This window comes from Chlorocebus sabaeus, chromosome 8 (assembly GCF_047675955.1).
Source record: "Chlorocebus sabaeus isolate Y175 chromosome 8, mChlSab1.0.hap1, whole genome shotgun sequence".
NCBI lineage: Eukaryota > Metazoa > Chordata > Mammalia > Primates > Cercopithecidae > Chlorocebus > Chlorocebus sabaeus.
This window is the reverse complement of record NC_132911.1, coordinates 76,981,383-77,048,075: the sequence shown is the minus strand read 5'-3', so window position 1 is coordinate 77,048,075 and position 66,693 is coordinate 76,981,383. Positions and strand designations below refer to the sequence as shown.

Here is a 66,693-nt window from a genome sequence, read left to right as displayed (position 1 = left end):
GTGTCTTTATAGTAGCATGATTTGTAATCCTTTGGGTATATACCCAGTAATGGGATCACTGGGTCAAATGGTATTTCTAGTTTTAGATCCTTGAGGAATCGCCACACTGTCTTCCACAATGGTTGAACTAGTTTACACTCCCACCAACAGTGCAAAAGTGTTCCTATTTCTCCACATCCTCTCCAGCATCTGTTGTTTCCTGACTTTTTAATGATTGCCATTCTAACTGGTGTGAGATGCTATCTCATTGTGATTTTCATTAGCATTTCTGATGACCAGTGATGAGCATTTTTTCATGTGTCTGTTGGCTGCATAAATGTCTTCTTTTGGGAAGTGCCTGTTCATATCCTTTGCCCACTTTTTGATGGGTTGTTTGATTTTTTTTTTTTTTTTTTTTTGTAAACTTGTTTAAGTTCTTTGTAGATTCTGGATATTAGCCCTTTGTCAGATGGGTAGATTACAAAAATTTTCTCCTATTCTGTAGGTTGCCTGTTCACTCTGATGGTAGTTTCTTTTGCTGTGCAGAAGCTCTTTAGTTTAATTAGATCCCATTTGTCTATTTTGGCTCTTGTTGCCATTGCTTTTAGTGTTTTATTCCTGAAGTCCTTGCCCATGCCTATGTCCTGAATGGTATTGCCTAGGTTTTCTTCTAGGGTTTTTATGGTTTTAGATCTAACATTTAAGTCTTAATCCATTTTGAATTAATTTTTGTATAAGGTGTAAGGAAGGGATCCAGTTTCAGCTTTCTACATATGGCTAGCCAGTTTTCCCAGCACCATTTATTAAATAGGGAATCCTTTCCCCATTGCTTTTGTCAGATTTGTCACAGATCAGATGGTTGTAGATGTGTGGTGTTATTTCTGAGGCCTCTGTTCTGTTCCACTGATCTGTATCTCTGTTTTGGTACCAGTACCATGCTGTTTTGTTTACTGTAGCCTTGTAGTATAGTTTGAAGTCAGATAGCTTGATGCCTCCAGCTTTGTTCTTTTGACTTAGGATTGTCTTGGCAATGCGAGCTCTTTTATGGTTCCATATAAACTTTAAAGTAGTTTTTTCCAATTCTGTGAAGAAAGCCATTGGTAGCTTGATGTGGATGGCATTGAATCTATAAATTACCTTGGGCAGTATGGCCATTTTCACAATATTGATTCTTTCTATCCATGAGCATGGAATGTTCTTCCATTTGTTTGTGTCCTCTTTTATTTCACTGAGCAGTGGTTTGAGCTTCCCCTTGAAGAGGTCCTTCACATCCCTTGTAAGTTGGATTCCTAGGTATTTTCTCTTTGTTGCAATTGTGAATGGGAGTTCACTCATGATTTGGCTCTCTGTTTGTCTGTTACTGGTGTATAGGGATGCTTGTGATTTTTGCACATTAATTTCGTATCCTGAGACTTGGCTGAAGTTGCTCATCAGCTTACGGATTTTGGCCTGAGACGATGGGGTTTTCTAAATATGCAATCATGTCATCTGCAAACAGGGACAATTTGACTTCTTCTATTCCTAACTGAATACCCTTTATTTCTTTCTCTTGCCTGATTGCCCTGGCCAGAACTTCCAACAGTATGTTGAATAGGAGTGGTGAGACAGGGCATCCCTGTCTTGTGCCAGTTTTCGAAGGGAATGCTTCCATTTTTTGCCCATTCAGTATGATATTGGCTGTGGGTTTGTCATAAACAGCTCTTATTATTTTGAGGTACTTTCCATCAATACCTAGTTTATTGAGAGTTTTTAGCATGAAGGGCTGGTGAATGTTGTCGAAGGCCTTTTCTGCATCTATTAAGATAATCAAGTGGTTTTTGTCTTCGGTTCTGTTTATGTAATGGATTATGTTTATTGATTTGTGTATGTTGAACCAGCCTTGCATCCCAGGAATGAAGCCCACTTGATCGTGGTGGATAAGCTTTTTGATGTGCTGCTGGATTCAGTTTGCCAGTATTTTACTGAGGATTTTTGCATTGATGTTCTTCAGGGATATTGGTCTAAAATTCTCTTTTTTTGTTGTGTGTCTGCTCGGCTTTGGTATGAGGATGATGCTAGCTTCATAAAATGAATTAGAGAGGATTCCCTCTTTTTCTGTTGATTGGAATAGTTTCAGAAGGAATGGTACCAGCTCCTCCTTGTACCTCTGGTAGAATTCAGCTGTGAACCCATCTGGTCCTGGACTTTTTTTGGTTGGTAAGCTATTAATTATTGCCTCAATTTCAGAGCCTGTTATTGGTCTGTTCAGGGATTCAACTTCTTCCTGGTTTAGTCTTGGGAGGGTGTATGTGTCCAGGAATTTATCCATTTCTTCTAGATTTTCTAGTTCATTTGTGTAGAGGTGTTTATAGTATCCTCTGATGGTAGTTTGTGTTTCTGTAGGTTCGGTGGTGATATCCCCTTTATCGTTTTTTATTGCATCTATTTGATTCTTCTCTCTTTTCTTCTTTATTAGTCTTGCTAGCAGTCTATCAATTTTGTTGATCTTTTCAAAAAACCAGCTCCTGGATTCATCGATTTTTTGAAGGGTTTTTGTGTCTCTATCTCCTTCAGTTCTGCTCTGATCTTAGTTATTTCTTGCCTTCTCCTAGCTTTTGAATTTATTTGCTCTTGCTTCTCTAGTTCTTTTAATTGTGATGATAGGGTGTCGATTTTAGATCTTTTCAGTTTTCTCTTGTGGGCATTTAGTGCTATAAATTTCCCTCTACATACTGCTTTAAATGTGTCCCAGAGATTCTGATACGTTGTGTCTTTGTGCTCATTGGTTTCGAAGAACATCTTTATTTCTGCCTTCATTTAGTTATTTACCCAGTAGTCATTCAGGAGCAGGTTGTTCAGTTTCCATGTAGTTGTGCAGTTTTGAGTGAGTTTCTTAATCCTCAGTTCTAGTTTGATTGCACTGTGGTCTGAGAGACAGTTTGTTGTGATTTCTGTTCTTTTACATTTGCTGAGGAATGCTTTACTTCCAACTATGTGATCAATTTTGGAATAAGTGCGATGTGGTGCCAAGAAGAATGTATGTTCTGTTGATTTGGGGTGGAGAGTTCTGTAGATGTCTATTAGGTCCACTTGGTGCCAAGCTGAGTTCAAGTCCTGGATATCCTTGTTAACTTTCTGTCTCCTTCATCTGTCTAATATTGACAGTGGGGTGTTAAAGTCTCTCATTATTGTGTGGGAGTCTAAGTCTCTTTGTAGGTCTCTGGGAAGTTGCTTTATGAATCTGGGTGCTCCTGTATTGGGTGCATATACATTTAGGATAGTTAGCTCTTCTTGTTGAATTGATCCCTTTACCATTATGTAATGGCCTTCTTTATCTCTTTTGATCTTTGTTGGTTTAACGTCTGTTTTATCAGAGAGTAGGATTGCAACCCCTGCTTTTTTTTTTGCTTTCCATTTGCTTGGTAGATCTTCCTTCATCCCTTTTATTTTGAGCCTATGTGTGTCTCTGCATGTGAGATGGGACTCCTGAATACAGCACACTGATGGGTCTTGACTCTTTATCCAATTTGCCAGTCTGAGTCTTTTAACTGGGGCATTTAGCCCATTTACATTTAAGGTTAGTATTGTTATGTGTGAATTTGATCCTGTCATTATGATGTTAGCTGGTTATTTTGCCCATTAGTTGATGCAGTTTCTTCCTAGCATTGATGGTTTTTACAATTTGGCATTTTTTTGCAGTGGCTGGTACCAGTTGTTCCTTTCCATGTGGAGTGCTTCCTTCAGGAGCTCTTGTAAGGCAGGCCTGGTGGTGACAAAAATCTCTCAGCATTTGCTTCTCTGTAAAGGATTTTATTTCTCCTTCACTTATGAAACTTAGTTTGGCTGGATATGAAATTCTGGGTTGAAAATTCTTTTCTGGCTGGGTGCAGTGGCTCACGCCTATAATCCTAGCACTTTGGGAGGCCCAGGTGGGCAGATCACGAGGTCAGGAGATTGAAACCATCTTGGCTAACATGGTGAAACCCCATCTATCCTAAAAATACAAAAAATTAGCCAGGTGTGGTGGCAGGTGCCTGTAGTCCCAGCTACTCAGGAGGCTGGGTCAGGAAAATGGCATGAACTTGAGAGGCGGAGCTTGCAGTGAGCCAAGATCGTGCCACTGCACTCCAACCCTTGTGACAGAGCGAGACTCCATCTCAAAAAGAAAAAAAAAAAATTCTTTTCTTTAAGAATGAATATTGGCCCCCACACTCTTCTGGCTTGTAGAGTTTCTGCCACAAGATCTGCTGTTAGTCTAATGGGCTTCCCTTTGTGGGTAACCCAACCTTTCTCTCTGGCCGCCCTTAACATTTTTTTCCTTCATTTCAACCTTGGTGAATCTGACCATTATGTGTCTTGGGGTTGCTCTTCTCGAGGGGTATCTTTGTGGTGTTCTCTGTATTTCCAAATTTGAATGTTGGCCTGCCTTGCTAGGTTGGGGAAGTTCTCCTAAATAATATCCTGAAGAGTGTTTTCCAACTTGGTTCCATTCTCCCTGTCACTTTCAGGTACACCAATCAAACGTAGATTTGGTCTTTTCACATAGTCCCATATTTCTTGGAGGCTTTGTTCATTTCTTTTTACTCTTTTTTTCTCTAAACTTCTTGCTATATTTCATTAGTTTGATCTTCAATCACTGATACCCTTTCTTCCACTTGCTCGAATTGGCTATTGAAGCTTGTGCATGTGTCACGTAGTTCTTGTGCCATGGTTTTCAGCTCCATCAGGTCATTTAAGGTCTTCTCTATGCTGTTTATTCTAGTTTGCCATTCGTCTAATCTTTTTTCAAGGTTTTTAGCTTCCTTGCGATAGGTTCGAACATCCTCCTTTAGCTCAGAGAAGTTTGTTATTACCGAACTTCTGAAGTCTACTTCTGTCAACTTGTCAAAATCATTCTCTGTCCAGCTTTGTTCCATTGCTGGTAAGGAGCTGCGATCCTTTGGAGGAGATGAAGCGCTCTGGTTTTTAGAATTTTCGACTTTTCTGCTCTGGTTTCTCCCCATCTTCGTGGTTTTATCTGCCTTTGATCTTTGATGGTAGTGACCTATAGATGGGGTTTTGGTGTGGATGTCCTTTTTGTTGATGTTGATGCTATTCCTTTCTGTTTGTTAGTTTTCCTTCTAACAGTCAGGTCCCTCAGCTGCAGGTCTACTGGAGTTTGTTGGAGGTCCACTCCAGACTCTGTTTGCCTGGGTATTACCAGCAGAGGCTGCAGAACAGCAAATATTGCACAACAGCAGATATTGCTGCCTGATCCTTCCTCTGGAAGCTTCGTCCTAGAGAGGCACCCACCTGTATGAGGTGTCAGTTGGCCCCTACTGGGAGGTGTCTCCTAGCTAGGCTACACAGCAGTCAGGGACCCACTTGAGGAGGTGGTCTGTCCAGTTCTCAGAGCTCAAACACCATGCTGAGAGAACCACTGCTCTCTTCAGAGCTGTCAGACAGGGATGTTTAAGACTGCAGAGGTTTAGGCCAAGGTGGGCAGATCACGAGGTCAGGAGATCGAGACCATCCTGGCTCACACAATGAAACCCTGTCTCTAGTAAAAATGCAAAAAATTAGCCAGGTGTGGTGGCAGGCACCTGTAGTCCCAGCTACTTGGGAGGCTGAGGCAGGAGAATGGTGTGAAACACGGAGGTGGAGCTGGCAGTGAGCTGAGATTGCGCCACTGCATCCAGCCTGGGTGACAGAGTGAGACTCTGTCTCAAAAAAAAAAAAAAAAAGACTGCAGAGGTTTCTGCTGCCTTTTGTTCAGCTATGCCCTGCCCCCAGTGGTGGAGTCTACACAGGCAGGCAGGCCTTGGTGAGCTGCAGTGGGCTCCACCCAGTTCGAGCTTCCCAGCCACTTTGTTTACCTACTCAAGCCTCAGCAATGGCAGACGCCCCTCCCCCAGCCAGGTTGCCACCTCACGGTTTGATATGGGACTGCTGTGCTAGCAGTATGCAAGGCTCCATGGGCATGGGACTGACTGAGCCTGGTGCGGGATATAATCTCTTGGTGTGCCGTTTGCTAAGACCTTTGGAAAAGCCCAGTATTTGGGCAGCAGTGTCCTGATTTCCCAGGTATAGTCTGTCACAGCTTCCCTTGGCTAGGAAAGGGAAATCCCCCGACCCCTTGTACTTCCCAGGTGAGGTGATGCCCCATGCTGCTTCAGCTCACCCTCTGTGGGCTGCACCCACTGTCCAACCAGTCCCAGTGAAATGAACCAGGTACCTCAGTTGGAAATGCAGAAATCACCCGTCTACTGCGTCAATTATGCTGGGAACTGCAGACCAGAGCTGTTCTATTTGGCCATCTTGGAATGGACCAAAAGTTTAAAAAATTAGCTGTGTGTGGTGGTGCATGCTTGTGGTCCCAGCTACTTGGGAGGCTGAGGCAGGAGGATCACTTGAGCCCAAGAGGTTAAGACTGCAGTGAACCGTGATTACATCACTGCACTCCAGCCTAGGTGACAGCACAAGAACTTATCTCAAAAAAAAAAAAAAAAAAAGGTTCACACCAAGGCATCTTACCATGAAATTCCAGATTATCAGACACCCAAGAATCTAAAATATTCCAGAGAGAAAAAAGTAGGTCATGTGCAAATAATCAGTAATTAGAATTGTATCAGAATATTTATGTAAAGCAACATTTAAAACTATAAGACAACAGAGCAATGCCTTTAAAATTCAGAAAGAAAATGTTTTCCAAACTAAAATTCTATATCCTATAAAATTATTATTCAAATGTAAGGCAGAATAAGGATATTTTCAGACATGCAAGATAGGAGTTTTCCATTCTCTGTGCTTTTTCTGTGAAGGTACGGGAGGAGGTGCTCTATCTAAACAGGAGTGTAAACCAAGCAAGAGGGTCCAGGTAATAAGGAACACAATCTGGGAGAGAAATGAGGATCCCCAGAGTGCAGATGAAGGGCAATGTAAGCGTGACAGCTTGCAGCAGGCCTGCAGAGCAGCCAGACTACCTGGGAGCAGGGGCAGGGACCGTTCCAAAAAAACAATGCAATCCAAAGGAGGGCCTACATCTTTCATTATGTTCTGAGATTTTCAATTTGGTTGGAGAATTTGGAGATGAGTAAGTGACATGTACATAGAAACTGCACAGCTCAGGTATAAAGAACAATTACAGAGTTAACATAATATGAACACTTACAATTGATTCAACAAAAACTGGCATAAACGTGCTGAAGGAACTGGGGAGGAGAAGCACATGTGTGAGTGCAATGAGTGTATGTGAGGTGTGGCCAGGCACAGCATCCCATATAGAAGAGGTCAATAAGATATTATCTCTGGCCAGGCACGGTAACTCACACTTGTAATCCCACCACTTTGGCAGGCTGAGGTAGGTGGATCACTTGAGTCCAGGAGTTGGAGACCAGTCTGGGCAACATGGCGAAACCCTATCTCCTTAAAAACAAAACAAAACAACAACAAAAAAAACGGTCATAATGATGCATGACTGTGGTCCCAGCTACTCAGGAGGCTGAGGTGGGAGAATTGCTTGAGTTGGGGAGGCAGAGGTTGCAGTGAGCTGAGATTGCACCACTGCACTCCAGCCTGGGCAACAGAGCAAGACCCTATCTCTAATAATAATAATAAACTGAAAAACAACAAACAGCAGTAAGAGCATGTTTTTAACAAATATAAAAATCAATAAGAGAAGAGCTAAAAGAGTTGAGAATGGTGGCTTATAGGAAGCACCAAAGGGTAGTGAAAGGGAAGAGTGTTTTGCATTTTAAGCCATGGAGAACCATTTCAGTTTTAAAATTGTGAACATGTACTACTTTCATAAAACTGGAAATAAAAGTTTCAGGATGAAACTGCAAATAAAAATATGATCAAAATATGAAGCTTAAATGTGGCATGATTTTGAGCTATTGAGGGGGGAAATAGAGAACATTTTGGCACTTTAGTTGTATGAATTTTGTGATACAGGATTACATTTTTAATGAGTCAACCACACTTCTAGGAACTAATGTGAATAATATACTATATAATCGTAAAACAGGTTTATTGGTTTCCGATTTTTTAGAATCTACCCACACATAAAGCACAAAATATTTAATTATAATTAGTGGACAGACTGTGTTTGAATGGTGAAACCAAAACCAAACCAATCAACCGCTTGACAATGAAATAGTCATAGCTAACAAAATGAGTGAGTGTAACATTGGGGATTGCTTTTCTCCATCTTACTTAGTAAAGCCAAGGAATTCTGTCTAAAGTCGATGGCATAAGAAAGAGTACCTTAAGCAAGTAAAAGGAGAATAATATTCAACAAAGCATGGGAGGTGCACAGGGAAGGAGGAAGAGTGAGTGTGAGGAAGCTAAACGTCTCATCTTCTTCTCAGGGAGTTACTATAATAGGTTTCAAAATAAAAATAAAAATAAGAAAGCTGGGCATGGTGGCTCACACCTATAATCCCAGCACTCAGGGAAGTCAAGGTGGGTGGATTGCTTGAGTCCAGGAGACAGAGGTTGCAGTGAGTCATTGCACCACTGCACTCCAACCTGGATGACACAGCAAGACCCTCTCTCAAAACAAAACAAAAACAAAAACAGAAAAAAGAGAAAGAAGTAATCCAGAAATATAGAAAAGACTCTTTAAAAGGGAAGTCAAGGGAAGTCGGCTGAGGTGTATTTTGCCTCTGTGCTTCTGTGCTTCATACATATATAGCATGTAGGGGTCACACTGTGCCATGATCGAGATGCCCCTGGGATGTGGTAAGTGTTAAACACATGTTTAACCTACTTCCTATTCAAAATTCCAAATATATAATACAGAGATCATTTTTTCTTTTCAAAATTGCTCATCACAGGATTCCTTTGAATAACAGCTCATCAAAGTTGTTGTAACCACTTGGTAGAAGTAAAAAGGGCTGGGATGGCTGGGTGTGTGGCTCATGCCTGTAATCCCAGCACTTTGGGAGGCTGAGGCTAGACGATGGCTTGAGGCCAGGAGTTCAAGACCAGCCTGGGCAACATGGCAAGATCCCGTCTTCACCAAAAATACAAAAAAATTAGCTGGGCGTGGTGGCAAGCACCTGTGGTCCCAGTTACTTGGGAGGCTGAGGAGGAGAATCACTTGAATCCAGGAGTCAGAGGTTGCAGTGAGCAGAGATTGTGCCACTGCACTCCAGCCTGGGTGACAGCATGAGACTGTCTCAAAAAAAAAACAAAAACAAAAAAAGAAAAGAAAGGCTTGGGGCTTCGGATAAGAGGAACATCAATCTGCTTGATGCCATGCCAACGGATCTATAACCAGACACAGAGGAAAAGCATCTCTGAAATAATGAAAAATACACTTCTACCGTAGGTGCATTTGGGTGAATTCCCATACATTCTACTATCTGCTACAGCTGCAGAGCTCCACGGGTATCGAGATCACAGGCCTGGGCTTATTTATAACAAGCATATCAACATGCATAGAATAAAAGGGAAAAGAAGTCTACCTGAATAATGAAAAGTTTTAATTGTGGGGTATCAGCAAATAAAGTTCTGTCACTTACGAAATCAATTTTGGACAAGTCAAAATAACTGAAGCTTGATTCCTTATCTATTACATGCAATTAATAATACCACTCTCCCTGTTACTACTACCATTCTGCTAATTAATAATACCATTCATCAAGGTTTTGCAAGAATTAAATGATATAATCCATGCAAAGCAAAACACTATACAAATTTGGGCTAAAACAGATGTGAGTTCCTTGAGGACTTACATAGAAAGGGAAAAATTAATATGTATCTCTTTAAATTATGACTTGTAAGTACCATCAAAACATTGCAAAATTATTACTCTTTTCCTTTGAGAGTTGTAGGTCATATAAACCATTGCATTTCTTGAGTCAAACTGCCATTTTTTTTTCCTCTTTCAATATAGGATAGATTTAAATGAAAACTTAAGTGTCATTTTGACATATGAAGGGGGGTGTGTGTGTGTGTATGTGTGTTGGGGGGAGTAAGTTGAAAAAAATTAAAGCACTTTATGTGCCAGTTATCAATATAATGGCTCTCAGCTCCAAATCCACCCTTCTTTGCCCTGCTTTGTGATAGATGGACATGGGCTGGACTCTAAACATCTGTTGACACAATGACCATTAAGCTTTACCAACAGAGGGCTTTGGAGGGTCTCTGGAGTGAAAGTGACAGGAAAACCATTCCCTTCTAGTCCTAGTCCTGTCGTTATTATTGTGGGTGGGGCAGGGGTGTAGCTACACGGATGAGTTCCAGTTGTGCCCTCAGGCCACCCTTCCACCTTTCCACCCCGCCCCACCCTCCAGTTTTAATGGGCTGTTGTTCCAGGTTAGCACCACCTGTGCCCTCTGGCCAGTTTCTTCCCCAATGCGGGCTGTGGTCCAGGGGTAGGAAGGTCCTCTTTGAAGAGGTCTGTTAGCCTTGGAGGAAAGGGGGTCCTTCTACACTTCTTACTTCCATTATTGTCTTCTCTTCCTCAGCAAGGGGGCCAGAAGTCAAAGCCCAAGGACACATTGAGGTGGGAATAATTAAATGAGGACACTGAAAGACTATATTCTTAGGGGGAGATTGAACCAGAAGTCACTTCAAACCCTCCCTTAAGGCTCAAGGAACTGTGTGAGCATTGAATAGGACTAAGAGGTCACTGGCAGTCAGCTATATTCTGTCTATCTGAAGCCCAAATTCTCATCACTAGGCTGATCTTGGAAAACCAACCTGTTAATTTATAAGTGGTTCCAAACTTGGAAATTTCCAAAACTGGAAAAAAAAACAAGAGAATTAAAAGAAGTTCCCAGATTCAGAAGTAACTTAACTGCCTGCCAGAACAAGGTCCAACGAATTTGAAAGGAAGGAAACACACTCTAGATTCCACAGCAAAGGTCAGGAAACTATAACCTGTGGCTAAATCCAGCCTGTTTGTTGCTGTAAATATAGTTTTGTTGGAACACAGCCATACTCACTCATTTATATATTGCCTATGGCTAATTCGAGGCAGAGTACACAGACTGTATGGCCCACAAAGCCTAATATCTGGCTCTTTACAGAAGTTTGCCATGTGCCTTCTGGCTTAGACCGTTAACATTTGATATAACTATTGATGTGGTTGGATTTAGGTGTACCATTTTATTTCTTCTGTTTGTCCCTGTGATTTTGTTTCACTACTTTTTGTTTCTGGTTCATTAGTATTCCAAATAAAGCAATTCAGTATTCTATTGGCTGTCCATATTTTTGAAAAAATGCTTGCTCTAGGAATTATAATATTCATACCTAACTTTTCATAGTTGACCTTTGCTGTCGAGTTCTAGATTGTGTTTCCTTCCTTTAAAATTCATTGGACCTTGTTCTGGCAGGCAAGAGTTCATATTATTTCTAAAATCATACTTCATGTGAAATGTAAAAGCCTAGCAGTCAGAAACTGGAAACAACTCTGAGACTAAGCATACCTACGGACGATGGACAAGCTTCTGTGACAATAGAACTCTCACCCACGCCTTCTGCAGCAACCAGTCCTGGAAGCCAAACCACAATCTCCACAGCGATCCATTCAGAATGGTCAAGACTTACTCAGTTACTGTCATCATCCCAACATTTTGCTCCCTCTTCCAACTTGGGACCAATCAGAGAAAGCCAAATAGGTTCCCCAAAACAATCCTGTAAGACACCTGCGGCTAGCTGGTCAGCCTCCAGCTTCCTCATGCCAACACCCTCCAAGCAGAGCATTCCTGAACCTTGCCCCTTTTCCCCCCACTATAAACCTACCTGCCTTTGAGTCTGCCAAACACAAGAGATTGTGGCTAATTTCTTTGCTACAGCAAGCTCTGAATAAAAAGTCTGTTTTTCACATGTGTGCTCTTCATTTTTACTTCAAGTGCTCACCAACAGTGTAAATTATTGATAGAATCATGTAGTGGATTAGTGTAGAAATAAAAATAAACAGGCTACAGCTACAATTTGAATTGTACAAACATGCTGAGTGAAAGATGGCAAAGAATATGTACAGCATTTCACTTAATTTCCCTAACTGTCGTGAGTTCAAAAGAACAAAAGGTACTCTTTCACTTTGAAAGGTTGAGGCAGGAGGATTTCTTGAGGCCAGGAATTAAAGACAAGCCCAGGCAACAAAGCAAGACCATGTCTCTATTTAAAAAAATAAAATAAAACATTAAAAATGATAATTCTCCTAGGCTTTGCAGATTGGTTCTGACTTGGGCATTCCTTCAGCGCTTAGCCAGGCCACCTAAATTCTGCTTTAGCTTCCACCTTCTGCTTCTGTGGAGCCTAACGATCAGTCAGAGGCGAAGGCCTAGAGTCCTCTCAGGTCTTTTCCAAAACTGTGCCCAGTGCTAGGCATGTGTGTGGCCTTCCAGACTACTTAGTACAGACAAGGGCCCTTCTGAGCCTTCTCTCTCCCACATATCTTCCTCCCAGTTACTTCTTTCCCGAGGTTTTTGGTGTTTGCTGCCTGCCCCATTTGCTGTCCCCAGCCCCAGATGGCTGCAGGTAATGCTTCTGATAAGCACTGTGAGGCTGTTCTAGTGTGGAGGGGGCAAAACAAAGGCAAACCTCTGAGCTGAACCTTCAGGAACTGCCAGGCAGGTCAAAGCACACCCACATTTCTGTGAGAGCAAGATCTGTATTGCCTGCTCTGGCACGATCAAGATGCACTAGGAACACAGGACACTGTCCTCTCAGCTGTTGCCTGGCTGGGAGACAGGGCATAGTAGGTACGTAAACAAAACCACAAAAACCCTTTTACCAAAGTTAAATAGCCTCTTCATTAAGCATTCCTCTGGTTGTTGTTATTAGATAGTAGAGATCCAAAAATTGATCTTAAGTTTTTGCTAGCAATGGTAGTTTCAGTGGAGGGACAGATCTTTGGAGTTCCCTCTTTTGCTATTTTTGGTGATGTCACTATATAAGATTTTAAAATGATTAACTTTTATAAATAGAGGACAGGTTAGTGGCTGTCAGGATTTGAGGGAAGGATGCAGGAAAGAGGTATGCATGCTTACAAAAGAGCAATGTGAGGGATCCTCATGGTGGTAGATACGTGAACACAAGTGATAATACTGTTTAGATCTAAATACACAGAATACAAAACTGGGGAAATAAGATGAATGGATTGTATCAATATCAATATCCTGGTGGTGATACACTATAGTTTTACAAAATATTAATATTTGGGGAAACAGGGCCAAGTGTACAAGAGATCTCTGTATTATGTCTTACAATTGCATGTGAATTTACATTATCTCAACAAAAATTCTGACTAAAAAGAATTCAGGGGCCAGGCTCAGGGGCTCATGCCTGTGATCCCAGCACCTTGGCGGGTTGAGGTGGATGGATCTGTTGAGCCCAGGAGTTTGTGACCAACCTGGGCAACATGGAGAAGCCCCATTTCTACAAAGAAATACAAAAATTAGCTGGGCGTGGCGGCACATGCCTGTAGTCCCAGTTACTTGGGAGGCCGAGGTAGGAGAATCACCTGAGCCTAGGAAATAGAGGCTGCAGTGAGCTGTGATTGTGCCACTGCACTCCAGGCTGGGCAATTAAGTGAGACCCTGTCTCAAAACACAACAAAACAAAACAAGGATTCAAAAAAGATTCAAACTGGAGAAGATGAGGTTTTAGAAATATATTACCCAACTTATTTTGCTTATAATTTCTCTTTTTTAGTATCCACAAGTTATGTGATAAAAATCTTATGTTTAAATAAATCTAAACTAGCTCTTCTAATAAGTAAAATTCAAAATAAGAAAACACCATACTATAATTGATTTCGATCTTCTCTTCTAGTTGTATGTGAAATAACAGGGCATCTTACAAATTAATGGCAACTTAGATTTGATGATTTATGGCAGGTGTTTGGAATGAGGTTGACTTAAGTCTATTTTGACTCATGATGCCAGCCTTGGCACTAATCAACAAAATGTCTCTAGTAAACAGTGACAGTATCTCTTGGTGTAACAAGATAAAGGAGAAAGGAGTCAGGAAGCATATGGTACTCATCCATGTTTCTGTTTATATATAGGATAACAAATTCAGGAACAATGGGAAAGTAATATATGAAACCTTAATAGGAACTACAATAGAGATTACGAAACATTAAACCATTTGATTTTTATGCAAATACTTCAATATTCCAATATTTTTACTCACTTGCTAAATAAAGCACATAACTCAAAATGCTAAATAATTCTGTTAGTCTAAATCTTTTAAAGAATAAAACGGTGAAAAACCAAAATTGCTTAGTTAGGTATATATGACATTGTTTATTATCTATCATAGACATCAAGATGATCACAGTTAATACCAATTTAAGCTTTGCAGAATACTGTTTTAGGCCCAATATTGATACATTAAATGAAGGTATCAGAGAATCTTGTATTTATGGCATTAGGTTATAAAGATCTATTCAAAACCATTTTTGTCAAAGTTTAAACACTGGAACAAAAGTCAAATTGTTTCTAAATGTGACACAAAAAGATTCTTGCTAATAGTACAAATTTTGTACCATGGGTAATATTATTGTCTTTTTCTTTTAGATTCAGGGAACACATGGGCAGGTTTGTTAGCTGGGTATACTGTGTAATGCTGAGGTTTGGGGTACAGATGATCCTGTCACCCAGGTAGTGAGCAGAGTACCCAGTAGGTAGTTTTTCAGCTTTTCCTCCCACTCCCCACCCTTCCTCCCCAGTGTCTATTGTTCCCATGGGTCCTCAGGTATTACTATTTTCAAGTTTTTTTATTTACATGAAACTACTGAAAGCAAAAGTATGTCATGCTTATAGGTTACTTTGTACATTTATCATTCTATTAATAAACATCTTAAGTAATTAAGTAGTATATTAAGGCCATAAACCAACTCGTTATCTCATATCAAAGGACTATTGTTATTCAATCATCTAGAAAATTCATTTTAGGCAGGACACAGTGGCTCACGTCTGTCATCTCAGCACTTTGGGAGGCTGAGGTGGGCGGATCATGAAGTCAGGAGTTCAAGACCATCCTGACTAGCATGGTGAAACCCTGTCTCTACTAAAAATACAAAAATTAGCTGGGCGTGGTGGTGTGTGCCTGTAATCCCAGCTACTCAGGAGGCTGAGGCAGGAGAATCGTTTGAACCTGGGAGGCAGAGGTTGCAGTGAGCTGAAATTGCGCCATTGCGCTCCAGCCTGGCCGACAGAGACTCTGTCTTAAAAAAAAAAAAAGAAAATTCATTTTAATGGGTTATGTTACAGGGTTGAAGTCAGCCTAGAGACACAAAATAGGTTAAACGAAATTTTTTTTTTTTTTGGATCATGTTTTAGTTTTTTCATTGGAACAGGATTTGGGGGTGGGGATACTAAATGTGGTAGGGTTCAACAAATTTACATTTTATCAAAATAAGGTTCTTAAAGAATACAATGATAGCATATGCTTTAACTCTTATAGCACAAACCCTCATAATAATTGATGGTCACAGAAAAATACTGTAATGCTTTAAACAAAAGTTTTAAAATACATAAATGACGCAAGTTTCAAACAAAATGCAGTGATCAAAATACTTAACTGTCCTTTCATCAAGCTTTTACAAACACAATCAGTCTTCGCTGTCTGAGCAAATCAGTTTTAGTTTCTTCATGGTCCTCCATCTGTCTTTTAACATGACACTTGTCCGGTTGTTGAATTTATAATGCAGTAGTATTTTAGACCAGTTTCCCTCTCCATATTTCCTCACGCCAGATCTCAAATTCTTGTCTTCTTCCCAAAGCCATGCCTTTTGATAAAAAGTAAAACAGTTATTTACAGAAACAATTATTCAAAAAGAAAATACCTACTATAAATGCCAGTTTAAAAAAATCAAAATAATGCTTAGTTTCTTAAAGATGGAAGATTTCTCTAAACGTTTCTTAGATTTTTTATAAGATTTTACATTTATCATAACATTTTTAGGGGTCATTATTACCATTCATTTTATGTAAGCTCAGCTGCCCAAGATCAGATAGCTAGAAAGTGACAGTGCTACATGTCAACTCAATTTGTCTGACTGTAAGCCCACATTGTCTCTTAAAATGCTCTTCTACAATTGTTAATAGTTGTATTTATTATCCTCCAAATCTCCAAATAGGCTTTGTGAATGTTTAGTACTTCACTAATGAACTCAGTGAAAACCCTGTTCTGCCTATGTTAGGGGAAGTATTATACACCCATATAAAACTCAAATCTTTTCTAAAATAGACTTTCAAAAACACAACTAACATAAACTAATTAGGAACATTTAATTTTATGCTGAGAGAAAATTCCTAAACATTTTTAAAAATCAAATTTAATACATACATAGAAAAATTACTGACACTTGGCATTTGCTACAGGGAACCAACTAATTATTCCTTCTGTTGGCATGCTGAAAGAGCAATATGACCATCTGCATGATTATTTACTGTGTCTAGATTACAAGAAATTCTCCAGCACTTCACATTTTCCTTAAAAACCCTGTTCATCAACCCACACTCATTCAGATGGCTGCTAAGTGTTGGTGAGGATATGGATAAGTTGGTGAGGAAATGTGCACTGGTGGTGGGAAAGTAAAATTATAGCACCACTATGGAAAACAGTATGGCAGTTACCCAAAAAAATTTTAAAAGGACTACCATATGATCCAGCAATTCCACTCTGGGTATATATCTAAAACAGTTGAGAGCAGGGACCTGAAAATGTATTTGGTACATCCATGTCCATAGCAGCATTATTCACAATAGTTAAAATGTGGAAGCAACCCAACTGTCCATCAACTAATAAATGGATAAACAAAATCATATTATATTACATGTTTATATAATTCAGCCTTCAAAAGAAGTTCTGACGCATTCTAGAACATGGGTAAACCTTGAGGACATTAGGTTAGACAGAAAAAGACAAATACTATGCTACTTCTGATATGAGGTGTCTAGAATAGTCCAACTCATAAACAGAAAGTAGAATGATGGTGGCAAGGGGGCTGGGAGGATGGAAATGGAGTTACTGTTTAATGGGTACGGTTTCAGTTTTGTAAGAGGAAGACAGCTATTGATAGATGGTAGTGATGGCAGTACAATATGAATATATTTAACGCTACCAAACTGTACATTTAAAAATAGTTAAAATGGCAAATGGTAAATTTTATATCATGTGTACTTCACTATAATCGAAGGAAAAAAAAAATCCAGTTCAGTCGTCTGATGCAATATTAGAATTCAAGGTGACCTGAAGAAGACAAACATGACATGAGAACCATCTTGTGTATGACTCAGTACCAAAAGTTGGCAGTGACCGTAACCAAACCCATGTAGATGTTTGAGCTACCTTAAACCTGATCCCCTGTTCTTGCTATTCCTCTGCTTTGTGACTTAAATCCAAGATACCAACCTGGTCTCTTCTGTACCTGCTTTTGCTTTTGTCTGTGGCACATCTATCAGCAACTGTGCTGCTTACAAGTACATGGCTATTCAATCGCTAGACAAAGGCTGACAGCCTCCTATAACCATCTACTACTGCCTGACTCAGCCTTCACTCCTACAAAACCTCACTACACTGCTTGTCATTAATTGACAAAAACCAAGAGATGTATTAATAAATTTTTCATGTGTCAGGTGACTGATTAAAAGCACTTCAACAGTGGGTTATTAATCTTTGGGGTCATATAAATCTTGTAGATCTACTCTCCACAGAAAAGTGTAGGTATCTAAAATTTTATATACAAATTTGGGGGCCACATAGACTCCCTTTAAAGAGCCTATCAACTCCATGGTCTCCAAGTTAAAAATTTTTGTTCTTTCAAAAACTTGTCATATACATTATTCAGCTTTAAAAATTAGCTGGTGGTTTAGGCAAATTTCATACACATATATGGCATTGTTTCCTTGTTCTTATCTGAGCTGTAGTATTTTTAATAAGGTGCACAGATGACGTTTGATACAATACAAAAGCCCCTTTTCTTTCAAGAAATGACCAATGTTCTCTGAATCCTATTTGGGGTCCTGGGTGCAGTATATTTAGGCAGTATTTTCCAATGTATCATCTATAGCAAGGGTCAGCAAGCCACTGCCAAAACCCAGCCCAAGGCTGGTTTTCTACAGCCCTGGAGCTAAGAACCATTTTTAAATTTAAGTCATTTAAAAAATATATTTAAAATAGGTAACAGAAACTATGTATGTGAAATATATGTAAAATAAATATATTAATATATTATAAATCTTGCTCTTTATAGAAAAATTTTGCTCACCCCTAACCTAGAGGAAAGTAGTAATGTTGTCAGTACAGATTAACTGAAAACTAACAGTGTTTAGCATTAAGTATTTTGTTTTTTTCTTCTATTGAAAAAGAGTAACTTTAGCTTGATATAATGTTACTTCATGGTTGATTGTGCCTTTATTATTTTGCTTGATTTAAATGTTTTCAGTCTTTGCTTAATTTTACCTGTGACTGAAAGAGTTTTGAAAACATCATACACAATAAGCTATCATCTGGCAAGTAAGGAAAGCTGTAATTTTTAAGTTTAGAGGTTCAAGTGGCCTAGCAGTCACTGGTACCAACTTCTACTTTCTATAGCTAGAGTTGAATGAGTGACACAACTAACCTATCAGTGTCAGATCAGAAAGAAAACATAAGGGCAGTACAATTTCATAAAGTCTACTACCATGCTTAAAACTTTCCATTTCCTCATTTTATACATTTAACTGATTGTACCAGATTCCACTGATAGTGATAGTTAGGGGAAGAGTTTAAGATGATGTATTTCTGGACATTAAACCCATACAAGTAATTTCCTTTGTTTTATTGTCATTTGTCTTTTATTTTCTAGAAAAATCAAATACAAAATCATAACAACTCCAGCCATGCCAATAGCCTGAAAAGATACAAAGAGCACGTAGCAAATTAAAACACACCAATCTTTTTCTTTCCCGAGGCTAGAGATTATATAACTCAGATCTGAAAACTGTATATCCATTCTAAAGAACAAATAATGCTTTTTAATGCCTTAAAATGATACTACAAATAGTAAAAGAAAATAGTGCTATATTATTTCTCATTACATACTGTTTACAGAAAACAGTTTGAAAGGCATTTACTTTTCCTCTTTAATGGAATAAATTTATAAAAGGAGGGCTCTTTAATTCTGATAAGGAAAGAAGAAATATCTTTAACAGACCAATGTCGGAAAAAGAAATCTGTCCAAGTAGACATGGGTTATTGTCGTAAGTTTTTTTTTTTTTTTAAAAAAACATCAATACAAAATAAAATTAAGTCTATCACTTATCTTCTAAAACAAGTATTTTAACAAAAGGCTAACAGCAGAAAGCTAAAAAATAAAACCAGGCCCTTGTGATATCCACAGAATTCTTTTTTGGCACAGGAAAGGGTGATAGATATTATCACTGATTACGTGGTCGATATCTTACATTTTGTTTTGAATAGAAGAGAAACAGTTTTCTTCATATATATCTGCAAATAACACCTCATTTGGAATGCCTGCTGGAAGAACTCCAGGAAAAGATCAGTTATATGTGTAAGGCAGAGACTTCTGGTTTCCAGTCTCACATATGAAGAGCTTGGAAATCATCACTCCAGTCCCCAGAAGAAAAAAACTGCTGAACAAACTGAAAATCAATAACTCTTCTTAGATACATCAAAGAATGAATGTCACAGGGCAAACTGCTGCCCTGAAAACTAGAGAAAGAGAGAGGCAGACTGAGAGAATCACAAGAATTACTGGGGACAGAAAGGCCAGGAGCAGAAGCTCACAGCTGGAGCCAGTACTGGTAGAAGCGATTAACTGTGACTGAGGAACTGATGGAGGCTCAGTGTGGATAAGCTTGAGAGTTAAAAACTCCAGGGGCCCAGTTTCAGAGGGACTCACAAAGTTTTGTGAGTATTATCTCCAGGAGCCCTACCAGGTCTCAGGGTAAAGATCAGACAACAATTTTTCCTGCTTCTGACAGCAGGAGGGGAAAGGTAGCCATTTAGAAATATTCCCTATTTAGAAATACTCCTCATTTCAAAATAAATGAGGAGAGCGTTCTGGTCTCCTTAACAAAATCCTTCCCACAAGAGAAACTAATTTTGCCAGAACCTAACCGACTGAGGTTTTACAAGAACCTAACTTACCTGTGGAAATACTCAACTCCACCCCTCTCTAGCCTTCATGTCTCACCCAAGGGGTGGTGGGCTGAGAAGCACTTATGAAGGTCACAGTCTAGAACACAGGCTTACTAAAAGAAGGGAGACCTATGCACAGGACTCCAGAACACTTCACCTCCCCTTACCTTACCACCACATCAGTCAGGATCCTGGGCATTATAGTTGAAAGAGCTCCTTCAGATTCTTATTAAAAAGCAGTCTCTAGGGAAACCCAGAGACAAGAGAGACAAAAACAGGACACTAAAGGAAATTTTAGCCTTTGACACCTACAGCTACAGAAAACGATAACTCCCAGCCAGATAAACATAAAACCTCACATTAGGCCGGGCACGGTGGCTCACGCCTGTAATCCCAGCACTTTGGGAAGCTGATGTGGGTGGATCACAAGGTCAGGAGATCGAGACCATCCTGGCTAACGCAGTGAAACCCCGTCTCTACTAAAAATACAAAAAATTAGCCGGGTGTGGTGGTGGGCGCCTGTAGTCCCAGCTACGTGGGAGGCTGAGGCAGGAAAATGGCATGAACCCAGGAGGCAGAGCTTGCAGTGAGCTGAGATCCTGCCACTGCACTCTAGCCTGGACGACAGAGTGAGACTCCATCTCAAAAAACAAAAAACAAACAAAAAAACAAAAAATCTCATATTAAAGGATCATTTATCTCATTTCCTTTTACTTGATATATCTAGCTATCAGCAAAATATTACAAGCATGCTAAAAAGCAAAAAACACAGTCTGAAGAGACAAAGGAAGCACCAGGACCACACTCAGATATGGCACAGATTTTGAAATTGTCAGACTTGGAATTTAAAATGATTATGATCAATATGTCAAAGGATTTAATGGAAAAAGTGGACAACATGCAAGAACAGATGGGTAAATGTAAATGGAGAGATGAAAACTCCAAGAAAAAACCAAAGGGAAATGCCAGAAATCAACAACATGGTAACAGAAATTAACAATGCCTCTGATGGGCTCATAAGTAGATTAAACACAGCTGAAGAAAGAATCAGTACATTTGAAGATATATTAATAGAAAGTTCTCAAACTGAAAAGAGAAAAAAGAATGAAAAAAGATAAAGGAATACCTAAGAATTGTGGGACAACTTTAAAAGGTGTAACATTTGGAATCATAATGGGAACACCAGAAGAAGGAAAGGAACAAAAGAAAGATTTGAAGTAATAATGGCTGAGAATTTTCCAAAACTAAAGACAGACACCAAACTACAGATTCAGGAAGCTCAGAAAACACCAAGCAGGATAAATAAACAAACTATATACATGTACATCATATTCAAACTGCAAAAAAAATTCAGTACAAAACGTATGCATGACTGTGGTCGCACATGGTAGCATAAGGTTAGCATTTCCCTCTTCTCCTTTGGGAATTCACCCAAAAGCAACAAGAAATAAAATCCTGAAATAAAACTCTGAAAAAAGTAAGAGACATTTACAACCTGAACCATAATGTAGGTAGAAAGGGTATACATAATCAGTGTAACTTAGGTGTATGAAAAGCAACTTTGTCTACAGATCTCAGGAAACATGTGGTGTATGCTTTTCTAATGAAAATACCCTGAGGTACACCCCCTAAATCTCTGGTCAGCAACAGCAGAAGCTCCCCTCAACCTACTAAAGGCCAGAGATGGCAAGGCTAAAAAAGGGAATCACAAAGGCAAGTAATATGTGTAGGAAGCAAATCAAAAGTAGAAGTTGCTTGCTATGTTCACTGGGGGAGAAATGAACGGTAACATAACCTTGAGTCACAGAAGATATTCCTAGTAGCCTGCAACTTGACAGTATCCGCAACACCTCAGTACAAGCTATTTGCAATTAGCTTGTCAAAAAAAAAAGACACCTTTGAGTAAGAAAATGGTTCCAGCCACAAAAGAAAACAAGGGCCTGACTGGGTGCAGTAGCTCATGCTATAGTCCCAGCACTTCTGGACCCCAAGGTGGGAGATCACTTGAGCCCAGGAATTCAAGACCAGCCTAGGCAACATTGTGAGACACCATCTCTACAAAAAAAGGGGGAAACACACACACACACACACAAAACCACAAAAACAATGACCATATTTATCCATCTGCTGTGAACAACTAGACAATCAAAAAATATATAAAAAAATGATTTCAGACACTGGACAGATGGCACAAAACTATAGTCACTGAAAGCGGAAACAAATAAATCAAGCCCTAAATTGATCCACCTTAATAAAATGTTGTGATCAAATGGTATCTTTTCTTTAAGTAAAGAAAAATCTTATTTAAACTGGATCCCTGTTAGGAAATTTAAATATCAAAGCTTATAATATGAAGTTAAGTCCCACCTTATATCTAATAAACAGATTTTATGATAGTATCACAATAATTCCAAATAGATGTCAGTACTAACACCCAACTTAAGACTTTTTAATGTGGGTGAAATACTTCATTTTGAATAGGCTGATTAGTCACCTAATCCAAGATGGCAAAATAAAAGATGGGAAAGCGTAAATATTTTATACTCAAGATTTTAGGGGGGTTGAACAGAAATAATCACAATTATTCAAGTTATAACTTTAATGCCCATAAGTGTTATTCAAATATAAAAAAAACCCAAATACCTGTTTTTTTCTAGCTCGATGTTTTTCAGGAGTTACCTGTTGACTCTTTGAAACAGGTATTCTGCTTTCAGTGGCTCTTCTGCTTTCTTTTTTCTTTTTTGTACCTAAGAGTAGAAAAATAATGTCATAAATATTGTTTCACATTAAAGAAAAAAGAGCAATTATATTTTTAACGATTATCATGAAATTCTTTTAAGCTATTCTAAGAAAAAGTACTCTATATGTTTGATTTTTTTCCTTCAAATCTGGAAGCAGTATGGTATAGTACAAAGATCAGTCTTTGAAATCAGATGGGGAGTGTTTTGAGACTTGATTCTTTTATATGTCTTTAAATAAATCATTTCACATCCCTGAACCTCTTTTCATCATCTGTTTAAAAAAAAGGAAAAATATTTATTGCATAGGATCGTTGAAATTTTCTTACGATAATGTTTTGGGAGTACTAAGAAGCATAATCCTTTCCTAACTCCTTTCTTACTCATAGTTTGATAAGACAAGAAATATACTTAACTGAAAAGAAACAGAACTGTAATTATTGAAAAATGAATTGTTTGGGCAGAAAATCTAAGATAATCTACAAATAGAATTAAAAGATCAGTAAGATCAATACACAAAAAGGATTTCATTCATTAGCAATAGGATTTCTAGTCATTAGCAGCAAAGAGTTAAAATAATTTAAACAATAGAAAGATACTATTTACAATAGCCACAAAAAATCTAACATTCTTAGAGATCACTTTTTTTTTTTTTTTTTTTAAGATAGGGTCTCTCTCTTTCACCTAGGCTGAAGTGCAGTGGTATGATCATAGCTCAAACTCATGGGCTCAAGTGATACTTCTTCCTTATCCTCCCTCACCTCAGCCTCCTGAGTAGCTGGGACTAGAGGCACCTGCTGCCATGCCCGAGTAATTTTTTAAAATTTTTTTGTAAAGACATGGCTTCACTATATTGCCCAGGCTGGTCTCTTAATTCCTGGGCTCAAGTGATCCTCCTGCCTCGGCCTCCCAAAGTGCTAGAATTATAGGTGTGAGCCATCATGTCATGGCCTCTTAGATAACTTTAGCAAAAGTGATACAACATCTGTATGTAGTAAATTATAAAGCTTTACTATGTATATAAAACATGTTATGAGACGTTTTTTCTATCTATCATCTATCTATCTATCTATCTATCTATCTATCTATCTATCTATCTACCTACCTACCTACCTACCTACCTACCCACCTACCTACTATTGACCCTCTATATTCGCAGGTTCCACATCTGTGGATTCAACCAACCTTGGAATAAAACGTTCAAGGGGGAAATATATATATATATGTGTGTGTGTGTGTGTGTGTATATATGTATATATATACACACAAATATATATCAGGGGAAATATATATATATAATATATATATTATATATATATAAAACAATACAATAAAAATGATACAAATAAAAATACAGTCTAATAATTATTTACTACAATTTAGTTATTTATCATTTACATTGTTTTAGTTACTATAAGTAATTTGGGGATGAGTTAAAGCATGTGGTAGGCAGGTGCACAGGTCTATATGCAAAGACTATGCCATTTTATGTAAGGGACTTGAGCATTTGAGAATTCTGGTATCCCTGGGCGGGCAGGGGGACGAGTCCTGGAACCAATCCCTTGTGAAAACCAAGGGATGATTGTATATATAAAAACTGTCAGAGAAATATATTTTGTTCATGCATAGGAAAACTTAATGTAATAGTGTCAGTTCTCTGCAAAATCATCTATTATTAACAATGCAATTTCACATAAAAATCTCAACAGGGTTCTTTGTGTAATTCAACAAGATTATTCTAAAATTATGTGTTAAGAGAGGTAGTCCACCATTGGCTCTGAGCACTCCTGCAATTCTTGTTGCATGTACAAAAGCCTTATTCATCTCCTGAAATAGTGCATTTTCTATAGCCAGTCAGATAGGCAATTAAGCAGGTCAAGGAAACCACAACATGATGACCAGGCCAACTGCTCTCTCCTGGGAGAGGGTACTGGCTTGTTTGCTATTTGTTACAATGTTTTGTTGCTTACTCAAAAAGCACTGGGCCCTTGGCTCTGAGTTTTCCTCAGCTGAAATATAACTTACTGCCTTCACAGCATCCATTTAGGCCTGCTGCATAGTCCACAGGACTTGGGGTAGGGAAATCTGAACAACTACATCAATGCCATGTTGTTTGCTATAATAATCTGTCTTACTCTAACTCATTAAGTCGCTAAGTCTTGTTGTCTCCCTTTTGTACTTATAAAGTAGCAGCAGGTTTACTGCTTATAAAGCCCTATGGCTAGGTTTTTTCCCTGACAATATGGAAGACCAAAACACCAGAACAGTCAAGAAACTCTTGAAAAACAGTAAGATTACCCTACTACGTAAGACTGCCCTACTACAAACTGAGCTATTATAAAACTACAGTAACTGAAACAATATGGTATTGTTGCAGGAGTAGACCAAGAGACCTAAACATACATGGGATTTTGACATATATATTGGGTGGGTTCCAGTCAGGAAAATGGAAACCACACTAGCTCTGATGGAGAGATTTTAGCATCAGGAAAAATGTTTAAACAGGTGTTAGAGGACTAAAATAGAAAAAAGGAAATAATGACATAAATGTAAAGACAAATTCATAATTATAGCTGGGAGATTTTATCACTTTTCTAATTGACAGAACAAGTAGGGAGGAAATGAGTACATATATAGAATACCTGAACAGCATTATTAAAAACTTGACCTAACTGACATTTTAAAACACTTCATAGAACAATGCCAGAATTCACGTTCTTCTCTGGGCACATCCAAATGGACCAAAATAAACCATACTGTGGGCCATAAAACAAATCTTAAAAAACAAACAAACAAACAAACAGAAACTATGAAGCATATTCACAAAAACTATGAAGCATAGTCATTCATAAGACTGAAAGAGAATTAAACTAAAATTCAGTAACAGAAAGATATTTGGAAATTAAACAACTTCCCTCATAGGTCAGTAAAAAAGTCTCTAAGAAAATGAAAAAATATTTTGAACTGAAAATCCAACATGGGAAAACAATGCTACAAATATTGATTATATAGAATATAACCAAGAAAAATTGGGGATTGGCGGAAGAAATTTTTGCTACGGTCAATCAACAAGACTAAAGTTGACCTATTAAAGCATTTCATATTCTTTATTTTATACAGATCATAAAGGTTACTGATAGATTTCTTGTGAAACCACCTTCATCTGAAGTACTGAATCCTTGTTTTACATCTTAAAAATTAAATGTAAATGTATTTTAAAGTAACATATGTAACTTGATCACAATTTTCTAAAATTTTATTTGCTCTCAATCTATCCATTCTTCTATTGAGGCAGTCCCTCTAAACAATTAGAGGCTGGGCTCTGGAATCAGACTGTCTGATTTCAAATTGTGGCTCCTGTTCTATTCATACACTGTAACCAAAGGCATTTTATTTACCTTTTTAAATCTCAGCTTCCTCATCTGTATAATGGAGATGATAAAAAAAAAAAGCACTAATTTCATAAGGTTATTTTGAGGATTGAATGCATTTACCTATAAAAAGTTTTCAACTCAAATATTAATAATTTCACTCAATGTTGGTGTTTTTCTGCATTGATGAAATCTGGATGATTTGGCTTTTTCTTTCAACTTTTCTGAATTAACTTGATTTTTTTTTCCCTAAGCACATGTCAACTGTATAACACAAAACTTAGTTTTTGAAAAAAAGGTCAGGGCTAGGAGCAGTGGCTCACGCCTGTAATCTCGGCACAATTACAGTGAGCAGATTGCTTGAGTTTGGGAGTTACAGACCAGCCAGAGCAACATGGCAAAACCCCATCTCTACAAAAAATACAAAAAGGCTGGGTGTGGTGGCTCACGCCTATAATCCCAACACTTTGGGAGTCCAAGGTGGGCGGATCACCTGAGGTTAGGAGTTCCAGACCAGCCTGGCCAACATGGCGAAACCCCGTCTCTACTAAAAATACAAAAATCTGCTGGGTGTGGTGGCACACTCCTGTAATCCTAGCTATTCAGGAGGCTGAGGCAGGAGAATTGCTTGAAACCTGGAGACCGAGGTTGCAGTGAGCCGAGGTCAAGCTACCGCACTCCAGCCAGGGTGACAGGGCAAGACCCCATCTCAAAACAAACAACCAACCAAACAAAAAAACAAAAAATTGCAGGGTTGGCATGTGCCTGTGGTCCCAGCTACTTGGGAAGCTGAGGTGGGAGGATCAACTGAGCCCAGGAAGGTAGACGCTACAGTGAGCCAAGATCTCACCACTGCACTGCATTCCAGCCTGGGCAACAAAGTAAGACTCTGTCTCCAAAAACAGATAAAGAAGAGAAAAAAAGGTTTAGCACAAACAAAATTACTATCCTCAAACTATAAAGAGGGGGTACCTGGGTACCACTGAAGTACACCAGATTTTTTTTAAGAAAACATTACTGACACCTAATAAAATGTGCTAAAACTCAAAGACCTTATAGACTCAATAGCCACAGTCACTGTCAAGCCTGTCTGCAATGAGTTTATAGTCTTCAAATTTGCTGATAAACCATGTTTTATCTCTTTTGAGACAGTCTCGCTCTGTCACACAGGCTGCAGTGCAACCTCCACCTTCTGGGTTCAAACTGGATTCTCGTGCCTCAGCCTCCCGAGTAGCTGGAATTACAGGCAGGCACCACCACGCCTGGCAAATTTTTTCTATTTTTAGTAGAAACGGGGTTTCGCCATGTTGCCTAGGCTGGTCTCAAACTCCTAAGCTCTTCAGGTAATCCATCTGCCTCACAGTCCCAAAGTGCTAGGATTAAAGGTGTGAGTCACTGCGGCTGGCCTACATTTCCTTTTCTCTGAATTTCGCACTATGAAATTAAGTGTCTAGGAAAATGCTCACATTATTCTCATTTAAAATGATTCCCAGCTGTCTTGCAGCAATAAGTGTAGAAAATCAATCTTGGAACTCCACCAACATTAAGCACATAACTTTACTGAGTTTCCATTTTCTCATCTTTAAAATGGGAATGATATCTATGAATGTAAATATTTTAGAGCTCTATTTACAAATATTTGCTAATGGTTGCCATGTCATCAGCCATCAGGTATAAACAAATTTATTCTATAATATTTACTGCAGGCCTATCATTTGCCTGGCATCAAGATGGTACCTTATGAGCATGGAGAAATAAACCTAATTTCATTATGTCTATTATTTTTATCAATAAGTATTTATATTTAGATCCATATTAAAAATCTCAATATCAGTTCAGTACCTAAAATATTAATGTGGGGTCAATAAACATTTGTTAAATGAATACATACCAAAAAGAAACTTGTAATTTGCTAATTCAACACTCTCAGACTTTATAAAACATAACTACTGTGAATAACAAGAATCAACTGTACTTAATGTTTCTGAAAAGTAACTACAGTCATGCATTGCTTTACAAGGGAGACATGTTCTGAGAAATGGGTCGTTGGGTTATTTTGTCCTTATGTGAACATTAAGAGTACACTTACACAAACATACATATATATACATATATATTCATATAGAAAACCCACGGTTCCCAGTACCATTGCTAATTATCAATCATTTCCCCTACTTGATATGCAATGCCAATATCAAGTGCCACATTATCAAGTTTCTATATATGCTCCATTACATTATTACAGGATCAACATCCTATATGCAATGCAGTCTGTCTTTGACTGAAATGTCATGATGTGGCATATGACTATATTTGAAGTTGCTGGACACAGTCAAGGTAGAAAAGCAGTGTACCAAAAGAACTCTAAGCTAGACAGTCAAAATAGCTAACTTTCTCAATTAAACACTACTTCAATTAACTTTATGAAGTCAAGACTTTGTGCTTCAGTTTTCTGAAGTGTGTGCTTTTTTGTTATAGTAGTAAAGTCAACAGCTGGGTTGTCTGAGGACACATCAATTCTCCCCCTCTAAAACTGTTATAACAGTACTCACTTTGAAGAGTTCCTATTCTTCTTTCTTTCTTATTATTAAAGTCTTGTTGCTGGGTTTCATGTTGCAACTTAGATAAGAAAAGATTCTTGTGAGACCTAAAATAAAACACGAAGTTTGTAATTGGTTCCAAAAAGATTAGTAAAGCAATGGAAAAAAGGTAAATGATTTGCCTTAATCTGTTCTAGGATCTTCTATTAATACTTTGGCCTACTTCCTTTGGTGCTCTCCCTGCTTAGTGCCCCATCTTAACCTGTGGCCTCTTAAGATTTCTGTTGCCTCTCTCATCTTTCTCTATCTGATCTACTCAGCAGAAATCAAGATGGTTTTTGACGTCTCAGAAGAAGCAGGCAAAAAAAAAAAGAAAAAGAAAAAAAAAAAAAAGACAAGACTCTTTTGGCCTTCCAATTAGATACATCAAGGAAAAAACATCCTTAAACTACAAAGTATTAGCTTTCATTCTCTCTTAAGGCTTTTATTTCCCCAAAGACGGATTTCAAAATTGCTTTACATAATGGCAGGTATCACTTGATTATCTTTACAGCTTCCAAAAAGAGTTTTGAAAGGTAAGGCTGTTTGGAAACACAGGATGTGGCATCATTTTTTTAAAAAACCCTGCCAAATTGGTATTATATTAATCCAATTTTATGAAGGAGCAAACTAAGATTCAAAAAGCAGTTCACTTAAGCTTAGGCAGCTGTATTACCTCTACCTAAAATGTAGGTTCTTTTAGCTATACTTTTATCCGTATAGATACTCTATGTGACCAGCTATCCTTTCTCTCTTCCCCTCTCTCCCTCCTTCCCAAGACTTTCTATTGTCCTTTCTGGAATGTCATTCTCAATCTCTTCAACCATTCCTCCCTGCTCTTTGCCTTGTCTAAAATCTAGCTTTCCCCTGGGGACAATGTTTCTCTTCTTGATAGCCTTCTCAAGTAGAGATTGGCTTCATCTTCCACCCTCCATAAACTAGAGGATGCCAGAGACAGCAGTTTTCATTTCCTAATGAATGCCACTTTCAAGATCCTGCTTCCATAGAAACTTCAGCCTTGAGGATTCATGCCACTGAGATATATCACCTTCGATCATTCTTCACAGCCATTCACCATCTTTCCAAGCACTTCTTCATCATTCACAGATCTTTCTCTACATCTAAGTGCTGCTATTATGAATTATTTCAGTATTCTCACGGACAATTCATATACCATCTTGGCCTCTCAATTCCTCATGTCCAATCACCTCTTCCACATGAAGTCAGCCACCTCCTCCCACAGTTCCACTTGTGATCCCAACTGCTCTATCTTATAAATCATTCATGCAGACTTTCTGCCCTCTGGACAGGTTATATTGTCTGTCACAGTGATTCTATTAGATCGAATAAAGTTTTTCAAGTAACTTTGATAATATTGGCATTGGGGCATTCATTAGAAATGTAATCCCCATCCCCTTCCTGCCCCAGTATCGTATCTTTGTTTCTATGACAGGTAAGTGTTTACTAAACATCTGTTTTAAGCTCAAGAACTCCCTATATGTGTATTCCAATAAGGGCTTTGTAGAAACAATGTGAAACAACCCAGTCTCAGAAGCAAGTCTCTACAGTTTGGAATTGCAAGATGTCTCAGAGTCTTTGAATATCTGTTGGGCTAAGTAGGACCCTGAGATATTCTTTCAATTGTACCATTTATGTGGTAGTTATATTAGGTCTGCATGAATTGCTTCAATCAAAGATTTGAAAGACAAAGAAGAAAAATGTCAATTTACTTCACCTCAATAAGGATACTGTACCCTCTGAGGATTCAGTTACCGCAGACTGTTTGTCACTAACACTTTAAAAGAAGAAAAAACTTGTAAGAATGTAAACAAAAGAAACTTTTCATAAGGGTAGTACTTTCCACATAGTCAAGACATATTTCAATTTATAAAAAATAACTTTGGAAAGAAACCTCGGTAACACTGGGACATACACAGTCCATTACAACATGGCTAATTTTTGTCCAGACATGCTTATACTTATAAGAGCTATCAAATCAAGCTTCTCCAGACATAAGCAAAATTAATGCTGTAGTCAAGCATTTATAATAACACTCTTTCAAAAATTCTTCCATGGCACTTTATTTCCATGAATTCAAGTTTTAAAAACTGCTTTATTAAGGTATAACTGATACATAAAAAGCACAGCACATGTTTAAAGTATACAATTTGATGGGCTCAATTTTAATTTATGGTTCTCCCCACCAGTCTCCAAGTGAACTTTTGGGAATTGATTAAGTTCCCATTTGCTATAGTTAAAATGGTTTCCACACACAACATGACTATTTACACCTCCATGCTTTCACTGGTACTATTCCTCTCTCCTAAAATGGTATTTCCTCTTCTATCCATCTGTAAAAATCTTAACCATCCTACAAAAGCCCCTGTTCAAGGTTAGTATCTCCATGAAGCTGTCCATCTCAACTATTTTAGCACTGTGTTAGATATTTTAAGTAATCTAGAGATGACTTAAAGTATATGGGAGGATGTATGTAGGTAATATGCAAATATGACACCTTTTTTTTTTTTTTTTTTTTTTTTTTTTTTGAGACAGGGTCTTGCAGAGGGTCAGCCAGGCTGGAGTGCAGTGGCACAAACATAGCTTACTGCAGACCTCCCAGGCTCAAGCGATCCTCTCACCTAAGCCTCTCAAGTAGTTGGCACTACAGGCATGCACCACCAAGACTGGTTAATTTTTGTAAAGACAAGGTTCTGCCATGTTGCCTAAGCTGGTCTCAAACTCTTGGGCTCAAGTGATCCTCCTGCCTCAGCCTTTCAAAGTGCTGGGATTACAGGTGTGAGCCACTGTTCCCGGCTATTACACCATTTTTGTAAGACACTTGAGCATCTGCAGATTTTGGTATTCACGGAGGGTGGATGTCCTAGGACGAATCCCCTTCAAACACCAACGAACAACTGTATAAGCTTTATCAGAGCAAAATATTTGTTTCATCTAGTCTTCATAACATGGGGGTTTCAATTTTTCTAGGATTTGTCTGACCTCACAATCACACTTCTGATTCTATACTTGCTTTACTTGAACCCTTATTGGTAACTGTCCTGACACTGGTGATTTAATGCTTTATTTGCCCTGGTTCTGCTTCCAGGATGGTTTTGGTATTTGCTCAATTCTTCATCTTTACCCTGTTTCTAGTTTTAGTTTTGTTCCCTGTAACTACTGTACAGCAAGTTCTAATGTATACCTGGTAATGAATTAGGCAACAAGGATACCAAGCTAATTAAGATGCTTCAAAGCTAAGTAAGAACCTTCAAATAATTCTCAATCTAGTGAAAGAATCAGGTAAACAGATAAGTTACTAACGAAGATAAGTCCTTTTATAGAGATGTATGCTATGAAAGCACAGAAGTAACAACTCTGATTACAGAGCTGGGAAAGACTTCATCCAGGTGATCTCTGAGATAGATTGAATAGCAAGTAAGAGCTTGCCTTGGAGAAAATAAAATGATAGGAATTCAAATAGAAGGAACAAAGCAAGGGCAGAGGTATGAACACTTCTAACATTTTAAGATCAGGGAGAAGTTCTGTGCTGCTAGAAAGTATGATGTACGTGGACAGGGAGGGGTTCATGCTTAGGGATAAGACTGTATATTAAAAAAAATACAATGGGTCTACGTAAGGCTTTATAAGCCATGGCAATAAATTCTGACTCATCTAGTAGGAAATAGGAGCCAAAAAGTTTTTAAGCTGGGAGTGATCTAAAGAGATTTATTTTTTTGGAAGCTAACTCTGGAAGTTATGTCAAGGATGGATTTGAATGGTACAAAGCTATATAGATAAAAATAGATTGGAGAAGCATTTCTGAGGTGGGGTTCTTAATACTTGGAGAGACAGCTGGATGTGTGAGGTTAAAGAGAGGCAGGGTGTAGAGAGGCAAATGAGAACATGAAGAGTTCTGTTCGGTACACATGGATTGCACTGTGTGTGTGTCTAGGAGAGCATCTGAAATAAGTGGGTAGTACTATGTAAGGAGAGTCCATAGGAAGTGTGCTTGTCATTATCTGTAAGAACCATGGTATTAGCAGTATAATCATGAGCAGGATGGCTTGCCCACAAGAATGTATTGGGTATTAGTATCATTAAACTTTGATTTTTGAAACAAAATGAAATAATTGGGCCAATAAATATGGAATCTCTACTTCTTAAACTGGGTTTTAGAAAAAAGTACATCAATGTGAAATAATACTTTAGTACAGCCTTTGGAGACATGAAAGGAACAGGTCATGCTTTGACAGGCAGGAACAATAGGAGGGACCACTATAAGATGACAGAGCCTCAGTCCTAAGATGTGACAAGTGCAGTGTAGATCCAACTTGAACCCCAATCTCTGCCTCTAAATAAGATGGGGTCCCTGCAACATTTAGGTCTTGGTCCCAAGAAGAAAGTAATATTACATCCATTTCCAAATATACCCATCCAGAGACCACAGAGATTTGATTATCTGGCCTTGGTTTAAGGTAGAAGAACAGAGAAAACAGACCATGGGTTCAATAGGAAAGAAGATCTTTATAATATCAGAGTTATAGCTTCCTCAATAGGGGAAGATACTTAAGCTTCTAAAACAAAAGACAAAATCACCCCTGAAAATCCCTAAAGAAAAAATAATTTTGGAGACTTAACATATCTCTCAATATACAGGACTGACACAGCTTGTTTTCCTCCAGTATTAAAGCAAATCACTATTTCTTCAGTCAAGCACCAGATGAAGTAGTGAGCTTACCCTTAGAGAAGATATACGAATAATATCTTAATATACTAGACTCTTAGTACAGTGAAACATGAATCACATAATGAGAACATGTAAAATCTAAAAACAACTAAGGGGCACAGGAGTCCAACCTCACCTTTGTTCCTAAGCATACCCTCAGTAAGAATGGTAAACTATCCACATTATTTAAACTGTAGTATTTTCTTATTCTCTACTTTTGCTTGGCATATGTAGTTTGCACAGGTCATGAAATAACTCTACAGTACTCCAAATACCTAAATGTTAATCATCAGCAAGATAACATGCTACTCAAAAATTATTTTTAACAAAAAGACTCGCATCAATTTTACATAAAGACAGAACATTCATAAAACAAAGAATACACAAATTGATTAAATTACAAACCTTTTTCTTGTATCCAAATTAGCTTCAGTTTCCATTTCAACATCATTACCATTAGGTTTATCTTGAGAAGTTATTGTTCTTGTTCTTTTACTTTCTACTACTTTTGCTGCTGCCTTAAAAAATGGTGTGTGTGGAAGTAGGAGGATAGGAAGAAATGCATTAAGCCATTTTAAACAAATAGCATTAAATTAAGCCTTGTAATTCTTTGATAGTCATAGCCAATATATCTGTTCACAGGCCAATAAAGGGCACTGTGTTGTTATTTTCACCAATAATTATGACACTGCCAGCAGCTACATTAGCTATCTGCTTGGTTTATCAGCATTATGAAGGTGGTCTTCCCTTGTAAATATATTTGATAGACAAAATGCTCTCTAGGCAATTTTTAAGAGAAAAGGCTGCATGAAAAAAAATATAAATTCTATATATTTTGAAATAAAAATTATCTCAATCAAGATGCTCCACTATAACACTGTCAACTCAAAACTTCTAAGGTCAAGACAGAGAATAAAATGTTATTAGAAAAATTTTATTGTTGTTTGAGACAGGGTCTCACTTTGTCACCCAGGCTGGAGTGCAGTGACTCAATCTCAGCTCACTACAGCCTCAACCTCCTGGGTTCAAGCGATCCTTCTGCCTTAGCCCACAAGTAGCTGGGACTACAGGCGTGCACCACTATGCCTGTTTAAATTTTTGTATTTTTTTTTATAGAGACGGGGTTTTGCCATGTTGCCCAGGCTGGTCTCAAACTCCTGGGCTCAAGCGATCTACCCATTTCAGCCTCCCAAAGTGCTGGGACTACAGGCATGAGCCACTGTGCCTGACCAGAAATATCTTTTTTTTAAAGACAGGGTCTCGTTTTGTCACCCTGGCTGGAGTGCAGTATCTCAATCTCAGGTCACTACAGCCTCAATCCCCCAAAAGTAGCTGGGACTACAGGTGTATGCCACCATGCCCAGCTATTATTATTATTATTATTATTTTTTTTTGAGACAGACTCTTGCTCTATCGCCCAGGCTGGAGTGCAGAGGGGCCATCTTGGCTCACTGCAAACACGCCATTCTCCTGCCTCAGCCTCCGGAGTAGCTGGGACTACAGGCGCCCGCCACTACGCCCGTCTAACTTTTTTGTATTTTTTTAGTAGAGAGGGGGTTTCACCGTGTTAGCCAGGATGGTCTGGATGACCTGACCACGTGATTCACCCGCCTCGGCCTCCCAAAGTGCTGGGATTACAGGCGCAAGCCACCGTGCCGGCCCAGCTAATTTTTTTGTAGACAAGGGGTTTCACTATGTCGCCCAGGCTAGTCTCGAACTCCTGAAACTTGGCCTCCCAAAGTGCTAGGATTATAAGCATGAGCCACTGCACCTGGCCTAGAAAAATTTTAAAAGGCCCTTCTTTAATGCAATTCTACTTTTCCCCAAAAATGTGTTTAAAAACGTCTTTAAAATTTACTTAAATTACAATGAATATTTGCTTTTGCCTATTTCTTATTTTTAATTCATTCTAAGTTTTCCCTTCAACTTTTTCTTTTGAAAATTTTCCTAAACTAATTTTGAAAAGTTACAAAAGTACTACAAAGATCACTCATAAATCTTTTAGTGAGGTCCACAAAATGTAACATTTTACCACACCTTTCTACAAAACCACAACAAAAAATTCCCATTAGCTTTAAAGGATTTCTATTTCAAGTATTCTCCTTTATTATAACATTTCCTTTAAGTCTATTATTAGAGTCACTCTTGAATAATATGTATACCTTCATTAGAAAGGTTGACGATTTTTCACTTAGCACATAATTCACATAACTCTTAATTTTCTCCATCATGTGGTTGTAGCTGAAGTGTTGAAAAAAGGAATGAAATGTATCTTTCTGAGAGATTATCATAAGCAATTTGCTTTTGAGAGGCTAAAGAAAACAGAAGAAATGAATTAACATAAATCACACAAAGTTACAGATACAAGGATTTTTGTCATATATTATTTAATTAGAAAGAAATCACTTTATAAACTCAGAGACACAGATACTTTTAAAATTAAGTTTTAAATGGCATGCTAATGTACTTTTTTCTTACTACTTCTGGCCTCTCCTCATTTAAAAAAATATTTTATATTTTAGACAGATGCAAAGAGATATGTGTTATAAACCAGAGTACCCACTACCCAGTTTAAGAAATAAAACATAATCGATATGGTTAAAATCCCTGTTTACTACCATAATCTGATTGTATCCCCTTTTCTCTCCTCACTGTAACCATTACCTGAATTTAGAATTCACCATTCCCATGAATTCCTTTACTTGCACTACGTACGTGTATCCACAAATAACACGTAGCATTGCTTAGCATGGTTTTAACTCTACAAATGGTGTTGTACGATCTGTATTCTTTTGAAACTTGCTACATTTTAGTCAACTCTATGTTTACAATATTTATCCATGCTGATTTGATATTCCTAGAAGTAGTTATTTTTGCCATTATGAAGTACTACATTGATCAAAAACATCACGTATTCATCCATTCTTCAAACCTACTGAGGGATTTAGGCTACTTGAAATTACTGTATTGCTCTTCAACATGTTTCTACATTATCTTCTGTGCATTGTATGTGTTTTCCTTGGACAGTAGCTCTTTCAATACTGGCTGCACAATAAAAGCTGTAGAACTTTAAAAAAATTCTTAGGCTCAATCTCAGAGCAATTATCTCAGGAAGGCCTTGGTTTTTTGTTGTCTTTAAAGCTTTATGGCTTTTAAAATATGCAGTTAAAAGTGAAACCAGCTATTCTAGGGTATTGTCTAGAAGTGGAATTGCTGGAATGCATGCTTAAAAGATTTTGCTAAAATGATCTCCCAAAGAAGTACCAATATACAGTCTTGAAAGGAAGTTATGGCAGGCAGTACAATCATTTCTCAATTTGTTGAGACAACTATTGGTATTCTAAGACATTTTAATTGATGCCAGTCTAAGGGATGGGAAGTAGTGTTTCAATATAGTACTTAATATTGCTCTAATGAGGCAACATTAATATTAGTGAGGTTAAGTACTTATCTTAACCTCTTAATATTTCCTGGCCGTCAGTTTTCCTCTTCTGGGAAGTATGAGGAGAGTAGAATTTTCAGTAGTCTCATAGTGCTATGGAGAAAATATAAGGGTAGGAAACCCAAAAGACATATCATGCTATTGGCTGAAATTTCTGGAGGGCTATACCCCAGGGACAGGGTTATAGTAGAGATAGACAAAGCCTTGCCAAAACTGCCCAACCTACTCTCAACTAGGCCCAGGTTCCTTATTGGATTAAGGTAGCCACTCTCCAAATCTTTCTACTAACGTTATCAAAAGGTGCTCAATCTGATTATTCATCAGGGAAACAAATTAAAATCCAACGGGACAGCACTACATATTTGCCTGAATGGCTAAAATGAAAACCCAGATGTAAGATCTGTGGAGCCACTAGAATTCTTTTACACTACTGGAGGAATTGACATAACTACTTTGGAAAACAGCTTGGCAATATCTACTAAAACTGAGTATGTACACACCTTATGACTCATCAGTTCTACTCTTCATATAAACCCAAAAGAAATGCAGGTATTTCTTCCACAAAATGTATGGGGGAAAAAAAGTTGCACCTGCACTGAACATATACAGACTTTTTTGTATCTTTTTGTTCCTAAACAGTACAACTATTTACACTGTATTAGTTATTATAATCTAGAGATGATTTAAAGTATACAGGAGGATGTACATATGTTATATGCAAGTACTATACTATTTTATTATTTATTTACTTTTAGAGACAGGGTCTTTCTCAGTTGCTTAGGCTGGAGCACAGCGGCAGCATTATAGCTCACTGCAGCCTTGACTTCCTGGGCTGAAGCAATCCTCCCACCTCAGGACTATAGTATTGCACCACCACACCTCGCTGATTTTTAATTTTTTCGTAGAGAACAGGGTCTCGCTGTTTTACCCAGGCTGCTCTTGAACTACTGACCTCAAATGGTCCTACTGCCTCAGCCTCCTAAAGTACTGGTATTATAGGCATGAGCTATTGCACCCAGCCTCTTTTTACTTTTTTAATATGACTACTGGAACATTTTATTTATTTTTCATTATTTATTATTTCTTTTTTTTGGAGAGATGAGGATCTCCCAATGTTGCCCAGGCTGTCTCAAATGTCTGAGCTCAAGGGATCATCCCACCTCAGTCTCCCAAAGTGCTGGAATTATAGGTGTAAGCCACTGCATCCAGCTTATTAGAAAATTTTAAATCACATATGTGACTTGCATAGTTTTTCTATTGCACAGTATTATTCTATACTGTTTAAAAGATAAAGCATTTATTTTCTCCTCCAATTTTCTTTCAGTTTTCCTCATTCTACATAAACAGTTCTAAAATTATATGGTTTTAATTTAAATAATTACCATATAAGAATTTGGATCACCAAATATTCTTTCAAAGACTTCTTCTGCTTCTTTAAAGTTGCCATTTTCCATACAAACAGCTATAGCCTAAAAGATGAAAAATACCAACCTTAGACTGCGTTTAAAAATATCTAATAGTTACTTAATTATTAAGATAACTGAGGTAAGTCTGAAATCCTCTGTTGAAAACATTTTTATGTAGTTTAATAATTTTAATTTGATAAAAGATACTTTTTCAAAGACAAAATAAGTGTCGCTTGAAATGACATGAAAAATTTGCACTGGTCCCATGCACATTTACTCATAAATGCCCAGCATTCTATCTCTAATTTAGACCAAATCAAAAGCATGTATTAGTAAATAAATTAGAAGCCATACCATGGACATTTAGGACCTAAATATTAATTTTGAGTAAAAGGGAAATAAGAGGAGGTAGATGATGTTTGTGATGATTAGGATACATAAAATTTGCTAGTCAGAATCCCTGGAAAATATCTAATACAAACCTAAGAAGCTAGATGTTTTTGAATGATCATTTTTTTCACACATTGGCATTTTTGGTAACAGGGTAAGACAGGACCACTATTACCATCTGGGTAGCTATGTAAACTTGGTAAGCTACTTAGCCTCTTGATGCCCCAGTTACCTTATATGTAAAATGGTGGAAACAGTAGTACCTATTTCATCAGATTATTATGAGGACATAAGAATTTTATGTGAAAGAGTTTAGAACAGTGCCTGGCAAACAGTAAGGAATATATTAAATGTCTGCTATAAACTTTGTCACCCATTTGACTTTACAGTAGTGTATTAAGAAAGACTTGCTTTCTCTAGCAGTCTAAAAGATTGCAATAACATGATAAATCTCTTTGCTCTGGGTTGAATTCATAAAGGAAGCAGTCGTTTTTCTGCCCATTTTCTTTTCTTCAGGTCCTAATTCTACTTGACTATCACCACACTAATTCCTGGGAAGGTGGGGAATGACCTGGCTTTTCTTTTCTATTCAACCTGAAAATAAATTTTTAAAATCCTCAAGAGAAAAAGTTTAACTAAGAAAGTACCCAGTATTTGCTCTGACTGCTAGCTACTGTATCTTTGAATGACTTTTTTAGACTACTCACTGTCTACTAAAATTCTCCCTACATGGTTAAAATTTTACATACTCTTGATTAGAAAAATCTAAAATTTACCATTAATTAAAAATATTATCTACTTTTTCCATAATCTTTAAATATCAATTGGAAGAGCACAAATCCCTGGTTTTAAAATTTTCCACAACATGGGGGCAACATATACTTAAGTATGGAACATTAAGTTCCAGCCCCCAGTGATCATGTTAAGGCTATAAACCAAAGGTCAAATTTCTGAAGAGAAACAATACATTAAATTTTACTATTGCTCAACCTCTACTAGGTTTCTCTTAATTTCTTTTAAGTGTTAAATGTTCTTATTTTCTAGAAATATAATAATCATAAGCATAAGTTATTTATTCATACCTGAATTTTAATTAAATTCTGTATTTCTTCGTGAAGTTTGTCATGTTCCTTTTCAATTGAACCCCAAATCATCAGGGCTGATTCCAAGGGTGTAATTCGTTCATCATTTTCAAACTGTGCATCTTTTAAAAACAGAACAAAAATAAGTAACTCAGAAAGCTAAGTAGAACTTTGTCAGTTTTTAATAACACATTCCTTTAAATATTTATTGAGTATATACTATGTGCTAGGTGCTCCTCGTTTATATCAGTTTAGAGAAGTGATTTTATTTTCTAAGTTAATTTTCTCATTAAGATCAATTTCAAATGGAAAAAGGTTGATGAGATTACAAACATTTGAAGATTTCTTTACAAAAATATGAATTTTAAAAACTAAACTATTTTACATAACATGTCATAGCAACAGAATTCTTAAGTGGTTCCTAAGTCTAATGCACTATAACAAACCTCAAGACAGGCCAGTTTTCTCACCTATAAAATGGTGAAAATAAATACTATCTCACAGAATTTATGTGACTATATAATGAGATAATAGTTGTACTATTATTAAGCTTTCCTAAAAGAATTATGATCAAGTTATTCAGAACAAAGACTCACAACAACTGATAACTAATTAGCAAATTACACAGCAACAACCCATTCGGACATTCAAGAGCCCTCACTATAATGTCTTATATGTCTAGCATCTACAGTCTACAATTCATTTAATAAATATTTATTGATCACTCACTATATATAGGCACTTGCCTAAAAACTTGGAATGTCTCAGTGAATAAGACAAAATCCCCACTTTTATGATGCTCACATGCTAATGAGAAATAAATACAGTTTCAGAGTAGTAAGGGCTAGAAAAAATAAAAAAGGTACTGGAAATGAAGAATGGTAGGGGAGGGGGAAGCTCTTTCAGACAGGTTAAAGACCTCTCTGAAGAAGTGACAGTGGGGCTGAGAACAGCATAACGTGAAGCAGAAGGAACAGTCACCCAAAGATCTAGAAGAAAAACATTCCAGAGGGAATGGCAAGTGCAAAGATCCTGAGGAGGAGTTTGATGTTCAAAGGGCAGGAAGAGCCAGGTGGGGGCGTGTGCCTGTAGTCTCAGTTACTCGGGAGGCTGAGGTGGGAGGACTGCTTGAGCCAGAAGTCTGAGGTTCAGTGAGTGATGATGACACCACAGCACTCCAGTATGAGTGACACAGTGAGACCCTGTCTTGAAAAAACAAATACAAAGGGCAGGAGGAAGGTCAGTAGGCAAGTTGGATGCACGCTCTTAGAAAGATGATGGAAGAGGCAAGTAGTTAATCAGTTTTAGAACTCATTTTGAATGTAGAATACAACCTGTTGATTGCATGTAGAGTATGAGGAAAAAATGGGGGACTCTTGGGTTTTAATAATTGGATAAATGGTGCTAACATTTACTATCCTAGGAAGCCTGGGTGAGGACCAAGTTTATGAAGTTGTATATGGAAATCAAGAGTTCTACTATCCAGGTAAACTACAATTTATTTTCAAAATAATGCTAATGTTTTCATTTTGTCTAGACTACCTTCCCCCACCCCCACACCACATCTGAGGATGTGGATAGACTACCATTTTTATACTTTCTTTCTGACAAAATCTAGCAATTCTTACAGGCATAGTGCAAACTCCACCTCTTTATTGAATTCTGTCCTTACCCCAGCAGCTAAGAGACTAGGAAATGTCCTTTCTCTAAATCTCCTGTATGTGCTTGCTTTGGCAGCACATATATAAAAATTGGAAGAATGCAGAGATTAGCATGGCCCCTCAACAAGGATGACATAAAAATCCATGAAGCGTTCCATTAATTAAAAAGAAATTCTTGTATCATTATTCCTTTTTTAATGCCTTGCAGTACTTTATACTTACCTCCACAACCCTATTAGATTTTAAAGTGTCTTGAAGACAAAAAACTTCATACTCTATCATGCATAATATTTCAAATTTTGGGGGGCAGGAGCCAGTTAGTGTATTTTTCTAAACCCCTGTAATCCTAGCACAGTTGTAGTCCCATAGCAAGTATGCAACAAATAAGCATAATAAAGAGAATTTTTTATTTTTATTTATTTATTTTTTGAGATGGTGTTTCGCTCTTTTGACCAGGCTAGAGTGAAGTGATGCGATCTCGGCTTACTGCAACCTCCACCCCCTGGGTTCAAGCAATTCTCCTGTCTCAGCCTCCCAAGTAGCTGGTGCCCATCCCACGCCTGGATAATTTTTGTACTTTTAGTAGAGATGGGGTTTCACCATGTTGGCCAGGCTGGTCTCAAACTCCTGACCTCAGGTGATCCACCCGCCTCGGCCTCCAAAAGTGCTGGGATTACAGGCGTGAGCTACCGAGTCCAACCGAATAAAGAGAATTTTAAATAGCACATCCTTTTTTCCTTTAAAAACCAGAGTGAGCAGGCAGTTTAAATATTTGTATTTTCAAATATTTTTACTTTATTTCCTGTTGTCCTCTCCAAATTGTTTTTCCAACATTTTAAATATAAAAATATATTCATTCACATACTAAGTCTCTTTACATTCCAGGTTGTGTCAGGTACTTAGGATACAAACATGAAGAAGACAGTTCCTGACCTTGTGGAATTCACATCCTAGCTATGGAGGAAGACATGCAGACAAACCAATATAACTGGTACTTTAATGGTATTGTGCATTATGCCAATGGTTCTCCATGTTTGCTATACCTCAGAAACATCTGAAGAGCTTTTGAAAAATACTGATGCATGGCCAGGCACGGTGGCCCATGCCTGTAATCCCAGCACTTTGGGAGGTGGATCTCGTGATCTACCGATCAAGAAATCGAGACCATCCTGGCAACATGGTGAAACTCTGTCTCTACTAATAATAGAAAAATTAGCCAGGCATGGTGGTGCACGCCTGTAGTCCCAGCTACTCGGGAGGCTGAGGCAGGAGAATCGCTTGAACCCAGGGGGTGGAGGTTGCAGTAAGCCAAGATGGTGCCACTGTACTCCAGCCTGGTGATGGAGCAAGACTCCGTCTCAAAAAAAAAAGAAAAAAAAAGAAAAAAAAAGAAAAAAAAAATATTGACGCCTACACCCATCTCCCAGAGATTAAATTCTCAAGCAGAATCTAGTGTATTTGAGGAACAGGGTATTCACTCTAAGTAGGAATACTAGAAGTGAATCCTTCATGAAACAGAAGTCATCCAAATTGGGGCATTTAGGATAAACAGATAAACTAAGTGTAGAGTACCAAGGATGGGAAGGAGAACACTTCAGAAAAATGGGGCAGCATAAGGTAAGAAAGGTGTACAAAAGATATTCATGCTAATAACTAACACTGAGTGTCAGGCACTGTGGCACTCGTTTTATACAGTAAGATCTGAGAGCTAGAGAGGTCACACACCTAGCAAGTAGTAGAAGCAGACACCAAGACACTTAAAAATCACTTACTGTGTCTCAAAAGTAGTAAAATGAAGATGCAAAGGTAGACTGCCTAATTTTTCTTCCTCATTTTTCATCTGTTTGCTTTCTTTCAGAAACTAATTTCAACATACATTTTCAAATAAGTATTTCTTGACTGACATTACTTAACCCTTCTCACTTATCTGCCTTCCTTCTTATAAATGTGACATATAGAAAAATGTATGTTAGCTCTTAGCTTCAAAAAATTTACAGTATAGACATTTACTTCCAGGTGGGATGTAGTATATGCAGCAAACAAAACACTCACACTACAACTAGAAAACAGTTAAACTCCAAAATCATGTTGCTAAAGACATGGGATAGCCATCGAAAGCAATGAAAATCAGATGAACTAAAATTCCAGAGAGAATCCCTTCTGAGGTGAGATGCTGATTCGCTGATTTTGCATAAGGTTGAGGATCCAGTGTACTCCAGCCAGAGCGACTTTACTGGGCAAAGACAAATAAGAACAGCTTTTGGTGGTTTCCTTGGGGCTGGCACAGTCGACTGGAAACTAGAGGAACTGCAAACATGATTGGTTTTTCTCCACAGGACATGTGCTGAGTTCCAGGGCAATGCAATAGGCTGTGGTAGAAAGGTACATTAAGTCTCCCAGAGTTTTGGGAGGCCTAGGCGGGAGGGTCACTTGAGGCCAGGAGTTCAAGACCAGCCTGGACAACATGAGACCTCGTCTCTACAAAATATTTAAAAATTAGCTGGGCCTGATAGTGCACCTGTAGTCCTAGCTACTCAGGAGACTGAGGTGGGAGGATCACGCGAGCTCAAGAGTTTGAGTCTGCAATAAGCTATGACGGCACCACTGCATTCCAGCCTGGGCCAGAGAGACACCCTGTCTAAAAAAAAAAAAAAGCTTAAAGTTCCATGAGAGGAGGATGACAAGCATTCCCCTTTAAGACATCTGCTGTATTTTGCAGCTACGTGGGGGTCTAAGGCCAAACATGTCCAATCTTGTCAAAGTTATGTGGGGTAGGAGACTAAACCCAATATGGTAGCTACTAGCCATACATAATTACTGAACAGCTAAAGTATGACTAGTTTGAATTGAGATGTACCTTAAGTATAAAATACACATGAGATTTCAAAGACTTACTCCAAAAACGGTAAAATATTTCATTTTTTTTTTAAGAGATGGGGGTCTTGATGTGCTGCCCAGGTTAGGGTACAGCGGTGTGATCATAGCTCACTGCAGCCTCAAACTCCTAGGCTCAAGTGATCCGCCCACCTCAGCCTTCCAGACCTGGGATTACAGGTGTGAGCCACATGCCTGGCCTTACTAACATTTTTTACACTGATTACTTGTTGACATAGTGTTTGAGAAATATTGAGTTAAATAAGATTATCAAAATTAATTCCACCTATTTTATTTATTTATTTTTTTAGCTACACCTGCTGGAATGGGGATTTCTAAATTTCATGATAGAGTTTCATTCTGTCACTCAGGCTGAAGTGAAGTGGCACAATCACAGCTCACCACAGCCTCAACCTCCTGGGCTCAAACGATCCTCCTACCTGGTCTCCTGAGCACCACATTAATTTTTTAAATTTTTTGTAGAGACAGGGTCTCGCTATGTTGCCTAGGCTGGTGTCAAATTCTTAGGCTCAAGCGATCCGCCTGCCTAGGTCTCCCAAAGCACTGGGATTACAGGTGTGAGTCACTATGCCTGGCCTACTTTTCTTAACATAGCTATTAGAAATTTTTAAATTAGACATGTGGCTCACATATCTCTATTAGCAGTGCCACTATAGAGCAAAAAAAAAAAAAAAAAAAAAGGGCTTATGTATAGCTGAAAATTCAACACATAAAATTTTAAATGCTGCTTCAGTTGAGTGTATTATGGTGAAATACATTGATTCTTGATAGCTAACCCTTGCCCATTATATCTAGGATATATCCAAAAGAGTATCCTGGTAAATTCCAAGATTAAACCATGAGATCACACATAAAATCTGGATTCCCTCTGCCTTTTTTGGAGAAAAGGTTATCCAGGAAGCAACTAAGATGTACTGAACAACTGCTATGTGTAAAGCACTGCCAGGCATTTTAGAATACTTTTCCACCTTAATTTGGAAAACAACCCTGTTAACAACAGTGTCAACTTATAGTATGCATGGTCTGGAATTTTGCTCCAACCTGCTACTTCTCCAGCAACTGGCCCAGGCCTACCTATAGCTCTGTTTCTTTCACAACAATTCTGCCTCTATCTAGTTCTGTCCATTTATGGTACTGGCACCAACTCCAGACCTACCCTCACGCCCCAAACAAAGCTGACTGCATCAGCCAGAGCTACTTTAGTGGGAGCCTTGACAGTGGTGCTAATACACTGGGATTTTATGTAAGACAACACTTCAATAAGCAAGCAGTTTTATGTAAGTACTGCCCACTACTCAGGATTGTTGGAAAAGTATTTTGTAAATTATAAAAACCAATCTAAATATAAAATTATTTGCATCAAATAGCCTTTTAAAATGACCATGTTGTAAATACCAGCCATTGCTGATAAACTGAATCAGGCTTGCCCATTACAATCTAAAATGAACTACAGAGACAAGGGAGAGAGATTACAGCTATAAACTGTACTTCTTACATAAATAAGTGCTGGCATCAAGTTCAAATAAAAGGTTTCAAATATAATAGTTGCCAGTAAAAAACAGAGTGTATATGATTGGAGTCACCACAAAGTTACGAAATAGAGTCAATGAAACACACTTCCCCAACAGTAGCATCAGAATCACCTGGGAATTTATTAGAAATGTACATTTCAGAGCCCCATACCCATCCTACTGAATCTGAAACTCATGGGATGTAGGGAGACTCAGCACTATGTTTTTTTTTTTAGTAAGTCCTTTAAGTAATTCTGGAGCAGGCTGAAGTTTGAGAACCAATGTTCTAAGATGACAGGGACTACATTTCTTTTACTTGCTTTAGATATGACTGTATGTGTGTACACACACACACACACACACACACACACACTCACACCCCTATGCACCAAACACTTGCAGGCAAACTCCCCCCTCAAAAAAATCTGTTTCTTCTCATTGTCTTACATTTAGACACAGATTGAAATATTTCCAATATAAAATAAAAACACATATTTACCAAGGGTTTTTCCTGCTGCAATTCTTGTCAAAAACTGACATATGTATATCGTTCTCAACTGGTAAGCTGTTAGACTGGATAGTCCATGAATAATAGCTAAAAAAGAAAAAAAGTAAATTTTATTAAAATCAAACTTGATCCAGTAGTGCCACTGTGTGGTTTGTTCAGTAATAGGCTACAAACATGTTGTAAAAATTATCATAGAGTTGTACATTTAAGATCTAATTAAAAATCAGAACAAAAAAAGAATAGCAATGAAGACATTTCTTACAAAATATAACTTTCACATGCAGAATAAAAATTGTTGAAAATTCTTTCACAAGTAGCAGTCTACATTAACAAAAAAGATTTAGATACAAATTGTAAAATGTGTAAAATCACTGGTTGGAAACTTATACCTAGAAACATGTCATATAACAGAAAATATTTTATATTATTTTTATCAATGTTTCAATTAAGTGAGTCTGCTTAGCTTACAGAGCTATATTTTAAAACATATTAATATTAACCTCACCAAAACTTGAATGCCCACCCAGATGTTGAGTCAGGCAGTGACTACAAACAATACCAAGTAAGCCATACTCATGGACCACAGTGAGCTTTTTACCATGTAGCAATGAGACAAGCGATTGAACTACTGAAGTAAAAATGTGGCGAAAACTTTAAAAAGACAAGTACAGAATGCTTTGGAAGCATATAACAAGAAATCTGTGTGTTTAAGTATCTTCTGCACAGAGGAGGTGTCAGGGAAGGCTTCTCTGAGGAAATAATGTCTAACCTAAGACCTGACAGTGCCACTACTACCATTACACTTAACCCAGGGCTTGGCTGGTGTATATAAAAAGCTTAAAAAACTAGCAAACTGAAAAGCAGTTCTTTAGCAATTAGGCATATAAGACAAATATATTTTTACCCAATTTCCTCCCTCAATTCTAACATAATCTTATGCTATACCAGAGATTATCTGGACCATACACAATCATAATAGAATTTAACAGGATTTTAAGAAAACACAAAATTTATATAGAATTTAAACACAAGCCATTCAATATTTACTGAACATCTACTGCCAGCCTATGTTAGGAGGTGATGACTAAGATAGCCAGTCTCTGCCCCCATGAAGGTTTTAATCTGAGATGACACAAATTAAACAAAAAGTTATGTAAGTAACTAATTAAAATTTTAATGAGTACCACCAAGGATAGGTACAGGCATACCTCATTTTATTGTGCTTTGCAGATAGCATGTTTTTTATAAATTGAAAGTTTACGGCAGCCCAGCTTGAGCCAAGTCTAATGGCACCATGTTTTTTTTTTTTGAGACGGAGTCTTGCTCTGTTGCCCAGGCTGGAGTGCAGGGGCTCATCTCCGCTCACTGCAAGCTCTGCCTCCCACGTTCATGCCATTCTCCCGCCTCAGCCTCCCGAGTAGCTGGGATTACAGGTGTGAGCCAATGTGCCCGCCCCATTTTTCTAACAGTACCTGTACCTGTCACATTTTGATAATTCTTGCAATATTTCAAACATTTTCCACTATTATTGTATCTGTATGGTGGTCTGTGATCAATAGCCTCTGATGTTACTATTGTAAAGGTTCTGGAGTTCCACAAATCAAGGCCATATAAGACACAAACTTATTCCATAAATATTGTGTGTGTTCTAACTGCTCCACTGACCAGCTCCTCCCGTTTCTCCCTCTCTTCAGGCCTCCTTATTTCCTGAAACACAACAATATTGAAATTAGACCAATGAGTAACTCTACATGCCCTCCAAGTGTTTCAGTGAAAGGAAGTGCATGTCTCTCACTTTAAATCAAAAGCTAGAAATGATTAAGCTTAGTGAGGAAAGGATGTCAAATGCCACAACAGGCTGAAACATAGGCCTCTTGTGCCTAACAGCCAAGTTGTTAATACAAAGGAAAAGTTCTCAAAGGAAATTAAAAGTTCTAATCCACTGAACACATAAATGATAAGAAAGTAAAAGAGCCTTATTGCTCACATGGAGAAAGTTTGACTTGGATAGAAAAAAATCAAACTAGCCACAACATTCCTTTAAGCCACAGCCTAATACAGAGCAAGTCTAAGGCGGCTGAAAGAGGTGGGAAAACCGCAAAAGAAAAGTTGGAAGCTAGCAGAGATTGTTGGTTCATGAAGTTTAAGAAGCCATCTCTATGACATAGAAGTTCAAGGTGAAGCAGCAAGTGCTGAAGTAAAAGCTACAAGTTATTGAGAAGATCTAGCAACAATCACAAATGAAGGTGGTTACACTAAACTGATTTTTCTTTTTTTTTTTTTGAGACAGAGTCTCGCTGTGTCACCCAGGTTGGAGTGCAGTGGCGTGACCTCGGCTCACTGCAGCCTCCACCTCCCAGGTTCAAGTGATCGATTCTCGTGCCTCAGCCTCCTGAGTAGCTGGGATTACAGGTGTATGCCACGATGCCCAGCTAATTTTTGTATTTTTAGTAGAGATGGGGTTTCGCCATGTTGGCCAGGCTGGTGTCAAACTCCTGACCTCAAATGATCCAACTGCCTTGGCTTCCCAAAGTGCTGGGATTACAGGTGTTAGCCACTGCATCAAGCCAACAACAGATTTTCATTGTAGATGAAACAGCCTCATATTAGAAGATGTCATAGAGAACTTTCATAGCCAGAGAGAAGTCAATGCCTAACTTCAAAATTTCAAAGGACAGGCTGACTCTCTTGTTAGGGATTAATGCTGCTAGTGACTTTAAGTTAAACCGATTGCCCATTTCTTATTCTGAAAATCTAACGGCCCTTAAAAATTATGCTATATCAACTCAGCCTGTGCTCTAGAAATGGAACAAGATTAGACGACAGTGCCTCTGTTTACACCATGGTTTACTCAATATTTTAAACCCATTATTGAGATCTACTGCTTGGAAAAGATTCCTTTCAAAATGCCATTGCTCACTGATAATGCGCCTAACCAGTCAAGAGCTCTGATGGAGACATACGTACAAGCAAATTACTGTTGCTTTCATGCCTGCTAACACAACATCCATTCTGCATCCCACAGATCTATTGTTCTGTCTCCCTGACCCAGCCTTACAAGTAATTGTGAAACAACCAATCTTCTTTTTGTTCTGTTTCAGCTTCCTTAAGTCCTTACTGTCCATAAACTCAACCTCCAACTGCTCAATTCATTGAGCACTTATTTTATGGAATAAAGTATTACCTGAATCCAGAATCACAATAAAGCCAAGTGAGGTCTTTAAACTAAACTTAGTTGTAATTTTTTCTTTTGACAGGGTTAAAGCTAAAAACTAGCAGAGCCAGGAATCAAACTGGGACAGTTTACTCCAGAGTCCATGTTCTTAATTGTTATCCTACACTGCTTCCCACGGTAGGGTTAACAGTCTATAAAAGGTATTATCTGGGATCTGTGAGATATGAGAGTAATTCTGAGTCTAAATAAAAGAATCAAGAATTTTCTAGAAAGCATCAAGAATTGTATATTTTTACAATTTTGAAAACTGAGATTCAATAAAATAACAAATTAAAAGTCCTTAAAAATTAAAAATGGGAACCCAAAAATAACACTGTTCAGTTTGCTTATTGGCCACTGACTAGCAGTGCAACTTGAAAAATAGCTGACTCTCTTTGGTTTCTGTGCCCTTAACTTTAAAATAATGAGAGTAGCCTAGATTATTCCTCCAGTCTTGAGCTACAACTCTGAAGTTGGGTTTTTGTTGTTAATCTGTTTTTAACCTTGGCTCTGGGATGTTTTTATGAACAGGGTTTTTTTTTCTTTTCTTTAAAAAAAATCAACTATTTTCTAGAACAGTTTTAAACTCACATAATTACTGTAAAAATGATAGGTTCCATATACCCTGAAGCAATTTCTCCTTTTTTTTTTTAACATTTTACATTAGTATGTTGTGTTACATTAATGAATCAGTGTTGACACATTATTAATAACTAAATCCATGCTTTATTCAGATTTCCTTAGTTTTTACTTAATGTCCTTTTTCTGTGGCAGGATCCCATTCAGGACACCATATTACTTTTAGTCTTATCTCTTTAGGAGCCTGTTGTCTATAAGAGTTTTTCAGACTTTCCTTGGTTCTGATGATGACATTTTGAATACTGGTCAGGTATTTTGTAGAATGTCCTTCTGGGATTTGTCTGATGCTTTTCTCACAATAAGACTGAAGTGATGGGTTTTTGGGAATAAGACCACAATGATAAAGTTCTATTTTCATTTCAAATGAACATATTTCATTACAAATGAACATATCACCATTACATATGTTACAAATGAACATATCACCAACTATTACTGCTGATGTTGGCCCTGTTCAGGGCAGTGTAGTGTTTGTCAGGTTTCTCCACTGTGAACTTAACTCTCTCTTGCCCCCTTTCCATACCGTACTCTTTGGAAGAAAGTCACTGTGTGCAAACCACACTCAAGGAGTTATGTTCCACCTCCTTGAGGATGGGGTAGCGACATCAAATTATTAATACTTGGAATACTGCATGCAAGATTTGCCTCTTCTCCCATTTATTCAATTATTTATTCACATCAGTATGGACTCATGGATATTTATTTTATACTTTAAGCTTATACACTAATACCACTTTACGTTCTTGCACTAGTGGTTCAGCTGTGGCCACTGGGAGGTCTTGCAGATGGCTTCTGTGTCCCTTTCTAACCCCACCACTGAGGTGTTTTTTGTCTGTCTGGTTGTTTTTTTTTTGCACTTCCTTGCTTCCTGGCACTACAAGATGCTCCAGGTTTACTTTGTATATTTCCTGTCCTAGTTCCATAATCAGTCACTTCTCCAAACAGCCCTGGTTCCTTTTATTGGAGAATGGTATTAGAAACCAAGATCGGGATGCTAGGTGTACTCAAAGTTAGGTTGCTTCTGTGCCCTTTTATCTGACACAGCAAGGAAATACATGTGTGTATAGTAACCTATGTCTACACATGCATATGTAAATATTTCTAAGTCATCTATACCTACATGAGCTAAACAGTTCATACTGATGTCTCCAACTCTAAGAGAACTTTTTAATAATTCTGAGGAACTAGCTTCATTCCAGAATTTAATTTTCTACTTAATGTTAAGTATCCCTGGCTCCAGAGTTAACTGCAATATAGAGGAAAGATCCTGGAACTGGAAGGTAAAGCATGGAGCTGAAACACTCCCTTTTAACCTATCAGTACCTTAAACTAAGATTATTTGCCTAACTCACAGGATTATGGTGAAGATGAAATGTCAATATGTCTTTCTGAAAATTTTATTAAATAGCATAATTATAGTATTATAAACATATACTTGCACTGTAATTTTAGCGCCAACTATGAATGAAGTACCAGAACATCTTTCTGTTATTTTTCAAAAAGCTACACTAGGCCAGGCGCGGTGGCTCACGCCTGTAATCTTACACCTGCGGGTGGTGGTGCAGGTCTGCAGACCCAGCTACTCCAGAAGCTGCAGCGGGAGGATACTTGAGCCTGAGGAGGCTGAGGCTGCAGTGAGCTGTGATGGCGCCACTACACTCCAGCCTGGGAGACAGTGAAACCCCATCTTGGGACAGGGGCGGGATCGGGGAGGCCCCGCTAATCAACTCAAACATCTGAGCTGGGAGAACCTCAGACTGAAAAAACTATGCTCGTTTTTTTCTATGGATCTATGTCTTTGTCCATCACTTATAGGCTGTCTAAGCAGCAGATTTCATGAACGGTTTCATTCATTCATTTATTTATTGATACAGGGTCTCACTCTGTCACCCAGGCAGGACTGTACTGGCACGATCTGCAACCTCTGCTTCTTGGGTTCAAGCGATCCTCCCCGCTCAGCCTCCCAAGTAGCTGGGACTTACAGGCATGTGGCCAGCATTTACTTTTATTTGGAGACTATACAGAAAGTAACTGCTGTACAGCCAGCAGGCCAAATGAGGTTTAATAGCTCACAAATTAACATATAACACTGATGGGGGGGGTCACTGGAGGCCACAGTGACTGCTGAATATTACCACAGGAATACCTGAGTATTTTGGCTGAGAAAGCGCCAAGAGACAAACGTACTGGGTTGAGTGGAACTGTATACATTTTAAATCATTTAATGCTTGCATCAAACCTAAACAGGGTCTTATTTTCATTTTATCGAATAGGAAAACAATCTGAGAAAAACTCAGATGCTGACACCGGGCGGAACCGGGATTCGAACAAGTTCGGCCCGGAGCCTCGGACTCTCAGCTAATCGCCCGCAGCAGCCCCTCTCTCCCCACCTCCCTCGGCGACGTTGGGAACCAGCCCTCTGCCGCGCGCCTCGGGGCCCGCATCCGGCCCCCGCATAGTCCCCAGCCCGGACGCGGTCCGCCCTCACCTTCGGCGCTGTTGCGGGTCCGGCGGAAGTCCTCTGACCGGCCGTCGCGGAAAGCTCGGCAAAGAGAGAGGCAGAGGAAATCGAGCATCCAGCCGGCAGCCACAGCCTCGGCCTCGGTCACCAGGCCCTCGTCCTCCTCCTCCTCCTCCTCCTCCTCGGGGGCCCCCACCTGCACCTGGCACTCGAGCAGTTCCTGACACTCGAACTGCTCCTCGTCGTTTGTCTCCGTTTCTGCCATCTGCTCCTCGGTAGTGTCGGCATCCCTACCATCCGCACAGCCCCGCGGGCTTGGGGCCGCTGAGGAGGCGTCCTCCGCCATGTTCAATGGCTCGCGCGGGTACTGCCCCTTCGGGCGCCGAGCAACGATTGGGTCGCACTCGAGGGCACGGGGCGTGGCCGCGGAGAGTCTCTTCCGCCGGCGGGAGATGGGCGAGAGGCTCAAGCCTGGCTTCTGATTGGCCAAGACCTGTTCCTGCCTCTGTGCGTTGAATTTTCCGCCAGTCTAGGGCAGGGCTTTGTTAAGTAAACCGAAGGACTCCGTGCTGAACGAGGAGTGAGATTAGGATAGGGGGAGGCAGCTTTATCTTCCTTATTCCTTGTAAAATGCAACCTTGACTGGAGCAACAACACGGTTATTTAAAATGAAAACGCATTTGCCTGTAGCGTATTTCAGAAAGAGATGGGTAATGAGAACTTGTCACTGTTAGTCAAGCATAACACTTTTAAACGTTAGTATTCATCTGTTACTACTTGATCAACGAGCCACAGCTATTCCAACTGACTAACATCTGTGCTGCTCCAACCTCAAGATGCATCAAAATCAGCCTGGGGGCTTGCTAAAACACAAATTGCTGGGTTCCACTCCCAGAATTCCTGTTCTGCTGGTCTAGCTTGGGGTCCCGGAATTTGAAAGTCTAATGCTACTTGGCTGGGCACCACATTTTGAAATCACTGCTTTAGAAAGACTATACTACTAATGGAAATGTATCTGAATCAAGGTTTGAGACGACTATAGAATGCAGTTTGTAGAAAATAATAAGTGAATGCTTATTTTGAATTTTGAAACTTAGCACAAAAGGAAAGTCTAAGTGGGGATGGGTGGTCTGTTATTGTTGTTTTTTTTTTTTTTTTCCTTTGAGACAGGATTTCGTTCTGTTGCTCAGGCTGATCTCCAACTCCTGGCCTCAAGTTATCCTCCTGCCAAAATGCTGGGTTTACAGGCCTGAGCCACCACACCCGGCTCTGTTTTCTGTTCCTTGATGTGGGTAATGGTTACATCAGTGTGTTCACTTTATGAAAATTCACTGAACATCGTTTATGCACTTTTCAGTATGTGTGTGATAACTGACTAAAAAGTTTAATTTAAAAGCTTTTCTGTTTATCACGTATCCAACATCATCAAAGCCTTTCCACATTTTCACACACTTCTTGTTGTTGTCTTTAAGGTGGTACACTTTAAGTGTTGAGTAACTAAGGCACTGTATTCTAGTATTAAGACTGCTTAGGTTGGAATATTCCCTACCAGTTACTCACTAGCTGTGTGACCTTGGGTAAATTATGTCTCAATTTTCTTGTTTGTATAATGTGAATAGTAATAATACCTGCACGATTAAAGGGCTTAGTAAATGTAAAGAGTTTAAAACAAAACCTCAGCCAGGCACAGTGGCTCACTTTGTAATCCCAGCACTTTGGGACGCCAAGGTGGGAGGATCACTGGAGCCCAGGAGTTTGAGGCCAGCCTGGGCAACATAGTGAGATCTCATCTCTACCGACAAAAAAAAAAAAAAAAAAAAAGAGCCAGGGAAATAGTAAGTGCTCAATTAGTGTTAGTGTTAGCAGGAAGAGCGGAATATTTGTGCTGCCAGGAAAAATGATGATGCATCAGAAGAGATCTCTTCTTCAGGCTCTAATGGTCCCTTGGGAAGTAAGTTCTGTTTTGAAATAATACAGTGGAATGGGGATAGAGGCTAAGGGAATACGGGCTACGGCACATGATGAACCTAGTATTATGGACTGCATATTTGTTTTCTCCCAGATTTGCATGCTGAAGCCCTAACCCCCAGTGAGGTGGTATTAGGAGGTAGTGCCTTTGGGCTGGAGTGGATTAGGAAAGAGAATTCGGTGTGATTTCAGTGATTTAAAAGTCATCCCTTGAGTAAAATTATATTTCTTGCAAACCTGAGTTCATGGAGTAAGACTACAAGTACAGTTGACTTTACATCATTTAATGGGACTGTTTTGAGGGGAGAGATTCAGTCTGTTTTGTGATGATCCTAAGAGCACCACCTGAAACCAAAGATTGAAGGTTTGGGGTAGCAGATTTGACTTCATATCCCACATGGTTCCTAACCATTCAGGCTTTCCCACAGTAAAGTGCCGATTTCTACTGCCAGGTACTGATTTCTCACCATTGGAATCATTGATGATCCTGTGATCATGGTATCTCCCCTGTCAGGTAAGTACACATCTGTGATTCTGGATGCCAGTAGGCAGAGATACTGTGGAAAGATTCCCATAAAACCTAGATGACATTCCCCATGCTGTTGCATTTCCCAAGACTGTTTTTGATTTGGACTATTTCCTAAACAACACTTTGAAATCTATAAGTTTCCTAAATTCTTATGTCTACCATATTAAATAATTGTGTTTTAACCCATATTTTAGTCTATCCCATTGCTAATATAAACTAATGGTCTCATTATGAATTATATACATTGCTTTATTTTTGCATTTATAAGTGTCTCATCAATATCCAAACTACGTATGTACTTATTAAACATCCTTTATTGAGTACCTATTATGTGAAATGTACTGCGCTAGGATGATGTACAGTAAATATTGTAGCAGGACGAGCCGCAGACAAAACTCCTCAGACATCAAGTTAAACAAGGAAGGAGCTTATTCGGCCGGAGGCATCTGCAAGACTCCTGTCTCAAGAGCCGAGCTCCCCGAGTGAGCAATTCCTGTTCCTTTTAAGGGCTCACAACTCTAAGGAGGTGAGTGTGAGAGGGTTGTGATCAATTGAGCAAGCAGGGGGTATGTGACTGGGGGCTGCATGCACCAGTAATTAGATCAGAACAAAACAGAAGAGGGATTTTCACAGTGCTTTTCTATATAATGTCTGTAATCTATAGATAACATAACCGATTAGGTCGGGGTCGATCTTTACCAGGCCCAGGGTGTGGTGCCGGGCTGTCTGCTTGTGGATTTCATTTCTGCCTTTTAGTTTTTACTTTTTCTTTCTTTAGAGACAGAAATTGGGCATAAGACAATATGAGGGGTGGTCTCCTCCCTTAATATAAAGATACTACTCCTCTCCATAAAGAATTATAGACCAGTTGGGAAGACAAGCAACACACACACATTGTACGTAAACATCAGACTAATGAGTGATGCTAACAGTAACCCTAATAGGAGTTTGGTGGAGGTGCAACCAACCAACGGGTTCACCTTGCCCACTGCCTAGACAGACTGATTTATCAAGACAGGGGAATTGCAATAGAGAAAGAGTAATTCATGCAGAGCCAGCTGTGTGGGAGACCAGAGTTTTATTATTACTCAAATCAATCTCGGCCGGGCGCGGTGGCTCAAGCCTGTAATCCCAGCACTTTGGGAGGCCGAGATGGGCGGATCACGAGGTCAGGAGATCGAGACCATCCTGGCTAACACGGTGAAACCCCGTCTCTACTAAAAACACAAAAAACTAGCCGGGCGAAGTGGCGGGCGCCTGTAGTCCCAGCTACTCGGGAGGCTGAGGCAGGAGAATGGCGTAAACCCGGGAGGCGGAGCTTGCAGTGAGCTGAGATCCGGCCACTGCACTCCAGCCCGGGCGACAGAGCAAGACTCCGTCTCCAAAAAAAAAAAAAAAAAAAAAAAAATCAATCTCCCTGAAAACTTGAGGATTGGTGTTTTTAAGGATAATTTGGTGGGTAGGGGACCAGTGAGTCAGGAGTGGTAATTAGTCGGGTCAGAGATGAAATCGTAGGGAGTCAAAACTGTCCTATTGTACTGAGCCACTTCCTGGGTGGGGGCCACAAGACTAGATGAGCCTGTTTATTGATCTGGGAGGTGCCGGCTGATCCATCGAATGCAGGGTCTGCAAAATATCTCAAGCACTGATCTTAGGTTTCACAATAGTGATTTCATTCCCAGGAGCCATTTGGGGAGGTTTAGAATCTTGCAGCTTCCAGTTGCATCACTGCTAAGCCATAACTTCTAATCTTGTAGCTGATTTGTTAGTCCTGCAAAGGCAGTGTAGTCCCCAGACAGGAAGGGGGTTTATTTGGGGGAAAGTGCTGTTATATTCTTTGTTTCAAAGCTAAACTATAAACTAAGTTCCTCCCAAAGTTAGTTTGGCCTACACCTAGGAATGGACAGCTTGAATGTTAGAAGCAAGGTGGTGTCGGTTAGGTCAGACCTCTTTCACTGTAATTTCTCAGTTATGATTTTTGCAAAGGCGGTTTCACAGGGAGAGTGTCTAAGCCAGAGGGATTTCATTAAAAAGGTTTGAACAGAGATGCAGAGGGGAGATACCTGGGTATAAACTGATTTTTTTAAAGTAAATTTTACAGGGCCTAAAACACTAGTTTTGCTATCCTCATAAATAGTTCTGAACCTCGACCGCACGTCACATGTTCTCAGTTGGCTGAGTTATACTTCGTATTCACTAAATCAGAATTTCTAAGGGCAAGGCTCAAGCATATGTGTTTTTCAAAGTATCTCTAGGTGATCCCAATATAGAACGAGGGTTGCTAGCTACCAAACCATACACATAAAATGAACCACTCCATTTTGAGGTAGTGGACATAATACAATAATAATGATAAAGAAACACATTCCTACTCGTGAAGACTTCTCCCTTTTCGGAATCAATAAAGTAATGCCCAAGGACTGAAGGAATGTTTTGAGTTTAAAACAAAGCAGGTTTCAGGAAGAGAAACATTATTTTAGGCAGTTCTAATCATTTAGAGCTTTTAACATATTTAAAAGATCTTTGTGACCCCTTGAGATTTTTTTAAGTTGCTTCATGCATTACAGGATCCGCATGTAGCCTGAGTCTGACAGAATACAGGCACTGTGGTGATGCGGGCTCACTCTGCAAGAAAATGCAGTTCATTGAAAACTGGAACCCAGGACTGAGTCTCCATGGTCATTTTGTTTGATTATTTTGTTAAAAAAAAAAAAAAAAGGCCAGGTGCGGTGGCTAACGCCTGTAATCCCAGCGCTTTGGGAGGCCGGGGTGGGCAGATCACCTGAGGTAGGGAATTCAAGACCAGCCTGACTAACATGGAGAAACCCCGTCTTTACTAAAAATACAAAATTAGCCGGGTGTGGTGGCGTATGTCTGTAATCCCAGCTACCCGGGAGGCTGAGGCAGGAGAATCTCTTGAATCCGGGAGGCAGAGGTTGGGATGAGCTGAGATTGCACCATTGCACTCCAGCCTGGGCAACCAGAGCGAAACTCCATCTCAAAAAACAAACAAACAAACAAACAAACAGAAAACAGACAAAAAACCTTCCAGTGTATGCCGTTATCAAGTCCTTGGTTAGCCAATATTTTTAATAAAACACATATTCCAAAAGCAAAAGCAATAGCATTGTGTGTGAGTAAAAGAATATGAATACAAACAGCTGGGGACCTAGGGGAAGAATCCCGTTTCCACCCCTTGGAAATAAATCAATGCCCAATGAAACAGTGCACCCTGGTGATGTTTTCTACCCTTGAATAGAGAAATAACAGGAAGCACCTTGACCTTGACAGCACTAAGAAAGAAAACCATGAACAGCCTCTACTTTTTAAAGCAGCATACGAGCCACATATATGTAATTTTTAATTTTCTAGGAGCCACATTAAAAAGCATAGAAAAAGGTGAAATTAATTTTAATATTATAAATATATCCAAACTATTATTTCAACATGTAATTTTAAAACTTGGATATTTTACTTAAAAAAACAGTTTTTAAAATCCTGTGTGTATTTTACACTTACACACGTATGAGATTGGAGTAGCCACATTTGGAGTGCTCAAATAGCCAAGTATGACTAGTGGCTATCATACTGGACAGCACAGTCCCATGCAATTAGGATTTCAGGCTCTGGAGTCAGAGTTCTAGGTTTGAATCAATCTTTCTTCCTTCTTTCCTTCCTTCCTTCTTTCCTTCCTTCCTTCCTTCCTTCCTTCCTTCCTTCCTTCCTTCCTTCCTTCCTTCCTTCCTTCCTTTCCCCTCTTTTTTTTCTCTTCTCTGCTCTGCTCTTCTCTTCTTTTATCTTCTCTTTTCTTTCTTTCTTGACTAGGTCTTGGTCTATTGCCCAGATTGGAGTGCAGTGACGCCATCTTGTCTCACTGCAACCTTCACCTCCCGGTTCAGCTGATTCTTCTCCCTTGGCCTCCCAAGTAGCTGGGATTATAGCTCCCCCCACCACGCCCAGCTGATTTTTGTATTTTTAGTAGAGAGGGGGTTTCACCGTGTTGACCAAGCTGGTCTCGAACTCCTGACCTCAAGTGATCCTCCTGCCTTGGCCTCCCAAAGTGCTGGGATTACAGGCATGAGCCACCGTGCCTGGCCTAAATTTGAATTCTTTCTCCACCAATTTCTCTTTATCCTTGAGCAAATTGATTGGACACTTTACCCCTATATTCTCATTTGTAAGGTAAGAATAACAACACCTACTTTAAAGAGGTGTTTGATGGTTGAAGGACTCAATAAATAGTTGTGGTTGTTGATAGTCTTATCCAGTGTTATCTTTCCACTATACCAAGTGAAAATCTAACTCATCGGAATGTTTGCATTTAATCTACCTCTGTCACTGCGTAGCTTTGTGTGTTTGTGGGTGTCAGGCCTCTGAGCCCAAGCCAAGCCATCGCATTCCCTGTGACTTGCACATATATGCCTGTGACTTGGCACGTCCGCGTGCCCTGTGACTTGCACGTATACACCCAGATGGCCTGAAGTAACTGAAGAATCACAAAAGAAGTGAAAATGCCCTGCTCCGCCTTAACTGATGACATTCCACCACAAAAGAAGTGAAAATGGCCAGTCCTTGCCTCAAGCGATGACATTATCTTGTGCCTGGCTCATCCTGGTTGAAAATGCTCCGCCACTGAGCACCTTGTGACTCCCACTCCTGCCCGCCAGAGAACAACCCCCCTTTGACTGTAATTTTCCTTTACCTACCCAAATCCTATAAAACGGCCCCACCCTTATCTCCCTTCGATGACTCTCTTTTTGGACTCAGCCCGCCTGCACCCAGATGATTAAAAAGCTTTATTGCTCACACAAAACGTGTTTGGTGGTCTCTTCACATGGACGCGCATGACAGTGGGAATGATTTTTTACCTCTCTATGCCTCTTTCTTTATCTGTCTTATTGGAAATAATGGTCGCAAACTCAGAGGGTTGACATCAGAGTTAAATGGAAAAATACATCGGAAAGTGCTCTGTAAACTGGCAGCATTTTTAAAGTGGAACTAGAGCCATTGATAGATGACATGATTTGTGACTTAAAAACAATTGGGATTGCAGTGGTGGTTATGTGATTGTGCAAAAACTCAGAATTATACACCTAAGAGGTTTGGATTTTCCTGCTTGTAGGTTATCCTCAATCTGATTTTTAGGAAAAAACAATTTGGGGAATTCCTGTTTTTAAAAGGTAGAAGTTTTCTTTTTTATGGACGTCTTAGAGCTTTAAATACACTAATGTGGATCATGAATTTCTGAATGAAACATGTCCCATAATTGATCACTGCACTTCTTCTTCTTTTTTTTTTTTTTTTTTTTTTTTTGCAGAACGTCCTATATAATTATCGTACTCTGGGAACCATAAGTTCTTGACCACTGAAAGCTTCCCTGAAAAACTAACATAAGGCAGATTGATTAACAGAAGAAAAGGCATACAAATTTATTTAATGTGTGTACATGGGAGCCTTAAGAATGAAGATCCAACATCCTGAGCCACAGTAAAGAATGCAGACTCAGAGGGTGGCCAGAAACAGGTTATGCTGATGAATCAGCGGGTGATGAGGGAGAAAGTAACAAGCTTGGCTAGCAAAGGTGGCCTTGTTATGTAGATGAAGCCTCCCTTGGAGAGAATAGATGGTAAATGTTTCTTTTCAGGCTTTTAAAAGGGTCAGACACTCAACCTCTCCTGAATTCAAGAAAGGCATAGAAAGGGGAGGGGGCATGGAGGCATTAATGGAAATTCTCTACAGATGCATATTTTCCCCACAAAAGAGTTTTACAAGACCAGTTCTATTTGCTGCCCAGGTGGCAGCCATTTCAAAATATGTCAAAGAAATATATTTTGGGGTAAAATACTTTGATTTCCTTCAATATCAACAAACACACTTTGAGAAATGCTGCTGTAAACTACTAGGCAAATATATGCAGATAACAGTTAACTAAGTTTATTCCATGATATCTAAAGATTATAGAAGACTCAGATCACTTGACCCATTTGATCATGCCCTCCTCCTGGATGCGTTTTCTTTATTTGACTTACAGGATAACATCCTTTGCTGGTATTCTTTGCACCTCACTAGCCACTTCTTAGTATTCCTTGCTGACCATACCTCTTCTTGCTAAACTCTAAATGTTGTAGTGTCCTTAACCTCAGCCTTTGAACTTCATTCTCTAGTTGATCTTATCTACTCTCTGTGTTTAATATCGTGTAGATCCTGTTGAGACCCAAACATAAACCTCCCTCTCTAAAATTTCTGCTGAGCACCCCCACATCACTGCTTGGATTATTGTGCATCTAAAATGGACAAGTCCAAATATAACCCATACTGCATCAAACTAGACCAAGCTTGTCCAACCCGCAGCCTGTGGGTGGCATGCAGCCCAGGACAGCTTTGAGTGCAGCCCAACGCAAATTCAGAAACCTTGTTAAAACATATGAGATTATTTTGTGTTTTTTTAAAGCTTATCAGCTATTGTTAGTGTTATTGTATTTTATGTGTGGCCCAAGACAGTTCTTTCTTCTAATGTGGCCCAGGGAAGCAAAATGATTGGATACCACTGAACTAGACCTTACCTCATCTTTCCCATCTCAGTCAATGGCACCGCCATTCACTTAGCCAATTAATTAAGACACAAATTTCATCTTTGATTCTTTTTTTTAATCTCACACGTCAGATCTAGTCCTTCAACAGCTTTGGTCAGCTCTACCTTCAAAATAGATCCATAATCTGACTATTTACCATGATCTGCATCTCCACTCTCAGCCAAGTGACCCTCATGTCTCATGTGGCCCACATAGTAGCCTCACAGTGGCTCTCCTTGCTTCCACTCTTGCCCTGCCATGGTAAATTTTTATTTTCTTTTTGAGCCACAGTCTCACTCTGTCACCGAGGCTGTAGTGCAGTGGCACAATCTCGGCTCACTGCAACCTGGGTTCAAGCAATTCTCCAGCCTCAGTCTCCCGAGTAGCTGGGATTACAGGCACCTGCCACCACACCTGGCTAATTTTTGTATTTTTAGTAGAGATGGGGATTTCACCATCTTGGCCAGGCTGGTCTCGAACTTCTGACCTCAGGTGATCCACCTGCCTCAGCCTCCCAAAGTGCTAGGATTATAGGCATGAGTCACTACACCCAGCGATTTTTTACACAATAATCTGAATGGCCTTTCTAAAATGTAAATCACAACTTGTCATTCACCTCCTTGAAACCTACCATGATATGTGATCATTTTTAGGATAAAACCCAAACTCTTTGTTAAAGACTACAAGGCCTTACATGATATTTTCCCTACCTAGTTTTTAACCATATCTATTAAAAATTCTGTCTGTTGCCACCACTGCTATAGCTATTCTGGCCTTCTTGCTCTTCCTTAAATAGGTTAAGCTTGTTCCTGTTCCAGGGTCGTTGCACTTGCTTTGACTTGATTGTTTTCTCAAATATTTGTATTGCTCCCTGCCAACCCATTTCATTCAAATGTCACCTTTCTTCAGAGATAATTTCTTTGACTACTCTGTTTAAATATTTTCTATCTGCAGTACTCTACGTAGCATGTTTCACTAACTGATGGTATTTTAGTTGTCTCTTTGTCAGTCTCATTAAAGAACAAGATACGCTAAGGAAGGCATTTTGTCTGTGTTGTCCACTACTGTATCCCCATGGCTAGAATATTGCTTATCATGTGGTGGACATTCAGTTGATATTGAATGAATCTATGTTACATTTTTCTTAGACATGACTAGAAGAAAATTGATACTCAAAGAGTAGAAACCATTTTTATCAGTGAAATTCCTTATAGATTTGAAAACATCAGCTATTAAGAACTCAACAGTACTCTGATTTGCTGTTTATTCACAAAAGAAACCAGACCCTTCAGTTTCTATCTTTGCCCCCTTTCTCAATAGGAGGGCCGACCAAATCCCCTGAGCCAGATACTAATGATGATAATGATAATGATCATATCAACCACACTGTTTTAGTCTAATTGAACTGCTATAACAAAATGCCACAGACTGGGCCATTCATAAACAACAAAAATGTATTGCTCAGAGTTCTGGATGCTGGAAAGTCTAAGATCAAGTCACTGATTGTTGAGGTGTCTGGTGACAGCCTGTTCTGTTTTTCAAAGATGGTGCTTTCTTTTTGTGTTTTTAATTGGCAAAAGGGACAAAAGTTCCCTTCAATCTTTTTTTTTCTTTCCTTTTTTAAAAATAGAACAGGGTCTTGCTATGTTTCCTAGACCGGTCACAAGCTCCTAGGCTCAAGTGATCCTACTTCCTCAGCCTTCCCAATAGCTGGGATTATAGGCATAAGCCACTGTTCCCAGCCCAACCTCTTTTATAAGGTCACTAATTCCATACACTGGGGTGATGTTCTCATAACTTAATCAGTTCCCAAAAGGCCCTAACTCTTTGTTTTTTTTTTTTTTTTGAGACAGAGTCTTGCTCTGTCGCCCAGGCTGGAGCGCAGTGGCGCAGTCTCGGCTCACTGCAAGCTCCGCCTCCCGGGTTCACGCGGTTCTCCTGCCTCAGCCTCCCAAGTTGTTGGGACTACAGATGCCTGCCACCACGCCCGGCTGATATTTTTGTATTTTTAGTAGGGACAGGGTTTCACCATGTTAGCCAGGATGGTCTCGATCTCCTGACCTCGTGATCCACCTGCCTTGGCCTCCCAAAGTGCTGGGATTACAAGCGTGAGCCATGGCGCCCGGCCGGCCCTAACTCTTAATATATCATGTTGGATATTCTGTTCCAACATATGAATTTGAGGGGACACCACAATTCAGACCATACCACATACTTAACATTTATTGCATTTATAATAGGTGCCAGCAACTTTCTCTCTCTCTCTTTTTTCTTTCTTTCTTTCTTTCTTTTTTATTTTTTTGAGACAGAGTTTCACTCTTGTTACCCAGGCTGGAGTGCAATGGCGCCTTCTCGGCTCACCACAATCTCCACCTCCCAGGTTCAAGTGATTTCCTGCCTTAGGTTCCCAAGTAGCTGGGATTACAGGCATGTGCCACCACGCCTGGCTAATTTTGTATTTTTAGTAAAGATGGGATTTCTCCATGTTGGTCAGGCTGGTCTCAAACTCCCAACCTCAGGTTATCCTCCCACCTTGGCCTCCCAAAGTGCCGGGATTACAGGCGTGAGCCACCGCACCGGGCCAGGTGCCAGCAACTTTGTAACTGTACCATATGTATTAACTCATTTAATCTTCATAGCAAGTTTATTAGGTAGATATTAATATTATCTTATAATTTTGTAGAGGATGAACCTGCAGCACAGAGAGGGTTATTAAATCACCTGAGGTTGGAAAGTGAGAAAGCTAGTTAGTAAGTTAGGGGCCCACAACTTGAAACCGGACACTCATGTTCCACATTATTCTCTTTTCTCCCAGGAAGGTCTCCCCAAGGGGAGTAGACATTAGCCAGAGTTCATGTTCCTCGTCTCTGTTCCTTAGGCTTGGAGATCCATCTCCTCTTTCTGCTAAAGTCTTAAAGCCAGAAGCTCTCATGCATATAAACTTTTGCAGATAAGTGCGTGGGTGTATGAAGCGGGGCTGCCAGATCCTCCCATTTAATGACTTAGGATGTCACAGCACAATAAATTATTCTTCGTCACAACAAGATTGTTTCAGATGGAAAAGGATAATATTTTGTCTTATTTTAGAGAAGGTTCACGATCCAGAAAAAATATTTTTAACTTGTCTCAGGTCACAGTTGTTGGAATCAGGAACAAATCTTATTAATAGCTTCTGATGCCAAGGGACAATGAAGTTTTGCATGTAAGAGGATGCTCAAGTTCTTGCCAGTTAAATTTCTGAAAAGAGACAAGAGGACCACTCTCAGCCCCCTCATGAGCCTGGCTGGGGGTCTTAGAAAGCCACAAGGAAGGGGCATTGTAGAGTTCAAGAGCATCAGCAGCAGCAAGTGATTGGTTTATAGGGGTGCTTCTCGTGGTGCTTAGAATTCTTCACGGGGCTTCATCTACGTATCACATCACATTCAGAGCAGAGAGACAGACCGCAGGTCCCGCTACTCAGATATGTGACTTTAGACAAGCTAGCAACCTCTTTGCCTTGGTTTCCTTCTTTGTAAAATGAAGGTCATGATAGAAGATATTGCATAGAGTTGCTGGGAGGATTCAGTGATTTAAAGAAAGCACTTATAAGTGCTCAACATCAGCTGCCGCTAGTTTTCATTGTCCTGGTTTTCAAATATTTTTGTGCCTGATCTCTTTGATAACTTTATCTTACTTACCTCTATTATGGTTTTTTTTTGTTGTTGTTGTTGTTGTTGTTTTTTGTTTGTTTGTTTTGTTTTGTTTTTTTGAGACGGAGTCTCACTCTGTCACCCAAGCTGGAGCACAGTGGCACAATCTTGGCGATCTCGGCTCACTGCAACCTCCACCTCCCAGATTCAAGCGATTCTCCTGCCTCATCCTCCTGAGTAGATGAGATTACAGGCACCTGCCATCATGCCTGGCTAATTTTTGTATTTTTTTTAAGTAGAGGCGGGGTTTCACCATGTTGTCTAGGCTGGTCTCAAACTCCTGACCTCAAGTGATCTGCCTGCCTCAGCCTCCCCAAGTGTTGGGATTACAGGCATGAGCCACTGCGCCCGGCCCCTACCTCTATTATGAAGGGACATATTTTCCCTATCTGTTTATTATTTATTTATTTTAAGAGACAGGGTCTCGTCATGTTGCCCATGCTGGTCTTGAACTAGACTCAAGCAATCCTCCCCATTCTGACTCCCAAAGGACTGGTATTACAGGTGTGAGCCAAGAGGTCCAGCACTTCCCATCAGTTTAAATCTCAGGGTTTTGTTTTTTGCCTTGGGGAAGGGGAACATGGTCTCAATAATGGGCCTATTCAACCAGCAAAAAATTGTAAAATTTGTAATTATATATATGTTATTTCATTTATATAAAAACTTAAAGCTTGCAACACAATATCCTATATTCTGTATGAATACATATGAAGGAGAAGCATGGGAAAAGATTCATGGGAAAGATGAACAACAAGCAGTGCTGCCTGTGTTTTTTTTTTTTTTTTTTTTTTTTTTGAGACAGGGTCTTGCTCTGTTGCCCAGGCTGGAGTGCAGTGGCATGATCATAGCTCACTGCAGCCTCCACTTCCTGGGCTCAAGTAATCCTCCTGTCTCAGCCTCCCAAGCAGCTGGGACTATAGATGCACACCACTATGCCCAGCTAATTATTATTATTATTTCATAGAGATAATTTCTTACTATGTTGCCTGTGTTGGCCTTGAACTCCTGGGCTCAAGTGATCCTCCAACCTCAGCCTCCCAAAGTGCTGGGATTACAGGCGTGAGCCACCCCACCCAGCTAAGCAATGACCTACGGAGAGGTGATAAAGGGGCCCTTTTCAGGAAGTCAGGGTATAAGGGCTTAACATATATGTAACTGTCTTATTTTTTAAAAAAGATGTTAGAGACTGGGCGTGGTGGCTCACGCCTATAATACCAGCACTTTGAGAAGCCAAGGTGGGCAGATCACAAGGTCAGGAGTTTG

General features: G+C 39.2%; 1 protein-coding gene and 1 non-coding gene across 4 annotated transcripts; one reads left to right on the top strand and one right to left on the bottom strand.

Annotated features, from left to right (window-relative positions):
* Window positions 1–13,929: 13,929 nt before the first annotated feature.
* Window positions 13,930–53,092, bottom strand: TERF1 (telomeric repeat binding factor 1). Of its 3 annotated transcripts, XM_008000865.3 has the most exons (10): window positions 52,700–53,063; window positions 46,350–46,445; window positions 39,784–39,905; window positions 38,288–38,374; window positions 35,626–35,775; window positions 33,869–33,981; window positions 30,473–30,532; window positions 28,711–28,805; window positions 22,693–22,796; window positions 13,930–15,691 (listed from the first exon to the last, which is right to left on the bottom strand). In XM_008000865.3, the coding sequence occupies exons 1-10, from the start codon at window positions 53,016–53,018 to the stop codon at window positions 15,515–15,517; spliced, it is 1,323 nt and encodes a 440-aa protein (XP_007999056.3). In that variant the 5' UTR covers window positions 53,019–53,063; the 3' UTR covers window positions 13,930–15,514. The 3 variants fall into 3 exon arrangements, with proteins under 3 accessions (XP_007999056.3, XP_007999057.3, XP_072874260.1); XM_008000866.3 differs by lacking the exon at window positions 30,473–30,532 and having other exon boundaries at window positions 52,700–53,092; XM_073018159.1 differs by lacking the exons at window positions 13,930–15,691; window positions 30,473–30,532 and having other exon boundaries at window positions 22,725–22,785; window positions 28,707–28,805; window positions 52,700–53,065.
* LOC119625017 (U6 spliceosomal RNA) lies at window positions 41,505–41,608 on the top strand. Its single transcript, XR_005241166.1, has one exon. It is a non-coding gene; the product is annotated as a U6 spliceosomal RNA (small nuclear RNA).
* Window positions 53,093–66,693: the final 13,601 nt, after the last annotated feature.

Excerpts from the sequence above, each read along its gene's own strand:
- TERF1 (XM_008000865.3), bottom strand. The coding sequence starts at position 53,018 with ATGGCGGAGGACGCCTCCTCAGCGGCCCCAAGCCCGCGGGGCTGTGCG. Across the intron at positions 46,446-52,699 it reads GACCCGCAACAGCGCCGAAG|CTATTATTCATGGACTATCC; the intron begins GTGAGGGCGGAC and ends TTTCTTTTTTAG. Across the intron at positions 15,692-22,692 it reads ATCGAGCTAGAAAAAAACAG|GCATGGCTTTGGGAAGAAGA; the intron begins GTATTTGGGTTT and ends TTTTATCAAAAG.